Source organism: Symphalangus syndactylus, chromosome 11 (assembly GCF_028878055.3).
Source record: "Symphalangus syndactylus isolate Jambi chromosome 11, NHGRI_mSymSyn1-v2.1_pri, whole genome shotgun sequence".
NCBI classification, from domain to species: Eukaryota; Metazoa; Chordata; class Mammalia; order Primates; family Hylobatidae; genus Symphalangus; species Symphalangus syndactylus.
Window position 1 is genome coordinate 127,533,749 of NC_072433.2, and position 72,089 is coordinate 127,605,837.

Here is a 72,089-nt window from a genome sequence, read left to right on the forward strand (position 1 = left end):
CACTTACTGAAGAAATACTTACTAAAAGCTTCAATATAGGCCATATTCCTTGCTAGGCACAGGGGCAAATGAAATAAGATACAGGCCCTACCTTAGAGGACAGTAACCTGGCAACTAAGCAGATGAACAGGATGACTTGGCAACCAAGTCAAAGGGCATTAAAATACACAAGCAGTGTTTTTTAAAAAGTGCATGCTAATTCCTGGATTCCTGAGATAACTTCCAGGAAGTTGTAGGTAGATAAAACATTTCAACTTTAATCATTATACGCTTGAATGCAGATTAGAAAAATAAGCATTTTAAGCTTAGCAAATCCATAATTTCAGATACTGCTTTAGGGTGTTGGTAACAGTTAAAATCTAGTCAGGAGATTAAAAGCCACCCTTATTTTAACAGAGGAAATTAAATATAAAGAATTGTTAATTGGGTATTAAAGAACGAAACGAGGCAAAAGGAAAAGACTGAGGTATCATGCAGGAAGCTGCCACTCCTAGGGAAGAGAGGAAAATTGTGCAATTTTTGAAACTTTGGAGGGGCCCCAAAGAGCCAAAACTCAGACCTCTGACATTGTTATTCTGTTGATATCAATGTTTCTGGGTTGGGTGGGGGAGCCCTGTGGCCAAGGCGCTGGATATATGTCTGAATTAGTACAGGGTGGTTGGTGCTGGTGATGTCTCTGAGGAGTTGCTGTGAGGCTGTTGCAGCAAGTGTTGGGAAGAGTAAACTCATATTAACAACTCTTCCTGGAATACCAGCCTCGGTGGGGGTGCAGGTGTTTTGAGGGTGACAAAGAAATAGGAAAGCAGAGGAAGCAGAGGGAAGGGACACATCCTGTCTTCTTCCTCTAGCCTCACCATCTCCAGCTGGGCCTCCACTGGCCAATCCTAATCAAGTCAGCTGCATAGGAGACGTGGGGTTTGCTCAGTCCCAGCCCGGCACAAAAAGCTGAATACAGAGGGTGAGTTTGATTCTGTGAAGCAACAGCTTTGAATCTGCCACAACCTGCCCTTTCGGCCATTTAGCATCCACACACTTCTCACCTAAACTTCCTGCAACAAGGAAAACAACTGTGTCTACCAAATACATGGCAAACGTCCTTTGTACAAGATAGCCTCACCCTTTCTCCAAAATGAGGAGACACAAAGTCCCAGCAGACATTCTATCAGTTAATTACACCTAAAATTAATCACAATCCCACCTAATATTCTTACCCTGCAACTAAATAGCGAAATTAATGCCCTAAGAAAACAAAATGAGGTGAAAGAACAAATTAGTACACACACACACACACACGCACGCAGAAGAAAACAGTCATCGCTGGGTATCCAAGGACTGGTTCCAGGACCTCTTGCAGATACCAAAATCCACAGATGCTCAAATCCCTTACCTAACACAGCATGTTTGCATATAACTTATGTGCATCCTGCTGTATCCCTTAGACTACCTCTAGATGATTTATAATGCCTAATACAATGTCAATGCTATATAGTTGTCATACTGTATTGTACTTTATATTATTTTTTATTGTATTTTTATTTTTTGAGTACTTTCTGTGGTTGACCAGTCCGTATCTGAAACTCACTGATACAGAGTGCCAACCCTACATGTAACAGTTGCAGTAACTTGTTTCTGTAACTGGCAAGTCACAAGGCTGAAATAATAAATTTCCTTCTTTCCTTACACGTCACGTTTCCTCTTCCCTCAGCCACTAGCTCAGCTTCTCAGGGTTTATACGGTGTGGGGTGTACCAAAACGTCATTGCCTAAAGGACCTCAATCATTCCCCTCTTTGAGACTGTTATAGCTATCCCTTAAAGTTAGTGGCATACATGGGAAGTGCTAAAAATGCCCTAGAGAATCCCTGGGTTCCAGATGCCTTTCTCGCCATCCATTGTGTAGGAATGACATAAATGCCCCTTTGTTGCCAGGATCACTTGTACCAGCCAAAACAGTAAACTCCAGCCTGTTGGTTCAGTGCTGAAATGACTGGATGGTCTCAATTCCTGTCTCAATGGAGCCACTGTTGTGTCCCCTAGTGGGAGCACTCCTCCCTTGGGAACTCATCAAGAGAAGCAGGAAACAAATCATCCATGAGTGGGACCACTCCATCTACCTCTGCTTGATTCCAGACCGTGCATTCTGACCAAGAACAGTCCCATGGAATGGTCACTCAATCAAAGCACACGTTACATTTGTCAGATGGAATTGTATTCCACCTAGTGCCATAACTAAGTCTTCAGCAGACCCTTCCATTGTCCTATTATGCCCACTGTTCCTGGGTGATGGGGGATATGCTAAGACCAGTGCATTCGAGAGGCATAAGCCCCCATTACCCCACTTCTTTTATGGTGAAATGAGTTTGTCAATCAGAAGTTGTACTGTGCAGACAGGTACATAAGACATGTAATAAGTCCATGGATTGTGGCGCTGGTAAGGCACTGGGAAGAACTTCCCGTTACTGCCCAGAGTTGGGAGGTGCATCATTCTCATACTCACAATGAAAAAAAAAAAAAGGCCAGATTAACTTCAAATTCCTATCTTTTCTCATAACTCACCAGAGAACTGAGGTCACACGGCAATAATATAGAGATTTGAGGAGAGAGAAGACATGTACCTCATTCACTTCCTAGGAGCGAAATTAAATCAGTAGTTCTCAGAAGTCCTAGGTACTTATCTCCAGACAGACAGACACACATACACACACTTAATTCTATGTGCTTCTTTCTGTACTTAGCATTTAGAATAGAGTTCAGACTAGGAGATGGTACCATTGGTCAGTGGTAAATTCTATTGGGCTATACCGTAAGAAACTAATGGTTGTTTTTGACCTGTAAAAGGCAATTTCTTATGGTTCAACCCAATACATCACTATATTCTGATCAATGGCTGTTTTTTAAGGTTACTATTTGGAAAAAAGTTATATTACTGAATTAGACTAAAATTGTTATTTGAAAGTACAAGAAAATATAAAAAGTATGTGAAAGTAGATTTTTATTACAGAGCAATTTTTTTCTATTAATTCAATGCTTTAAATAAAACAACATAATACCATAAACTGACAATGACCTGGGAGCATGTAAAATACTTAAGGCTGGAGAGGCATTTTTATTCTTGATAAATTTATATAATAAATTCTTATGACATTTGATTCCAAATTGTATGTATGAATTGGCTTGACATAATAATTTAAATATAAACATAAGGGCAATTTAAACATTGGCAGTAATTTATACGAGTCATTTCAAGGTTGGTGACTGGAGAACTGTATTAAGAAAAACCTGAGGTCAAAAAAATCTTTAGGAAGCAGCCCTGTAACAACGTACATTTGTGGATCAGGGGCTAAAAATCCACTCTGAATGAATACCATGAAGCAAAGGATGTACAACATCCATCACACATCTGTTTCAAAAACAGCATGTTTCTAAAATGATACATCTCTTTACAAAGTAAACGTTACAGTATTAATAACTATAGAGACACCATTGGGATGAACTCCAGATGCACTGCTGACTTCCACCAAGCACCCCGGGGCCATCGCTTAAGGCATCCATCTTAATCCTGGGGCTTTAAGAACATCTTCTTTGCTTTAATCGGTTTTATGTCTCCATTTTCATCTTCTTCATAATTGGCATGGTCTCTCTTTCTGGCAAACTTTTTCCCAATTGTCCCCACCAAGGTCTCATATCTGTCAAGAGGACAGACAGCACACGTTTAATTTCAAATAAAAACGTAGGGATCAAGCCTCGTCAAGAATATCAGACCAAATATGCAATAAAAAAGATTAACAAAAAGAAAACTATGATTAAAAGAAACCATCTGATTTAACAATTTATGAACTTCTCTAAGAGTGATTAAATTCCTTGCCATTTTGGCGTTTGCATTACCCTAAATAAAAAGAGATGTACATTTTAAAATACACATTTCCAGCAGCTCTGGAAATGGGCCCTCAACTGGCAGCCTGAAACAGGTCTGCGGCCCCCATAGGCCCTTAAGAGAAGGCCGATCACAGTCATCGTCCTAATGAGGGACTCCCTTGAAAGCTGCCGTGGACTGTGGGGTAAGAGGAGCATTCCTGGGAGAGCCAATGAATGCTAGCTCCAGATTAGAAAGCTGCTGCGCAGCACGGTTACCTTCTAGCCATCTCTTCATCTGACACATCAAGCTCCACTGTTTCATCTTCACCTTCTTCTGCTTTGTGCTTAGCATTCATCTGAAGCATCAATTTCTGAAAAATACACCAGTGCTGACCTTCAGGCTAGAAAAAGCTTGTGAAAGGAACTGATGTCAAACTTACCTGAAGGCAGAGAAACTGATGTCAAATAATCTAGAGAACTAGTCAAAATTGATAAGGGACTCTCTGTAATACTTGATACCACAATGGTATAGGAGAAGTCAGCTCTGAGTCAAAAAAATAGTAACGCAAAGCCCCACTGGATTATACTTAGTGTGAATTTAAAGTGTATTTAAGATCATAAATCTTAGTATTAGTTACTCATATTTAAAGCAGGCATACTGCTGACATATTCCGGTGAGTGGGGGAAGAAATAATAACCTTTCAGATTTTCTCTGAACTTCCCCCACCCATCTTTAAGCCAAATGGAAGAAACACTAGTAGTCAATAACAATTTTAAATGCATCTCTTGGTGGTGGTGGTGGTGGTGGGTGGAGGAGGTGGGAGAAGTGGAAGGCTGGCCCCGTGTAATGGAGGGAATCTATGCACCTCAGCCTCACCCTCCTAAACTTTAAAGTGGATAATGCATCCCATGTAACATCCATGCATCACGAGTCTCGTCTCTCCTCCAACTCTTTCACATAAACCTTTTTGTGATAATTATCCTCTGATTTTTTTTTTTTTTTTAAAAAGTGTAATCTCTTCTTTTTAGCAAGAGCAGAAGGAATAAAAGATGAGAAGTCAATCTCAACTAGTTTATCTAAGGCTTAAAAGAGTGATAATAGTTCAAAACCTTTTCCTAGGGGGAGTGTATTCAGTGTTACAGAATCCAGTAATTAGGGCCATTTTCTAACACCCGTCCCTGCCCCCCATCAAATTCTGCGGGCAGTGGCACCTCTCGTTTCCCATTGCAGCACACGTACTTTGGAATGCTCGCCTATCCAAACCCTACTCTTTGAACACCACATCTTCATAATCCCTGCCTTTTTCTTCCCTCTTTATCCCACTGCCCAGCCCCTCTCCTTCTCAATCTGAAGCTTAATTAAAGCAGGTCAAAGCGAGACCAGCATATATTAAAAACAAACACTTCTAATACAACACCTTAATTATCACACATGCCTCCTCCCACTCTGCCAAAAAAGCAGAAAAGGAAAACTAATCTAGAATCTTTCAAAAAACTCTGGCAATTGGCTTAGTTAACTGTGGCTCCTAGAGAAGTGGTTCTTAACTGGGGATGATTTTCCCCACCAGGGAACCTGTGGCAATGTCTGGAAACATTTTTGGTTGTCACAACTGGGTTGGAGGGTGGGGTGTGCGTGTGCTACTGATATTTAGTTGGTAGAGAACAGAGGACAGGGATGTGCTTCATCATTCTCTTAGGAAAGCCACCACCACAAAGAATTATCCGGCCCCAAATGTCAACACTGCCAAGGGCGAGAAACCCTGGCTTCGAGTAATATTTACAAAACTAAAGATTTATATCTCAAGTGTCCATTTGGTTCATCAAGTACTTGATAGGATGGCTTTTAACATATGAGCCAAAGTTCTAAATGAATATTTGTTAAATAAAGGTCTGCTTCTCTATCCTGGAGCAGGAAAATTCAAATGAATAGCTCAGTTATAAGGCAAATATTCATTTTTCAAACACACTGTCGAAAGGATTCATTTAAAAATCTACTTACAAGCTTGGATTAAAACTGTCCATTAAAAAGTCAAATTACGCAATTCTAAAGTAATATTTTTCCATTAGAAAAAATACATTTATAGGTGCCAGAAAATAACTTGTCATAATAGCATTATATGAATAAAATCTTGACGTTCTTGTAAAAGACTCAACTTGAAATTTTAATATTTACGGTGGCACTGTCAAGGACTGTATACTGCTATATGAAATTATCTACTCACCTCTACCATAAAACTAGACTGCAATGTCTCCAATTTCTTTAAATAGCTATGGCGATATTTCAAGACTTGTTATTTTCTATATAATGAGTAGAAATGGTACCTGGTGGAGAAACACCTAAGCCCAATTACTAGCAGAAAAAAATTCAACTGGAAAAATTTTTAATTTGAAGCAATTATATTTAATACCTCAACCTCAGGATTAAATCCTCTGAATGACATTCTTCCGTAGAGAAGATCTTCACATAGTAAGAAACTCTGCTCTTCTATTATGAAACTCCTAAATGGGAAAATAAAAATAGCATTTCTCCGTATATAAAGCACAGCAAACAAAAGCCAACACTTTGAATAAAAAAAAAATCAACCTATGGTTCTCAGCAGAATGAAGTAAAAATACAGTAGATTTCTAACTTAGGGTTAAAAATAAAATCTGATTAATTTGGTCAGCAAAGGCATTAGGAGACAAGAGCAGGAGGCTGGAGGCACAGCCTCTCTTAAACACCACATTTAATTTGCATAAATATCTACATAATATAAAGATCTAAAGTATTGACAATAAACTTGAATTTGCCAAAGTTGAAGCAAAGTTTCTTTTCTGTTTACATCCCCTCACCATATTTTTTTCAATTCTTTTTCAGAAAGGAAATAATATGTATGTAAAAATACACATACAGTATACAATGACACACTACTCCAAATCATTTTACTAAAGTTTCTGGCATATTTTGTCTTTCGTTCTCAGGGATTTCAAAAATTTCATTCTCTAATTATCAAAGTAGTACATTTTAAGGAACATAATTTGGAAAACAGAATAAAGTATGAGTTTATAAACTGCCTGTAAGTTCCTTACCAAGAGGTTAAAAAGGACTGTTAATATATTTGAATATTTCCTTCCAGTCTTTTTTATACTTGCATTTACGTTGATTCTTGAACACTGGTCTGAGCTGTGTGGTGCACTTATACACAGATTTTTTTCAAAAAATTTCAATAGTTTTTGGGAAACAGGTGGTTTTTTGGTTACATGGATAAGTTCTTTAGTGGTGACTTCTGAGATTTCGGCCCCCACCAAATTCTTATTACAAATCCAGGAGAAGTAGTGGGAAAACAGAGGCTTGGGCAGCTTTACACAGTCTTATCAGTCAGAGCTCTTAGCTATAAACACCAAAGGCTGACCCTGGATGACTTCAGCAGAGAAAGAATTTACTGTAAGAACATTGTAGGCTATGCATTTCCAAGGGGGACTGGTTCCAGGACCCCTTGTGGATATCAAAATCTGTGATACAAAGAGCCAGCTGTACTGGGCATCTCAGAATCACCGGGAAGGCTGGAGGGGCAGAACAGGAAGATGGGCAGAAATAACGGTCGCTAGCTGGTTGCACCAAAACCAAAATCATGCTAAAGAATGACCCTAGGGAAACCATTGCTGCTGCCGACAGGGCTGAGCACGACACCACTGACGGCACTGGGGCAGGCTGCGTTCCCTGGACCAGGATGTTACTGTCTCCAGCAGAATTTCTCTGCTGAGTCACCACCACACGACCCTAAATCCAAGGTGACATATCTATCTCCAGCCTGTCCATAAACCCTAAAGCATGGCAGGAAAGCAAACATGTGGCTTTTAAGGCTTGTTTGCTAGAGTAGGCTCTGATTCTCATAAAGATTCCCTCATGCAACACTTATTAAACCAAACTGTGTGTATTAAATCAAACTGCGGAAACAGCCACCAATAAAAGAGCCTCAGCTGGGCATAGTGGCAGACGCCTGTAGTCCCAGTTACTCAGGTGGCTGAGGCAGGAGAACTGCTTGCATCCCAGAAGTGGAGGTTGCAGTGAGCCAAGATTGTGCCACTGCACTCCAGCCTGGGTGACAGTGTGAAACACTCGCCTCCAAAAAAAAAAAAAAAAAAAAAAAAAAAAAAGAGCCTCTGCTCTCATGGAGGTTACAGTCTATAGAAAGAGGGGCCAAATAATGAATCAAACATGAAACATTTATATCACACAATGGATGAAAATAAAGCAGGTTATTCCATCCCTAGCTCTAGGGGAGTAATTGGTATGGAACTAGCTTTCCCGCGCCATTACTATATAAAACAGGACAAAATATAAAATGACCATTTTCAGATAATGAACAAGTCTAAGCATATGACTGTGATGCCTGAGAGAAGAAAATCAAATGAAGTGAGCCCCATGAACGTGGAGCTTTCTGCCTGGAGGCAATTTCCAGATTGTGGAGCGGGGAGTGGGGGACTCACACAAAGCCCTGTCTTGCTGAGCTTAAGAGACAAACTGTTTCATTGGGGCTTTAGTTGAAAAAAATAAAGACACAAACTGAAATTTGGGGTTATGGCAGTGGCTGGAATATCTGGGTGAGGATACCACTGAAAGGGAGTTACACTATGGAGTTCAGGACCTGCATATTGGGTTCCCTTGAATCTTTGGCTGACCATGAAGCTCCACATGTGCAGGATGAGTCTTCAGACTTAGGGGAAAAGTAACTGCTGGAGAGATGATTTCTGGGAGAATACCTGCTGCATTAGCTTCCTGTGGCTGCTGTAACAAATTTAAGCTGACAAAATTGGTGGCTTAGAGCAACAGAAATTTATGCTCCTACAGTTCTGTACAAAATCCAGGTGTTGATAGGCCTGGGATCCCTCCAGAAGCTTCCATGGTTACAAGGCCTTCTGTGTGTCAAATCTCCCTCACCTCCTCCTTATAAGGAAAGGTGATTACATTTAGGGCCCACCCAGATAATCCAGGACAATCTCTCATCTAAAGATTCGTAATTTACTCATATTCCAGCAAGGTAAATTTTGCCATATAAGGTAACACTCACAGGTTTCAGAGATGAAAACCTAGATATTATCTGGGGGACCATTTTCCAGCCTACCACACCTGGGGAAAAAAAAAATTTACCCTGCAATTGTATGTTGAAGAAATAACAGAGCTTGCACAGAGCGGGGAAATGTTTGAGTTCTGCCTAGCCAGAGATGAGAGAACAAGCTAAACACTCTGTGATATTTAGTAGAAAGGCCACACCTTAGGAGTAGAGACAATTTAGCTACAAAACATACCCTAACAAAAACAAGCTGATTGGCATGTAAGTTAACTGCCTAATGAAACAAAATTCAATGCCCTTAAGAAAAATAACAAAATCCAGGTAGTCAGCAATGTAATACATATAAATGTACAGCACACAATAAAAAATTCCTAGACATGCAAGGAAGCAAGAAAATGTAATCCCCTCAGAGAAAGAAGGAAAATAATTGAAGATGAAATTAGTAGAAATGGACTTTAAAACAGTTACTGTAAATTTATTCAAGGATTTAAATGAAAACATGAATGCAATCAACAGAAAGCCTGAATTAAGAAACAGAGACTGCAAAAAAACATCGATAGAATTTATGTAATTAAGGGAAAAAACAATCAAAAAAATAAATTATATACCTGAAAAAAAATCTGAAGTAAAAAACTCGATTAGTCCTATATCTATTAAATAAATGGAATACATTACTAAAAATCTTTTCACAGAGAAAGCTTCAGATCCAGATGGCTTCACTGGTGAATTTCACCGAGCATTTAAGGAAGAAATACTTTCAATTTTACACAAACCAAAAAGTGAGAAGAGGAGGTAGGACCACTTTCCAACTCATTTTATGGCCAAAACCAAAGACATTACAATAACTCTATAGTCTAACATCTTTTATAAATATGGACGTGAAAATCATTAATAAAATATCAGCAAACTGAATTTAAAAATTTTAAATGTTAATATGAAGACCAAGTAGAGTGTATGTCAGAAATACAAGGCTGTTCTGATATTCAAAAGTCAATACAGTTTTCAACACATTAACAAAATAAAAATCATGATCTTCTCATAAGAAATTATCTGACAAAATTCAACATCATTTATGATGAAAACCCTCAGCAAACTAGGAAAATAAAGGAGTATCTCTGACCATTGATAAGGGGCATTCATGAAAACAGCACTTCATGTGTAATAGAGAAAAAGTAAATGCCGTCCCAACTATGATCAGAAACAATTCAAGGACTACTCTTGTCGTTTCTATTCAATACTGTATTGGGTCCTTAGCCATGAAATCAATCAACAAGAGGAGATAAAATGTATAACTCTCTTTTTTTGCAGATGACATAATTATGCATGTAAACAATCTTAAGGAATCCACAAAAAAACTACTTGTCAGTGAGTCAATTTAGCATTACAGAATACAAAGTCAACATAAAACCTTCAATTTCTACACACCCCTCCACCCCATACATACACACAACAGACAAGTTTGAAAAAACTCTATTTATGATATATAAAACTATGAAGTACTTAGAGATAAACAATGCAACAAGAAAATTTTTTCAATAAATGTTAATAGGCGCAGTGGATCAAGCCTGTAATCCCAGCACTTTGGGAGGCCAAGGCAGACAGATCCGTGTTGGCCAGGAGTTCAAGATCAGCCTGGCCAAAATGGAGAAACCCTGTCTCTACTAAAAATACAAAAATTAGCTGGGTGTGGTGGGGGGGCGCCTGTAATCTCAGCTACTCAGGAGGCTGGGGCAGGAGAATCGCCTGAACCTGGGAGGTGGAGTTGCGGTGAGCCAAGATCGCGCCAGTGCACTCCAGCCTGGCTGGTAGAGTGAGACTCTGTCTCAAAAAAGAAAAAAAAAAAGTTAATAGGATCACAGGTTATCTATGAAAGACATGTCCTTTGATTTCTACCTCATGCTGTACACAAAAAGTTACAAGCAAACCATGGATAAAAATGTCAGCACTAAAACTACGAAATTTTTAGAAGAAAAAAGAAAATATCTTACCATCTTGGCATAGCCAAGGATTCATTAGACAAGAGTCATAAGGAATAAACCATAAAAGAAAAAACTGATAAAACAAAATTAATAAAAACTCATCAAAAGAACATTAACAGGCTGGAAGAAAATATTCACTATATACATATGTGGCAGAGAACTTGTATTCAGAACATAAATAACTCCTACATGCACAGATGTATGTAAGTTTTGTCTCAAAAAAACCCCAGAAACACTGAGCTTGAGTTAATGATGTGCATGCTGTAATATTTTGGAAAGAAATGTACTGATGTCTGCAACTTCCTGCATCAAAAATACAATAAACGGATGGTTGGATAGGGGGATGAACAAATATGTGACATAAATTATTCAAAAAAACAAAACAAAAACAAAACTTTCTCAATTTTTAAAATGGCCAAAATATTTGAAAAGGCACCTCACAAAGGTAGATATGGAAATGGCCAAAAAGGAAGAAGTTCTTTAACATTATCGGTCATCAGGAAAATGCAAATTAAAAACCATAATAAGATGCCACTAAAATAGTTAAAAGTAAAAAGATACATAACTCCAAATGTTGGACTCTCTCATACTTCCTCAGTGAAAGTGTAAAATCATAGAACAAACTGGTCTGAAAATTTCTGTTAAAGTACAATTCCACAGTTACAAAAGAAATGAAAACATAACAAAACAAAACTTGAGTATGAATGTCATACCAGCTTTATCCATAAGTGTAAAAAAACAGGCTGGGTGTGGGGGCTCATACCTGTAATCCCAGAACTTTGGGTGGCTGAGGCCAGCAATCACCTGCGATCAGGAGTTCAAGACCAGCCTGGCCAACATGGTCTCTATTAAAAATAAAATTAACCGGGCATGGTGGTGCACGCCTGTAATCCCAACTACTCGGGAGGCTAAGGCAGGAGAACCACTTGAACCTGGGAGGAATGATGCAGTGAGCCGAGGTTGCGCCAGTGCGCTGTAGCTTGGGCAACAAAGCGAGACTCCATTTCAAAAAAAATAAATAAGTAATATAAAAATAAAAAAATAAAAAACTGGAAACAACCCAATCATGAGTTGTTTAACATTATTAGTCATCAGGAAAAGGCTAATTAAAAACCACAATAAGATGCCATTAGAATAAAATTAAAAAGATATCTAACTCCAAATGTTGAACTCTCATACTTCCTTAGTGAAAGTGTTGTAACACTTCTCTATTAATGTCCATTAATAGAAAAATGAATAGATACACCGTGGTGTATCTGTAAAATGAAATACCACTTAGCAACAGCAACAAATTACTGATGTTCCAAAACAAGGATGAATATCCGAAACATTTTGCTGACACAGTTAAGCACATATTGCACAATTCCTCTTTTATGAAGTTCAAGAACAGACAAAGTTAATCTATGGTTTAAGAAATCAGAACAGTGCTTGCGTCAGAGCAGGAGTGAGACTGACTAGAAAGAGGGATGAAGATCTTCACGTGATGACGGAAATGTTTCCTCGATAGGAGTATGGTTTACAAAGATGCATGGACTATCAAAACACATACAGCTGTAGACTTAAGTACATTCCACTGAATGCAACCACCACCCACACCCCCATACCCTCACAGAGTTTAAGGGGAGATAGTGAGGGCAGACTAGAGGAGAGGTGTTGTCTTTTAAAAGAGTGGTCTGGATAGGCCTCTTGTCGGGGGTGACATCTGAGCAAGGACCAGGAGGCAATGAGGAAGCAAGTATCAGGATGCCCAGGTGAAGAACACCTGAAGTCCCCGTCGTAAGTGGGGGCCCTGATAAGGGAATCTAACCGGCCTGAGAAACATAAAGCCCCTACAGCTGCAATGGAGAGAATGCAGAGTAGCAGGAGGTCAGAGTTACTTGCATGATAACGTTAAGGTGTCATCTTTTACTGTGTTGACATTTGCAGAATGTGCAAAAGTTACTCTGGGTCAAACGAAATCTTAGCATGAGTGAAAGCAGCAGTGATACCAGACTACTCTGGTAATCACTGCCAGGCCCTCACAGTTCAAAGAAAAATGCCAGTTTCACATTAGAATGTTCTTGATGACACAGCACAAGTTTATTTCTGTTAATCTTAGCCCTCGATTACTTTAAAAAATATTTGGTATACAAAATTGAAACTATATATATATAAGATACTTCTTGGCCGGGTGCAGTGGCTCACGCCTATAATTCCAGCACTTTGGGAGGCCGAGGCAGGAGGATCATGAGGTCAGGAGATTGAGACCATTCTGGCTAACACGGTGAAACCCCATCTCTACTAAAAAAAATACAAAAAAAAAATTAGCTGGGCATAGTGGTGGGCGCCTGTAGTCCCAGCTACTTCGGAGGCTGAGGCAGGAGAATGGTGTGAACCAGGGAGGTAGAGTTTGCAGTGAGGGGAGATCTCGCCACTGCACTCCAGCCTGGGCGACACAGCGAGACTCCGTCTCAAAAAAAAAAAAAAAAAGATACTTCTTCATAGTCAAATAATATAACTGCACTTGTGTGACTGAACTGAGAGATGAATTAGACACTTTTTTTCAATGTGACACCATAACTACGGTTTTGCGGGTTTGGGTTCTTTGGCAGACATTTTCTTGAAAATAAATAAAGTGAACCTGACACTTCAAGGGGAATAACTGACACTATTTATTGCCAATAACAAAATTCAAGCTTTCAAGCAAAAGTTAGAATTCCAAATAGCTTTTATCTGTCATCTTCGGCTTGATAGCTTCCCAACACTTAAAAGACTTTTCTGATGAAACCCATGGTGATACTAATGAATGTGATTTTTGATATTGTATAACAAGATGAGTTAACACTGGGAAAATCTATACAACTCATTTTCCAAATGACAGATGCAGGATGTTAAGAAATCATATACGGGTAAAAGATCTATTTAGAATACAAGACAGACCAAGACATGAAAAGTTCACTGGTGTTTTCAGATTCCATGTTGCAATTCACTCTGAAGAAACTACTACTGATTGAGTTTTGGAGTTGTACCAAAGAATTATCTGAAAAGGCCATTGAGATGCTCCTGTCTTTTCAACTGTATCACCTGTGTGAGGGGGAATTTCTTTATATACTTCAACCAAAACAACATGTTTTAACAGGCTGACTGCAGGTGTTCGGAGTCCAGCTGTCTTCTATTATGCCACAGTGTTAAAGAGATTTGCAAAAACAGAAAACAGTACCACTCTTCTCGTTAAATTTTTTGTCTTAAAAAAGTTATTTTTCATTGAAAATGTGTTAGGTAATGAGTTTGTTATTTAAATACTTTTTAGAATTTCTTATATAGTAAATATTGACAAATATAAATCACACAAAACACTCTCTAGGAGTTCTAAATAAAATTTTTTTTTTTGAGAGGGAGTCTCGTTCTGTTGCCCAGGCTGGAGTGCAGTGGCGCGATCTGGGCTCAATGCAACCTCCACCTCCCAGATTCCAGTGATTCTCCTGCCTCAGCCTCCTGAGAAGCTGGGACTACAGGCACACGCCATCACGCCTGGCTAATTTTTTTTGTATTTTTAGTACAGACGGGGTTTCACCATGTTAGCCATGATGGTCTCGATCTCCTGACCTCATGATCCGCCTGCCTTGGCCTCCCAAAGTGCTGGGATTACAGCTGTGAGCCACTGTGCCCGGCCTAGGAGTTCTAAATAATTTTTATAAATGCAAATAGCTTCTGAGTTCCAAAACTTTGAGAACCACTGTGATTTTGGTTCCTCTCTCACTGGCCCTCTAGTCTGGCCAGCAACTCAGTTACTTCAGAACCGCCTCTCCCTGAGGGAATCTAAATTTGGGCACAGAACTTGCTGTTCAGCTTTTTCTAGGAACTTGGGATTCCCTCTCAATTGCCCAGTCTTATTCCTTATAGAGTGAGCAGCTGATGAGACCTCCTCAATTCCAAAGTGAATCACCTCTCTCAGGAAAGCACTATACATCAAAGCTTTCACTTAAGACAAACAAGGGACCCAGAGAAAGACAACCTCCAGAGGCCAGGACTCGATTCAGAGCAGGACTACCTGGCCCCTCAGAGGTTTTTCCCATGGCTTTGCAATGACACCATAACTTTAATATAAAAAGGAGCACGGGTGTTTTGTATGTACAAGCATGGTTTTAACAATTAGAAAAATTAATTACAGAGTTGACAAGCAAGTTAAATATTTCAAAACTTAACTGTTTTTGTATTTTAAGTATCCAATTTTCATTAATGAGGTTCTATAATTTTCGGGCTAAAACACACCCACAAAATTATCTATTTCATAAATTTCGCAGATGAGAAACTATTGCTCAGAAAAAGCTGGACTTGCCTAAAGCCACAAATACCATGGCAAAACTCCAGTTAGAAAACCCTTCTCAGTGGGTCTCACATTCCTGCACATTTTTTGAGCGAGGCACTAACTGCTTGTTTGTTCTGGACTATCTTTGCAGGATATCTGCATAGCAAGAAGCCTTGAAAAACAGTCTTCCTCTAAAGCAAAGGGCAGATTTGCTTACTGTCCACCATAATACGGATGCCTCTCCTGGGGCTGAAGGCAAGTCTGCTTGTGGCCCGTTATCCAAGGTTCCAGTTTTCTAAGCTCAGGACATCTCAGCTATGATGCAAATTCAGTGGGTGCAGAGCAACCACCTGGGCCACTTCATGACATCCCTCATAGGACTTGGGGACAAAAGAGAAATGATGCCAACTTGGTGCTTGTGCTGCTTGCTGTGCAGTAAGTCCTTTGTTTCTGATGGTGTTCAGGAGACACTACCCCCAAAATATGGCATCTTGGCATACTGAAAATTTTTACGCTGGGGGAATCTGAAAAATGACGTGCAGGTAGGATTTTCTGACCGTCCCCTGAAGCAGGTCATAAAACCCTCATGTAAGAGATGCCCTCCCTACACTCAGAGGAAAGCAACATCCTTATCTCAGCAGAAGAAGGGACAGAGAGAGGAATCTGAACAAAAGACTTGCTAAGTTTCTCCTGGCTTATTACTCTTTGGTCACACCCCTTGGTCCCATCATATTCCTTCACAACTTTCCACTCTTGATCAAACGTAACATAAAAACACTCAGGTTCAACCAATTCTTCGGTATTCATTTTCTTATGAAGGCTCCTGTGTCACCTAAAACTTTTGTGGAATCAAAGTGTATACCTTTCTCTTGTTAATCTGTCTTTTCTTACAGGGACTAAGAAATTAGTTGGGACTAATGAATTTCAAATGGGTGGAAGGAAAGGCTATTGTTTCTCCCCTACATCTCAGACCCAGAAGGCTCCTATCTTCCACCAGCATCAGGGAAAGTGTGGCAGGCTAACTTGTTAGTTTCAGGTCCCTATAGCTTCTGACTCCAAATAGACCACAAAATACAACCATAAGACGCACAATAGCCAAAAATACTTCTGCAACAACTTGCTACGGCAAAGGAGTAATTAAACCGCCTATTCTTGCACGCTCTTACCGGACCATATCCTTGGGGAAAAAAACAATATGGCAATACATAGCAAAATCTTTGATCTGGTAAATTTCACTCCTAGGAATTCAGACTATATCGGGTTCCCTGGAAACAGACTCTAAGACAGACATATATGCAGAAAACTTAGCAGGCAGTGTTGTTCGGCAGATGCCCTTCTAGGAAAACAGAGACAGGAGGATTGGGCAGAGGGAGAAGATGATGCGCAATGTGGCTACACTAAGGCCTCAGCCACATATGAGAGCTCTGGAGTCAGGAAAGCCCTTCAGTTGTTCCAAGCATCTAGATCATCATTCCCCTGCATGGTCTAGCTACTGGCTAAAGGTGTCCCCTGTGAGGCAGTGTTAACACTGAATAGCCCTAATTATCTTCACTGAATTACAGACCGATATGGCTGACACTAAAAATGGGAAACTTGAGACTTTCAGAGCACAGACACATGCAATCTCCAACTTCACAGAATAGTTCAGATAACACTAGCAAAAAAGGATACACAAACATAAGTGAGTAGAAAGGAATGGGTGTACTTCATATATTCAGGTATAAGGAAATGCACACAATGGCAACAATCCCTGTGCTTTATGCCTGGTGCTATGGTGACTGTTTTACGTATATTACCTCATCTACCTCTCGGAATCTACTGGACAGGTACTATCATCATACCCAATACATAAATGACACAAAATGGGTTGAGTAACTCACCCAAGGTGACAAGTAAACAAGTGATGGAGCTGGTCATCAAACCCAGGTCTGCCTGACTTCAGAGCCCATGTGCTTAATCAACCAATCCATTCCATGATCTCCCTATTTAGGGTGTTAAAAACAACAACTCAATACAACACATATACCAAAGATATGTCATCCATTCACTCCTCCAGACCTACTTCCCGTCTTCACCCGTTTCTCTGGCCTGGGAGGCTGACTTGAATGTAATGCACGGAAGGGCTCCCTTGCTAGGATGACCTTGGGCTGGCTGTACCCGTGAGTGGAGGTAGCAGCTCCTGTAAGGTGCTCTTTCTACACAGCTTATCTCCAGATTCGGTAGCAGCTATTCCCCACCCACCCCTTGACTCTGCAAGCTCAGGTGGTAATCACTCTCACTACACATGCTAGGAGGTACTGCACTGCCCCGAGGGGCTCCCCTATGCCCCACCCACACCTTGATAGTCTCTCCTCAGTTTGAGAGGGTCATGTTTTCCTGCCAACATCCTGAGCTGATATACACACCTATACATAAACAAGATGCTGAGTAATGGCAAAAAGGTACTATTTACCTTCCCAGAAAGAAATGTAAAGGTCATTTTCTGGGAATAATATGCTGTATCGGAGGAAAAATACGGGAAACAAGATAGAAACAGTCCTGCTCTTTAATAAACAACTGGAAGGAACACTTCGGCAAGTTTACTTAAGGCATAAAATTAAATTATAGTTCCTCAGCAGCAAAGGTCCCTTCCTCCCTGTGACCCTGCCCCTGGCATTACCTTCTCCCTCCTCACCAACATCTTGCTTCCTCCAAGAAGTAGAGAAAAAAAGTAGCTTCCCCCGATCCCTCTCGGTGGGACATATTTTCTATCTTTAGAGAAGGGTATCTAACCTTCAAACAATGTCCAGAGGTCAGCCAAATCAACAAGGGAATATAACATTCTAAATCAAAGCCCAAACATCAGGTACAGAATGGAAAGACATAAATGTGTCACAAGATAGTAGGCAGCATCTTCAGTCATCTGACCAAAGTTTAAGTAAAACTACCATACCACGGAGCTTACTAAGGTGAGAAAAGTATCAGGGAAAAATGAAAAATAGCTTCCAGAAGGATTCAGCTAAATTAAAGAATGCAATAAATCCATCACTCCTTCATTCAAAATTGTTGATCAGGCACCAGCCAAGCTTGGGGGTGGGCCAGAAACTGTCTACCCCAGCTTCGGCACTGACTGGCTGGGTGAACCTGGGCAAGTTACCCTCCCTTAAGCTCAGTTCCTCAACTACAAAGTGACAGAATGATAGGAGGCAGCTCCTAAGTTTGCTACGAAGATTCAGTAACTACGAAGATTCAATAACTACGGAAGTAAAGTGTTTAGCCCAGTTCCTGGTACACACTACAGATTCAGTAAATGTTAGCTAAAATGGACGGTATTACAAGTAGTAACAATTTAAAAAAAGAAACAAAAACTCCTGACCTGCCTAAAATGCTCAACCTAATGAACTCTGTAACTGAAACAAAACTGGAGAGGCCTGAAGTACACACCTAATCTTTAGAACTTAAGGTGACAGAACGTTACAGCTTCCCCAAAACGTCTGCTGTTACTATTAGAGATATGTGGGCTAGGTTCCTTTGTTCAATGTAAAAAAGGACAATGTGATGAATAGTGGCTGGGAGGGGGAGTAGTAAAAATGTGTAAATCCACGTACAACTTTAACAGGTTTAATATTTTTTAGTTGTGCCACTAACTCAATAAACTGAACAGAAACTATGTCATGGGCTTTATCTCACTGGAATGATGAGTTAAATTTACCAGGAGTTTCTTTCTGAATGCCCCAAGCATCATCAGTATAAATTTTAATAAACCTACTCTTTCTCTTTAAGCTCTGGCAAATCCAAGTACCAGTGCTCTTCACTAATGATTTTCTTTTCTTCTTCTTCTAGTTGCTTCTTGGTTTCTGAGTCCAGTCCCCTTTGCATAAACTGTGAAAACAAACAAAATCAATGTCAGAAACTTTTCCCATTTTAGAATTGAGGAAACCCCAAATAATTTTCTTCTTCTACTTGTTCTCCCTCATTTATCTATGGAACCCATCTCAAGATTGAGGGTTGGGGCAAGTGATCAAACGGTTTAGCTCTACCCTTCCAACTTTACACTAGACGATGAGGGGTTGTGTCAGGGCATGAGAAAATACACAATGTATGTTTCCTTTGGAAAACTTAAGGGCTAAGACACCACATTAGAACGTCTTGTGCTCACCCACAGAGCCCACTGGCTTTGGCACCTGCTGATCTGGGGTTGAAATGCTCTTCTTATCCTCTTCCACCTGGCCAACTCCTCGCCCGTCTGACATAGGTAAAGCTACTACACTTCTTTGAGTGCCAGTAAAATCAGTGCCTCTGTCCTAAATGCTTCCATGGCTCCCTCCAATAGACTCACCACGTCTTAACTTTTTGAGCATCTATCTCTTCTAGAGACCTTAAGGACTGGGTGTCTGGGTCATTTCCTTCATCTGTCCCAATATGATGACTGAAGCACAGTAAGAGCCTGATAAATGTAGGCAGAAGCAAAGGTACATCTATAAGTCTGCTCTTCGTCTTTATTTTTCCTCTGAAATGCTGCTAAACTCTTGAGCTGCTCTTATCAAATCTGCAGAAACTTGACTCAAAATATGGCAGTAAATAATAGTCCTGCTGCCAGTCTCTCACTAGCACGAATACCTGTATTTATGCAGGGAACAAGTGAACAAACTTGAGGCTAACCACAGCAAAATGATAAAATACCAACATTGGAGAAAATAAAATCAGAAAATACCCAGAAGCCTCCTAGCAGTGAGGTTTCAGGTTCCACTGGTTTCTATGTATCCCCCATTTCTTTCCCTTATTCAGGTCCCATATTTCTTTTTTTTTTTTTTTTTTTTTTTTTGAGACAGAGTCTCGCTCTGTTGCCTAGGCTGGAGTGTAGTAGTGCGATCTCAGCTCACTGCAACCTCCGCCTCCTAGGTTGAAGTGATTCTCCTGCCTCAGCTTCTCAAGTAGCTGAGATTATGCGCCCGCCACCACACCCAGCCAATTTTTGTATTTTTAGTAGAGACGGGGGTTTCACCATCTTGGCCAGGCTGGTCTCGAACTCCTGACCTTGTGATCCACCCGCCTCAGCCTCCCAAAGTGCTGGGATTACAGGTGTGAGCCACTGCGCCCGGCCCAGGTCCCATATTTCTCCTCCTTCTATTCCAGCTTTTCCAAACCGAAGCCTTTTTAGGCATAAGCGCTTTAACTATGACTACTAAGTTAAATGAAAAAATCTTAAGAAGGTTCACGAATAAAATAGTCATGTGCTGCAAAATAATGTTTGGTCAACGATGGAACCCATATATGAAAGTGGTCCCATAAGATTACAATACTGCATTTTTACTGTACCTTTTCTATATCTAGATATGTTTAGATACAGATACCACTGTGTTACAACTGCCTACAGAATTCAGTACAGTAGCATACTGTATAGCTTTGCAGCCTACGAACAACAGGCTGTACCACATAGCCTAGGTGTGTGGTAGGCTATACCATCCAGGTTTGCACAGGCGAACTCTACAATGATCTCACAATGATGAAATCACCTAACAATGCATGTTTCAGAATGTATCCTTGTTGTTAAATCATGTATTAACTAACTCATGACTGTGATAACATCAAGTGCTGATGAGAATGTGAAGAAACTGATGAATCAAACATAGCTGGTGGGAAAGTAAATGGTACAGCCATTGTGGAAAACAGCGTGGCAGTTTCTTAGCAAACTAAACATACACTTACCATATGACCCAGCAACCGTCCACGCAAAGTGAGTGCATGTAAAATGGTGAAATCTGAGTCAGCTCACCATCAATATCCTGGCTCTTTATTGTATCCTAGTGTTGTAAAATGTTGCTGCTGGGGGAGGTGGCATGAAGGACGCACGGGATATCCCTGTACACTTTTTGCAACTTCCTGTGAATCTATCACTATTTTAAATAAAAAGTAAAAGAAAACAAGTTTGCAGACTACTGTTTTGCAGTCCTCATCCATTTTACCTGTGCGTATATCTTCATCCCAGGAAAGAACTGCAGTTTCTGGAATGTGCATGCTATACTTCCCAGTCCTTTTTGCCTTTGCGACTTAACGTTTCCATTTTCTGCCTGGCAAAATATTTACTCTTTTAAGCCCACAGCGTGTGTCCTTTGGTAAGACTTCCTGGTTGGCATTTGGCTTGGCTCTTCCCAGGCCTGCTCCTATAAAGAAGCACCTTCCCAAGACAGCCTCATAAACACTGGATTATTGTTCACCATCGTGCTGGTTTGGTGTCTCCCCAGACTACGATTCTGAATAGACCATGACTCTTGTTCATCCTGCATCATTGGCACTTACGCGGCACCCTTGGTACACAAAAGAGCTCACTCAATGAAGGTTCTCTGAATGTAAATGAACCTGGACCTGTCTTATTTTTCCAGACTCTCTTTCTGGGATGCTTTTCTTTAAATGCAGATGCCTCATTTCATCACTAATATTCCTCGTGATAAAACTCATCAATATTGCCCAACTGCCCTTTTTTCTCCCACTTAGACATGCACCTATTCTTTTGGTATACAATAGCCATATACATGTTCTGTACACAGAGAAAGGACAGAACTCCCTGTGAATATGAATCAACCACCTCCAGACTTAGGTAGAAGTTCGATTTTCCTACTCTAGAGCATTTCAGAACACATTCCAAAACTAGTGAGGACTCACAGCAGGCATCAGCACAATACAGTCCTCAGGCTAGATGTCTGTTGTTGTCGATAAAGTTTTACGGGTACACAGCCATGGTCATTCGATCCTGAACAACACTGGCAGAGCTGAGTAGTTGTAACAGAGACTGTCTGGCTCATAAGACCAAAATATTTATTATATGGTCCTTTACAGAAAGTTTGCCAAGCCCTGTTCTAAGAGCCTAACAGTGCTAAAATCACAAATAAACCCCCTCTACAACCATTCCATACCGGAAGACCTTCCATCCACATCCTTCTTTTTCTGCTTCCCATCAGGATCACCCCGCAATGGCTGACCAAGTCAGAGGCATTGAAGTGAGTCAGGATTAAATCCTCAACCCTCTCATACTTGCCCCAAAAAGTGGTCCCCAACCTTTTTGGCACCAGGGATGTGCTTCCTGGAAGACAATTTTTCCACGGGTGGTGGAGAGGGGAAGGGTAGGTAGATGGTTTAGGGATGATTCAAGCGCATTACATTTATTGTGCACTTTGTTTCTATTATTATAATATGTAACGAAATAATTATACAACTCACCATAATGCAGAATCAGTGGAAGACCTGAGCTTGTTTTCCTGAAACTAGACAGTCCCATCTGGGTGTGATCGGAGACAATGACAGATCATCAGGCATTAGACTCTCGTAAGTAGAGAGCAAGGTAGATCCCTCATATGCACACTTCACAGTAGGGTTTTTGATCCTAGGAGGATCTAGGATTCTGCCACTGATCTGACAGGAGGTGGAGCTCAGGTGGTAATGCAAGCTATGGGGAACAGCTGTAAATACAGATGAAGTTTCCCTCACTTGCTTGCCTGCCTGCCCGCTGCTCACTTCCTGCTGTGCGGCCCGTTCCTAACAAGTCATGGAGTGGTGCTGGTCCGTGGCCTGGCAGTTTGGGACCCATGTTATATAGGACTTAGCTCTGGTTAAGGCACCCTAACTGCAGCTGCTCCATGCCTTCTCACAGTATACTCTGTTCTATCAGTATAGACAGTGTCTCCTGCTATCTTGCCAGTAAGTTTTTTCTTATCAATGACCAAAGGTGCTAAACCAAATAGAGAATCTGGGTGATCTTTTTCCTTCTCCTTTGCTTCCAATGTCCAGTTGAGTCTCCCAATTTGGTGGGGGTGGACATTTAATTTCTTATTAGTTGCAACTCGGATATTTAGTTTGAGCCTGAGTCACCCAGTACATCATCTGGCTTATTCCAAGAGCTAAAACAACTGCTAAAATCTTTTCAATATCTGCTTGGCCAATTCACTCCACTTCTCTGAAATTAATGTTATTACAAATCATAAAATCAAACTCTGTTCAGTAAAGATCAAATTTTGCTAACATGCATGAAAGTGCTTGACAAACTCTAAGTTATGCTGCAATTTGTCCTCCACCCTCATTCACCCGTTCATCCCTAACTCCATCCTAGCTCAACTCCATTCAAATCTTGCCCATGTAATGTTTACTCTGTCTCTTTTTTTTTTTTTTTTTTTTGAGACAGGGTCTCCCTGTGTCACCCAGGCTGGAGTGCAGTGGCACCATCTCAGCTCACTGCAGCCTTGATTTCCCAAGCTCAAGTGATCCTCCCACCTCAGCCCCCCAAGTAGCTGGGACTACAGGTGCGTGCCACCAGGCCCGGCTAATATTTTGTATTTTTTGTAGAGATTGGGTTTCACCACCACCAGCTGGTCTCAAACAGCTGGGCTTAAGCGATTTGTCTACCTCAGCCTCTCAAAGTGCTGGGATTACAGGCATGAGCCAATGCGAATGGCCTCTCTATCTTTCAAAACATTATGAATGCTTCCTTCCTTCTTTTGGAAATTCCACCTCTTTAAACATGACATGTAACAGTTTGCTACTCTCTATAAGTAGTGCTCAGTAACAGGCATCACAGAGTACAGAGCAGTAATAAAGAGCCAGGGTTCTGAAGCCAGACTGCCTGAGTTCCCGTCGTGTCTACACTACTTATTAGCTGTGTAACTTCGGGTAAGTTACTTATTTCTGTTTCAGTTGCCTTAGCTGTAAAAAGAGAGTTATTGCCTGTAGTCACCTCAAAGTGTCATTATGTGAATTGCATAGGTTAATATTCGCAAACCACTTCAAACATTGTCTAGTACTATAAGTATTTACTATTTTTTTTGACACTGTTCCCCGTGTCAATAGTTTTCCATTGCTCACAAAATAAAGGAAAATATCTTTAATCTAGCCTAAAATTCTCTGCACGTTGTGACCATTGCCTACTCTGCAACCATTTCTTAGTACTTGCCTTCCAGACATATTTAATTGTCTGTAATTCTTGGAAATCTCCATGGTCTTCTTTTTCTTTCTTGCCTCTCAGACTTCTGAACTCAGTTTCTCCTAGTTTAGGACGTTGTGCCTTCCACCCTCCCAGTAACCTAAAGAGACTACTACCCCGCGAGAAGCTCGGTGAGTTCCCAGGGACCCCGGCGCTTTTACCCTCACTGCACTTGGTAAGCTGTACCCTGACTGCTTATGTGTATGCAAGCTCCCATCCGCCCGCGGGCCTCCTGAGAGTCGGTCGAATTCGTAACCTGGTTTCCAGTAAACAGCGCAGAGCAGACGCTAAGTGAATGAATGAGCACGAGAGCTGGAAGCCCTCTGAGGCCTCTCTGTGGTGTCCCTTGTCCGCCCTCCGCCTCGGCCCCGGCCAGGTCGGAAGGACCGGGTGCCCCTACCGCCCGGCGTGGCTCTCTCAGCGTCCCCGCACCTTCATGCGCAGCAGATTCTTGGACAACTTTGTCTTGCGTTCGGCCGCCATGGTGGCTTCCGCCCAGCACCGCACTCCAGCCGCGAGCCTCACCGCACATGCGCGGAGCCGCGTGCGTAGTTGCGCCCTCGCGTAACACGCACCACCCCGCCCCGCCCCGCCCCTTGTCTCGCGCGCGGGCGCGGCCTCTTAGCGGGCGCTCTACTGGCTGACAAGCTCGGGTAAGCGCGCGGGTTGGCGGCGCGAGGATGAGCGCGGCAGAACCCAAATAGGCCGAAGTCAGAGGACGACCCAGAGCTTGGCTTCCCCGAGCCGCGGGCCGCCTTCCCGGGACGTCGGCCTGGCCCCCTCGGAGGGCCATCCTCCCTCAGGGACTCCCTTCCTCAGGGATCCCCTCTAGACTCAGTAGTCCTCGCTAGCCTCAGGGGTTTCCGCCACGCCTGCCACCCGCCTGGGCTGTGTTACCCACGTGTTTTGTCTTTATAACGTGGGTGGCGGGCTCCCTGTGTTCTGGGTCGCTTTGCAGGGGCCAGGTCGTTTTCTCTTCACCAGGACCCCACGAGTTGCTGCTTTCCTCGCAGCAGCCCGGAGTCCCGGGGGAGCGCGGCGGGGGCGCCCCAGGTAGGCTGGCTTCATCCCCGGGCTGCTGCCGGTGCGTGTCTGGCCGAGTGATCGCTGTTAAACAGAAGAATCTCAAGAAACGGCAAGGGATGGAGGCAGGGATGGGCGCCAAAGACACGTGAATGAGAACAAGGCCTGGTTTTGATCTAAAGAATTGAAAAGACCATAGCGAGGGGCAACATAGCAAGACCCCATCTCTACAAAAAAAAAAATATATATATGTATATATACACACAAAAAATACAAAATATACAAAAATACCTGCAAAAATATATCCAAAATAAACAAAAAATGTACAAAATATACAAAAAAAAAATAGCTGGGTGTGGTGACACGGATCTATGGTCTCCACTACTTGGGAGGCTGAGGCTGGAGAATCGCTGGAACCCGGTAGGTTGAGGCTGCAGTGAGCTGAGATCCCGCCACTGGACTCCAGCCTGGGCTACAGAGCGAGACTTTGTCTCAAAAATAAAACAACAAAACAAAAAAGAATAAAAAAAACCGACTGAAAATAGGGTAGCGTTCATACCCTGGTGTTTAATGCTCTGGGTACCACCTAAACACGTTTTCGAAAACCATTCCCAGGTCCGACGCTTTGGAACACCCTCAAGCTAATAGCATCTCAGGTGATACCACGAATTCTATGTCAAATTCTTGACCTGGTCACCTTAGGGGTAATTAGTTCACTTAATCCTCATAAGAACCGGAAAGAAGGTATTGTCATCGTGTTGTTAGAGATTCTGAGACAGAGCGGGTAAGGCACTTGGTGTTCACACAGCTAATCCATGTTAGAGCTGAAATTCAAACACCGATTTGGATGTTAAAAGCCCTTTAGGTTTTCCCAGGGGTAAATAAAATCATTGTAATGTGCTAAGTGGCTACAGAATCTCATTCACTTGGGACTGTGTGTGAGATGCTGGGGGTATAATAGCGTGTAAAAACACGTATCCCCACCTTTCCTGAAGGTGATAATCTGGACGTAAGTAAGTGGCGACTGCCGTGAAAGAGAGAAAACAGTGATGTGATAGAGTAACGTTTAGGGTTACTTTAGACAAGGTAGTTTGGAACGGCCCTTGTCAGATGATGGTGCTAAGGCTTCAAAGTTGAGAAAAACGTGTTGTATGAAGAGTTGGAGGTAGAGTGTGCTCAGAAGACAGCAGCAACTGTAAAGGTCCTGAAATATGAACAAGACAAAGTCCGTGCTGTTAAAAGTTTAACAAGTGGAAACAGTAGAGGTTAATCATAAGCCACATTGCATACCCCAAAATTCATACGTTGAAATTCTAACTCCCAGTGCTGCAGAATGTGAATGTATTTGGAGACAGGGCTTTTAAAGAGGTGATTAAAGACCCTTAGGGTGAGCCCTAATCCAGTCTGACTGATGTCGTCATAAGAAGAGGAAATTTGGACACAGACACCAAGGTTGTGTTTGCATAAAGGAAAGACTATCTGAAAGCCAAAAAAATAAAAAAATTAAAAAAAATGTCTCAGTTGGAAACCAAACTTGCCAACACCTTTATCTTAGACCTCTAGCCTCCAGCACTGTGAGAAAATCACAACCAGTCTGTATAAGGCACCCAGTCTGTAGTGTTTTCTTATATTAACCCTAGCAGAGTGATATACCATACAATTAGCTGTAGATGACAGTTGTGATGAGAGCCTGGTAAGGAAAGTATGAGGGCCGTGAAAGGGTACAACAAGGGTACCTAAACCATTCTGGCCTGCAAATGAGAGCTCTCCTAAATGTGAAGAAGAGTTAATCAGGGAAAAGTCCCACCAATCATTCACTTTGTTGTGCTGCTTTTACCACCATAGGACTCTTCATCTTGCAAAACGAAAACTCTGTTCCCATTAAACAATAATTCCTCAGCCCCTCGCGACAACTTTCTGTCTCCATAAATTTGACTTTTCTGCAGGATTCTCAAAGAACTGGTGTGAGAGTAGAGCTGAAGGGAGAAGTGACCCAGCCTGCCATCTGCTCTTGGGAAACTAAGGGGCGACTGAACTAGAATGAACACATATCTTGTCAGCTTCAGAAGAGGAAAACAGCATTCCCGGCGAAATAAGAGCATATATCTATCATCTAAGGATGCTGGAAGCGCCACACCTTCTCTATGGACTGCTGTTGTACCAGTCTGGGTTCTGATTTGTTTTCCTGAAACATTGACATTATTATGTTATTCTTTCACTCTAAAATTTACAATATCTGTTATTGTCTGAGAGATAAAGGTCAACTTCTTCAACCTGCCACTCAAAATTCTATTTTTCTATTTGATGGTGAAAATCCTTATAATTAAAATGAATCCCCCAAGTCTCTTCCCACCCCTCAACATGTTATAAATGAGAAGTGATTTAAGAGTAATAGTGTAATTTTAACTTTGAAAACTACCTGACAAGATAATTCCTTGAACTTTCTATGCACCTGAATTGCAGAGCACGGAGGATAGATCTCACAATCAGTAATGTGTTAACCTGTTGTAGTTACCCAGCCAAAGAAACGTCATTTTGGGGGAAGAAATATTTCAAACAGGTCTTCACACAGTTTTGAGTCCTGTCATAATGGAATTTGTTGCAATTATGAAAGCCTCCAATTCCTGCCAACTACTAGATCCATCAAGAAAAGGTTCCCTGTGACTCTTCACTTCTGTAGCAGATCTAAGGCTGTGGTGCTTAGTACATAGATGCTTGTCATATGTCACTAGTGAGCACTTGAAATGTGGCTAGTGCAACTGAGGAACTGAATGTTTTAGTTAATTTAAATTAAATTTTGTTATGTTATTGTTATTATTATTAGTTTGAGACAGAGTCTTGCTCTATCACCCAGGCTGGAGTGTTGTGGTGCAATCTTGGCTCACTGCAACCTCGCCTCCTGGGTTCAAGCAATTCTCATGCCTCAGCCTCCTGAGTAGTTGGGATTACAGGTGCCCACCACCACACCCGGCTAATTTTTGAATTTTTAGCAGAGTCGGAGATTTGCCATTTTGGCCAGGCTGGTCTCGAACTCCTGGCCTCAAGCAATCTGCCCTCCTTAGGCTCCCAACGTGCTGGGATTATAGGCATGAGCCACCGTGCCCAGCATTTTAAATATTAAAAGTAACAGTGTGAGTTATTTTTCTGTATATGTGGCTATATTGTTTCGGAAGGAACATATATCACTTTAACCTTTCAAAATTTAGCATCTGCATTGAGATGTGCTGTAACTGTAAAATACATACCACACTTCAAAAGACTTACACTAAAAAAAATTTTTTTCGTATAGTATATTAATAATAAAGATATATTTGTTTAAATAAAATATAGCCTTAAAACTAATTTCATCCGTTTCTGTTTACTTTTTAAAATGTGGCTGCTAGGAAATATAAAATTACATGTGTGGCTTGCATTTTTTTCTTTTTTTTTTTTTTAAATGCTGCAATGGCTATGCATACCTTCCTACTGCAGAAACTAGAGGAAAATCTAGGGTGAGCACAGGAAGGAACTCTTGTGCAATGAGACAATGAAGGTAGTATATTATTAGCTTTTGTTCATTTGTTTGTTTGTAGGTACCAGATATTGAAAAGACTTGTTAAACAAAATGGTGATTTAGAAGGATACTGGGTAGTTCATAGATGTTGAGAAGGCTTGATAACAAGGCTAAGTTAAAAGAACAGAAACCAGGGCATTCCAAGGAACTTAATGACACAGCAAGAATGGTGAGCACCAATCTATTTCTCTGCTCTTTGGACACTCTACTCAAGTTTTCAAAATCAAGGAGAGAGTTTTGTTATGTCTCAGCTGAGGGAGGGCAGGACCTGATTTACAATTTCAAGAAGACTACACAATGGCGGAGGGTAATTCTTTAAAGAGAAATTGGGTGCTGTTCCTCAGAGATAGTCACTATACTAGCCAAAACAGCAATGCCAAGGACATAATCACTTAAAGCAGGATGAGAGTTCTGTTGCGACAGCTGGAAGGACACACAAATGGTTGAGTGTCAGTTGGACTCATGTCCAACATCAAATCCATCTCGCAAAATGTGCTCCCTCTTTCTGCTTCCCTGATTTATTCATCAAGTTTTTTTTTTTTTTTTTTTTTTTTTGGCTGCCTGTTACATGCAAATTGTGACTCCAGGTTAACCAGCCTAAAAATGTAGTAGTATAAGGCATTCCTTCTGCTCTTACATTCAGTTACTTATTATCTTTTCATGGATGTCTTGGTTAAATCAGAACATTAGTGCTGCAAATGGCCTTATATGACATCTAGGTAATTCCTAAACGTCAGTAAGTTGTTATGAGAAAGATCATGAAAAATTAAAACACATCAAAACCAAAAACATTCCTGATTCTCTGGATGATTCTGATGATCAGCCAGTATTTGGAAACTATAGAGTTAGATGGACCTTTTAATTATATATACCAAATTATGTCAGCTCAGTCAGAATTGAGGTTTGTTAGCATTCCATCCAGCTTTCTTTTTTACTGTGCCTCCATCCATCCCTTCTTTTCCATTGCTGCAAGCCTATCCCAGAATTTATGCCCTAAATCTTACTATTTTATGACTGTCCGATTGCCATAGACTCCTATTTTTTCCGCCTTCTTCATTTTTTTATTCTTTTATTTACCAAAAATTTTAAGGCATCTCTTATGTTTCTGGTGCTTTGTTAGGTACTAGGGAAACCACCCCACCCCTATGGGTATGCCCAAGACAGTGATGTGGATCTTAAGTACTGTCATAGAAATGGAAGATGTGGAAGGCAGCATAATCTGGATTTAAAGCGCTCTGAGATCCATCCTTGGGAAAGTGTCATCTAAGCCAAAACCTCAAGATGAGTTACACGTTTGTCAGACAAAAAAACAGAAAGGGGCGTGGAGGAGTGAAGGATATTTCAGTCCAATAGAAAAGGGTTAAAGTGATGCCTCTTGTATAGGTGACAAGTCTAGAGAGGCAAGTTAGGGCCAGATCTTAAAGGCCATGTGTTAAATTGGTAGGATTTTTTCTGAAAGTCTCTGCAAGGCTATTGAACTGTTTTAAGCAGGAGAATGACGCCATTTAAACATTGCACAATAGAACTGTGTGATTCTTAAGATCACTGGCTAAAAGTGGAGTAGGGAAATGGAGGAAGGAAGGAACAAAGCAGAAGACAAGGAGAAAGCCTGACGCTCAAGCCATTTTAAAGATTCTTTTAGATTACACTTTGTAATTTCCTGTAGATTAATCTTCCATTTTATCTAGTTAATCCTATCACCTTTGAGATAAAATCCAAACCCAGGTCGAGACTTGATGGGTAAGACTTTCTACACCTGCCTTCTAGCCTTATCTTCTAGCTTTTCATCTGTCTTATATGTCTCAATATACTGTCCTCTAGCCAAGTTGATCTACTCACTGTCCCTCCAAACTCCACATTTATCCTTCATATAAATTTCACACTGCCTTCTCTTCTGGAATGATGCCTAGAATAATGTTTTTGGTGTTCTTTCAGCTTTTCAAATCCTACTCCTCAGGGCCCAATTCAAATTTCACCTTCTTCTTCTATCAACTGAAAATGATGATAGGGCTGTTTTATAGTTTCAGTGTTTAATTACACACTACATTTTATTGTTACCTAAAATGACTTCAGGTGCAGGAGGACAATTCTGGGTTTTATACTCACCTTAAATGTTTCACAGCTTTAAACACGGTTCTTAAGATACTAAAAAAACACTTACTGAATAAGTGAAAAACTGCCTGCTCTGTAAAATGGGTGAGACAGCATTTAAAAAATTATATACATCCTTTAATAACTTACAGGCCCCACAATACCCAACAAATTCCATACAGCTGAGTTGACAGGTTTTTTTTAAATTTTTAATTTTACAAAAGAAAATTAAAGAAATGAAAAGTTAAGGACGAGGTAATAAAACAGCTTATTTTCCTGTACTAATTCTATTCAAAATGTTATTTTCAGTTAAAAGGTATGATATCTTTGGACTGTGAGGAAATTTCTAAAGAAGCCAGTTGCTATGGGGATTATGAAGAGAAACAATTTAAAAAACATAATCAAATAATGCAAATGAAGCCACAAGGTCTAAACCTGGAAGACATTTGGGAAGGACGGAGGAGGTTCTCAGAAAAAGGAAGCACGTGTAAATGAAGTGTTAGGGGAACATGTTATAACTGGAAACCTGGCCACAGCTGACATAGGATTGTTACTTTCCCAAGGATAGGGGGTAATTGTCATGTTTACTAATGAGAAGTAACAAAAGAAAGGTCTTAAATCAGAGGACTGGAGAGGCCAAACAGTCTTCTCTTTACCTACAATGAATCCTTACTCCTAGAAAAGGAGAGCAGGTTATAGAAGCCGATGCCAGCTGAAAAGAAGGCTGCTGGGCCTGTGGACCAAGTCAAGGACTCTTGCTCTCACCTTCCTATATCCCTCTACTACTCTAAGAATATGCCTCCCACCATTAAAAAACGGAAAGCCAATATTTTTCTTATAAGGACAGTTACATGTCTTTAAGTTTTGTTATTTTATTTATTATTTGTAGTAAGTTTTAAAAAAAATCTTCTTTTATTAGTTGCGCTGGGAAGTCTTGTTTGTTCTGTGGCTATGGGAAGCTCCACAGAAGCTGAATTCAAGCTACGCAGGTGCTCACAGCTTTTGGAGAAGGATGCCATCACATATACCTGGACACAAATCATACAGGCACATACTGGTGGTACCCAGACACTGCTGACCATAACAGTGAGACATTTTCTCTGTTTCACACAGCAGCAGGGGCTGAAAAAAACTCTGCAAATCCAATTTACTGTTTTAAAGAAAACTAAATTTATGAAAATGATCTCTAGAGGAAGTTGTATGGTGGAGTAGAAAGAACATAATCTTTAGAAATAGAAAGACTTGAATTTGAATCTTGGTTCTAGGATTTCTAACCATGAAAGCCTGTAGTAAGTTTTGCAGACATAAAAATGCATTTTGTCTTTCGGAGAATTTTTTTCCTCTTACAACTTTAAAATAGAAACAAAAAACTGTTCTCCTGTATTACTGCTTGTATGCTGAGAATATGCCTGAAAAATCAAAGGCAGGTGCGTTAAACCTTGCATACTCACCAGATGGCGTAGGGTGATGGAAAGTGAATTCTTAATCCTGATACTGATTTTGAAGACTCCTTTATCCCACTGTTCTCGCCATAGTTAGAAATTCCTGGCCTAAAGAGCATGGACAAACCAGGGCAGGGGTTTTAGTGACAAAAGTGAATAATTAGGAATCAAAGTTCTTTTTTTAAAGCCCTGTAAGTTATTAAAGAATGCTCACATTTGTACATATTTTGTTAACAATGATGTGATAAAGAGGAAAAGAACCCAATTAGATAATTAGATTCATTTGATTAAAAAAGATTAGTTTCGAAACTATGATATATATATATATATGTAAAGAAGTGTAAAAATTAGAAAAATGAAAGTCTCACCTACTTCATTTCTCCAACTCCCATTCCTTAGAGGCAACTTCCATTAAATCTTCTGGCTTCAAAAATTTGCACTAAAAGAACGCTCTTTAAATGAACTTTTTTTCTGTTGAATTGTTTTAAGAAAGATATCTGTTTCTTATAGTAAGAAGACATTGGAAAGTGCTATAATTGTTTTTCCTTCTTAAATATACCTACAAACAATTGTTTTGTTATATTAATATTTCTCTGCTGAGTAATATTTGGCCAAGACTTAACCACCACCATTGGATGGCAGCCTAAATTGCCACCCCTGAGGAAGTGAATTCATCCTTGACAATAGGTTCCATAAAATCCATCTTACAAGTGACAATTTTGCACAGATGTTTTTTAATGAAGTGTTGAATAAATGGTTCCTCTTGTTTCTAGCAAGAATGAGAGTGAGAGAGCGAGCAAGCAAAAGAAATGACTAGTGACCAGTTGAGAAAGTCCTGTCTTCCATTGAGCCATTTCACTCCTGCCCATCTACTCTGAACAGCTCAAGAGCCACTGAACCCTCTGAACTCTGTGAGGATCAGACGAGACAACGTGTGTGAAAACACCTTACAAATACAAAGCTGTGCAGATGTAAAGGATGGTTATTACAGAATGGAGGTAGGTTGCTTCTATAGTCTCTTTTATTGGCATGGTGGATTTTTAATGGAGTAGCCTGTATGAATTAACTGCCATAAACTAAGATCCGTACTATTGGACGTTTTTATTTTCTTTAAATCCACTTAAACTTAAATCTAACATCTCATTATACTTATGGGCTGGCAGAAATTAAATTTAAATATTCATTAGTGATGTCCTGCCCCAAGCATAGTTCAAGGGTTCAGGATCTTAAATGATGCCAAATCATAGGTGAAGATCTCCTTGTCATTGATCATGCATTATCAGTCCTTATCTCACTGATAATGCAGAGATACCTATTTTCCATTCATCTTAATCTTTTTAGATTCTGATTCTCCCTTTCTTCCAGTCCACGTTCGGTGTCAGAAATCTTTGAGAGGACTGGAAGTCTAGCATCCAACATTGCTGGGTGCACAGTACAGATACTGTTTGCCTTGTAAGATTCTTTGTCTCACTGGATCTGCTGAACTCTGACCTCTAATCCAATATTGAAAAAACTTCTTCTTCCCTTTTGCTTCCCTAGAAAGTACTGTCTTTCCTGTCTGCCTCTGGGCTTCAGGAACATACCTCTTCAGTGTGTGTAGACTTTTACAAAAGCCAAGAGGTGCTATAGGATTCAGGCAGTTCCCCTCTATGTCCTATAAACCTCCTCTCCCGCGCCACAGATAAGACATACAAAGGGCCTGGCCACCTTCCTGGAAGTGTTGAGGTGTGCATTGAGTAAAACATGAAACTCAAAACATTATTCTGCTCCAGTGGCATAGCAAAGAACTTCTCTTGGCTTCAGCATGACAGAATTTTGGTGAGCAGACTCCAGGTAGTATGTGTCCTCCTAGCTGGGTGAACAAACAGAACACTCCATGCGATCTTCTTGATTTCTTGACTGTACCTAGACTAAACAACTGTTTTTATTTTTTCATCTAGCTGCAATAATTCCAATGTAAGAGAAAAAGGAAAGCACTACATTAACTCTAAAAAAACAGTAATTATGATAGTTTATAATTTGCATTTGTCGATAAATAGCTCCCTTAACATTGGTGAAATACAATAACCAGCTTCTATGGTTTCGTTATTGCATTTGAATTTTTATAGCATCATTCAAACTATAAGAAAGGTAAATTGTAATTGGTTTGCGCTGCTTAGGGGATGTGTGTTAGGAATGATTAGTCTTGTAGATTAAATTATTATCTAACCGGTCAGGAGGAATTAATTGCTGTGATTTAAAGATATAGCTATTTGGCATTTAGTACATCAGTTTTAAGAAGGGAAAATGTTAAATCTTTTTGCTATGGAAAATTTAAAAATATTCAAAAGTACAAAGAAGAGAATACTTTAATCCCTACATGGTCATCAGCCAGCTTAATTATCAATTTATGGCCAATCTTGTTTTATTTATGTTTCCAAGTTTTCCTCTTTCCATCCGTCTTTCAGTTTGAAGCTAATCCTAGGAATCATGTAATTTATCTGTAAATATTCCAGGAGATTTGTCTAAAAGTTAAGGACTTAAAACAAAACATAATCCCAATGCCATCATCACACTTAAAAGCTAAGCAACAATGAAAGAACACTTTTTAATGATCTTTTTATTTTCATCATTTATCTTATCATTTATCTCCTTATCATTTAAAATTTAATATTAGATTTATGTCAACAGCAGAAATCTACACCTACTAACATATTATGAAAGATATGCAGGATATGTTAAGTGAAAGAGGAAGTAACAATAAATTCTATAATATGGTTTAATTTCTATTTTAAAAATCATAAAAATGAGACTGGGTGCTGTGGTTCACGCCTGTAATCCCAGCACTTTGGGAGGCTGAGGTGGGCGGATCGTGAGGTCAGGAGATCGAGACCATCCTGGCTAACAAGGTGAAACCCCCTCTCTACCAAAAATACAAAAAATTAGCTGGGCGTGGTGGTGGGCGCCTGTAGTCCCAGCTACTTGGGAGGCTGAAGCAGGAGAATGGTGTGAATCTGGGAGACGGTACTTGCAGTGAGTGGAGATCGGGCCACTGCACTCCAGCCTGGGTGACAGAGTGAGACTCCATTTCAAAAAAAAAAAAAATTATAAAAATGATATCTATATTTGTTTAAACATGTAAAAGGTTGGAAGCATATATCCCAAATCAAGAACAGTGGTATTTAAAGTAATGATTGCAATTGATATTGTGAGTAGGGAAGAGACTCTCACTTTAAAACCTGCATTAACAAAATCTTTTTTGAAATATGTATTACTTTTTTTTTTTTGAGATATATTACTTGTTTTTTTTTTTTTTTTTGAGACAGAGTCTCACTCTGTTGCCCAGGCTAGAGTGCAGTGGCGCAATCTCAGCTCACTGCTATAAAAATTCAAATGCAATAATGAAACCATAGAAGCTATGGAAGTATTTCACTCACTGCAACCTCTGCCTCCCGGGTTCAAGCAATTCTTTTGCCTCAGCCTCTGAGTAGCTGGGATTATAGGTCCACACCATCACACCTGACTAATTTTTGTATTTTTAGTAGAGATGGGGTTTCGCCATGTTCCCCAGGCTGGTCTCGAACTCCTGGCCTCAAGTGATCTGCCGACCTCAGCCTCCGGGATTACAGGCATGAGCCACTGCACCTGGCTGAAAATGTATATTACTTTCCGAATTAAATTTTCAAAGAATTCATGAAAGGAAGAACTTGCATACATTTTGTTAAAACATGCAATGAGAGACATTCTCAGGGCAGGGTGTGCTATCCACATATTGTCGCTCAGTTGGATGATCTCACTCCTGGGTTAATAGGAGTAGCAGCTGGCATGTATATATTGCTGGCCATGTGCCAGGCACTGGGATAAGCGCTTTCAAGCTGATGATTTATTTCTCACCACAACGCTTTGAAATAGGTATTGTTGTTATTCCCATTTCACAGATTAAGAAACACGATCTCCTGAAATCCCAGTGCTTGGCTTGGAAGGCTAAGATAGGGGGATTACTTGACCAGCCCGGGAAACACAGTGAGAACTCATCACTACAATAAAAAAAAAAAAAATAATAATAATAAAATAGCCAGTGTAGTGGTGCATGCCAGTAGTCCCAGCTGCTTGGAGGTTGAAGTGGGAGGATTATTTGAGCCCAGAAGTTTGAGGCTGCAGTGAGCTATCTTTGAGTCACTGCACTACATCTTGGGGTGACAGAATAAGACCCTGTATCTAAAACGAAAAAAGAAAAGGAAAGGAAATAAAAGAAACATGATCCAGAGCAGCGAAATTACTTGCCAGAGGTTTGGAAGAGTCTGACCCAGGCTTGGTCCTGAGCTGGTGGGACTCCCTGGCCATTGCTCCACTCACTTCATTGATCATTCTGCTTCCCTGGGTTCTGAAGTCTCAATATTACCAAATGAATTTTGTTATTTCAGTTCATACTTGTTTGCCTCTTTTGTTGCTGAATTGCCATATTATCCTTATTTTATTATGAACTAATGGCTCAGACAAGACATAGTAGTAATTCCTCCCATTTTATCCCTTGTCCATAGAATCTGATTGGCCTGAAAGATGAAAGGGAGAAACAACACAAAAGGAACTTCATGCCTTTTCTGATTTAGGAAATATTTACATGACAAGCAGATGGTTCTTGTCATCAATGGCTTTTTGTATTGTGCCTCAGCTGCCTAAGGTTTTTCATCAGTGGAAAATGTCATAAAGTTCCTTTTAATTTATCTATTGCATAAACCTAGGACAAAGATATAGCAAGTATATGGGAATAGAAGTGCACAGCACTTTTATTTGGAATACATTTCACATTATAGATGTAAACAAGCTGTTACTATCTTTTTAAGCAAGTTGTTATGGATTAGCCCTTGCATACTGTAGCACATTTATTTTTCACAACTTGACCTTAGCATCCACAATGCTTTGGAACCTTTTGGTCATCTTTCGTTCAGGAATAACAAATTAACTTTATTATGTAATATAAGAAGAATGGGATTGCAAAACAAAATCCATAAAATGATATGCCCACATAAACACAAACACATATTATAAGACCTGAATTATTTGCATAGTCACACTATTATTTCCCTTATCTATTGGAGATAATTGAGATATTACTGTACACCCAAAAGGGAACTGTCTATACCCCAAAGAAAATTGATCCTTAACAAAAAGTTTGCTGATTTTTATATTCCAGTGATTGTTTCACAAGAAAACGTTTCTATCCTTTGCACTTCTGTGCCATAGCCATTCCACCATGGGCCATAGGGACTGGGGTGAGAAAACACCTCAGACCAGGACACTTTCCAGAACTTAGACCACTCAATGACGCTCTTTACACATAGTGAGAAAGCACATAAAGGATGAACTTCTTCACAGACTGCAGGAAGATATTGCACAATCCTGCTTGTATCCTTAACATAAGATTAGATACTTTGGTCATTTAGATTACAAATTTCACTCTTCAGATAACCTGAATGGTAGGCCCTTCTAATGAGTAGTTAGTTCACAGTGTTTGGAGAAAAAAATTTAATATTAACTCTTCTGCAAATGTATAGATCTCTATGCCTCAGTCTGGGTATAGCCAAAGAGGATATTCTGAGAAATCCTATGAATACTCATAATTATGTTTGGTGGGATTTTTAAAAATACCTTAATTCTGACTCTTTAGGAGGCTCAGAGTGATGAAAGAATTTTTGCTCTGAGAGGAAAGAATTTTCCATTGTTTATTGTCATGAAACATTGTAGTGTGCTTTGAAAAATATTTGGTTAATTCAGGAGCCATAGTTTAGGAAATTCAGTTCTATAGCCTACCTTCTAGGTGGGTCTCATGCCAGTGTCTGGAGTACCTTATGAATTTAGGGCTCATAAACTGTAACATTATTCCTCCAAGGGGATGTATTTTTTCTGTGACTTACATGTCATGGTTGGCTTTTTAGTTTCTCCTTCTTCTGAATTACCTTGCAGTTGTTGTTACTTAGAAAGTCCACAGATGGGTGTTCAGTTGTGTCATAAATGTAATCTTTTTTTTTTTTGAGGCGGAGTTTCACTCTTGTTGCCCAGGCTGGAGTACAATGGCACGATCTTGGCTCACCACAACCTCTGCCTCCCAGGTTCAAGCGATTCTCCTGCCTCAGCCTCCCTAGTAGCTGGGATTACAGGCATGCACCACCACACCTGGCTAATTTTGTATTTTTAGTAGAGACGGGGTTTCTCCATGTTGGTCAGGCTGGTCTCGAACTCCTGACCTCAGGTGATCCACCCGCTTCAGCCTCCCAAAGTGGTGGGATTACAGGCGTGAGCCACTGCCCCCGGCTCATAAATGTAATCTTAATATAAACCATATGGCAGAGGAGATTGTCTATAAGGTCATGGCTTTCGTGACATTTTTAGCGTTTGGGCTGGAAATGTTCTCCAATATCTCAAATTCTTAATTCATTAGAAAACTGTAACCACCCCCTACCCCCCACCAATTTAACTAGCTAGTGCCAATTCCAGAACTAGAGAGGTGGTATTGCACCACGATTACGTGCTTTGGCTCTGAAGTCATGTGGTCTGGGTTTGAGTCTTGCCTCTGCCACTTACTAACTGTGTAAGCCTGCAGAAGTGACCCTGTGCCCCAGTTTTGTGCTTCATTCTGAAAATGAGATAATCATAGTACCTCGTTTACAGAGTTATTGGGAGAATTAAAGAAACGAATACGGGTTAAACACTTAGCACAGTGCCTGGTATATAGTGAGTACTCAATAAATGCTATCAGAGTTAGAATTCTGTTTCCTGCCTTTCAGTTGATTGATTTATTGTTACACCACATTAAACAGAGTAAAATATTTCAATAGTATTTTTTCTCATTAGAATTGATTAAATATTTTAGAAAAGAGCACACAGTTAACAAGTATCATTGTAGCCATTTTTTCTGTGTGGGAGATGGTGATATGATAAATGAAAATTTAGAATGAAATGAAAAATGAAACAATGTATACGTGAATATATTCAGGTAATATGTTATACAATACATTACTTTTTAATACAGCCATGTTCCCTAATTTGCATAACAATTGACCACTTTAGTAGCTCATTAGATAAATTGAACCCAATTAACCAATTTAAACTTATTACAAATGCACGTCTGTAATGTGAAACTGTTACTGGAAACTCAGTGGAACTCAAATTTCCAGTAAAAGGAACCCTTGATTTTGCAATAATAGAGGAAATATCTATTTTGGGTGCATGTAGATGATATGGATTTAGCAATGATTTGTGCTTCAATTATAATCACTTACTGCCTTTTAAAGAGAGATTCATGTCTTTCCAGCTCTCTATGAAGATATATTGCTATAATAACAATGGCTAATCTTGGATACATGATACTGTCCACCTGTGAAATTGTGTCAACTCTATGAATTGAGCCATAGCGTAGTGAGTTAAGCTCTATTCTATTTCTATTAGGTATATGTGGTTGATTCTTCAGGCTGTCTACCCCGTTGTCATTCTCACCAGCCTTATTTGTTACTGGTAGAACTCTAAATTTTCTCAAATATTGGGTAGTAATGTGTTTTAGGGGAAGTTAGCGTTTCCATCAGCCTTGAGAGGAGGTGAATCTTGAATAGTCTAAATCAGACATTCTAATTCTAATTATTACCCTCCCAGTGATTGATTTAGACGTGGGTTTGTGATATAATTTTGTCCAATAAGTGTTGAGGGGGAGTCTTTGGCTTAGGCATATGGTGCTTCTGTGTAAAATTTACCGTTAGAAGCAAACATTTCTGCCTCTGACGATTGTCATCCTTATGTGATGCCTGAAATTGCAGAAGCCATCTTAACGATCTTGAACAGAACCAGTCTCAGAGGGCAAGCCAACATGCTTAAGTTGGAAGAGTAGAAAGTTGTGAAAAAGGTTCCTTTTGACATCAGTGAATTACCAAGTGAACTCACCACGGAGCCACTGTAGCTCTGGATTTCCTGCTTTGTGATATCATAAAAGTCATTATTTAAGCCAATTCTAGTTTTCCTTCTTTTATTTCCAACAGAAAACACACTAACCAAAGCCATGTAAAATCACTTCATTGTAATTCTGGTTTCTTTGTGTTCTTTGATCATAGTTGTCAGAATGAGCTGATGATGCTCATAGGATCAGGCATAGCATTGCCCTTGTCTCTTGTGTTTTCACTTGACAATTCCCACTATTTCAATATTTGTAAATATTTAAACTTATGTTAACCGGTGACATTTCTTTGTTCTTGAGTTAGCATTTTAGGTACAATCTTATAAATATTAAATAATAAAATTAATCTCATAAGATTCCTTTTGTGTTGCAGTTTCCTTTGCCCCTACTAAGCTCCTTAGATACAATCATTTTTTAGCACAGCTCACTTAAGGATATCAACTTGAATGAGGGTTACCTCAGTGACCACAAGGAATGAGGTAAACCTTTTGTTACGTTAACACAACCATCTCCTTTGAGCTGACATACTGTTTTTCTAACATAAATGCTTAATTCAGATTTCTTAAAATTAAATTTTCTTTTTTTTTAAAGTGATGAGCACAGAATCATGCAATAGCAGCTGTGGATTAAGAAGAGTGAACAGGGCTGGGTGCGGTGGCTCACGCCTGTAATCCCAGCAGTTTAGGAGGCCAAGGTGGGCAGACCACGAGGTCAGGAGATCGAAACTATCCTGGTTAACACAGTGAAACCCGGTCTCTACTAAAAATACAAAAAATTAGCCAGACATGGTGGTGGGCGCCTGTAGCCCCAGCTAATTGAGAGGCTGAGGCAGGAGAATGGTGTGAAACCGGGAGGCAGAGCTTGCAGTGAGCCGAGATCGCACCACTGCACTCGAGCCTGGGCGACAGAGCAAGACTCCGTCTCAAAAAAAAAAAAAAAGAAGAAGAAGAAGAGTGAAATGAGACAAAAAAATAATTTGGCATATATGTAATATATTTTTCTGCTGGATGAATGATTACTGTACAGAGATGTTAATTGATTCATGTAAATCACCAGGGTTACAGTTTATGGGAGCCTTTTAAAAATAAGTGCAATTAGATAATGATCAAGTCTGTAGGGAGGTCTTACCGCCTTTAGAAAATCATCCTCGGTTTCATTCCTAAATAAGTCACTGCATTTTGGCTACCATTATTTTACATGTCCATACCATGTACAGTTACTGATATGGTTTGGGTCTGTGTCCCTGCCCAAATCTCTTGTCAAATTATAATTCCCAATGTTGGAAGTGGGGCCTGGTGGGAGGTGATTGGATCGTGGGGACAGATTTCCCCTTTGGTGCTGTTCTTATGGTAGTGAGTGAGTTATCATGAGATTTGATCATTTAAAAGTGTGTAGCACCTTCCTCCTCTCTCTCTTCCTTCTGCTCCAACCATATAAGATGTATTTGCCTCCCCTTCATCTTTGCCATGATTGTAAGTTTCCTGAGACCTCCCCAGCCATGCTTCTTGTATAGCCTGCTTAACTGTGAGCCAATGAAACTTCTTTTCTTTATGAATTATTTAGTTTCAGGTATTTCTTTATAGCAATTTGAGAAAGGACTAATACAGTTACTGACAGATCAGTATCCCCTTTTACTATGTGAGTGACTGTTCTTTAAATGTTGTGGTTTCATCAAGAGATTTATCTTCTGACCCACTAAGGACCAAACCATGAATGTAGGGAATGGGGTTTCATTTAAAGGTGGCACTGTGAAGTCAGGTGTTTCTGTCAGTCCTTGTGTCAGCACTGTAGGCGTAGCAAATGGGAAGTGAACTGCACAGATAGGGCCTGTTAAGAGAGACCCTTAGGAAGGTCTCCAGGTGGGGCCGCAATCCTTAACATTGCCACATAGCAAATTCTTCTTCTCTTGGTAATAAATAGACTAACAGACCATGATTATTTTTCTTAATCAAAGAACCAAACTCCTAAGCCTTTTTATTTAATAGACAGCCTGCTATATATCTACACTGGTGAAGAAAATAAGAAATATCTAATAAAGCTTAAGATATATCTGCTTATGCTTAAAGCCTATTTAGAATACCTCTGCCTGCTAGCACTTTTTAGTAGGTATGTCTGGAGAGAGATTGGTGAGAAACTCATTCCTTCCTGTCCAATATAAGGCAGAACAAAGGTGTGACTGGGTGTCAGTGTCACTGGGGGTTTTCAATTTCTGCTGATAGAAATGTAAAACTTTCTCAGGACTCTTGGTTTACATGCTGGGAAACCACCTTCCCACTCAGTCCTCATAGAAACTTACCGGTAGGGGTGAAACTTTTTTCTAATCTCTGCTTCACTCCCTAACTGAGCAATACCAGGTTTATATGATTAGAAATTCCCATCTTTAGGCAAAAATACTGGAAACAGTAGAATAATACTGAGATATTGTTTTGCATTGCATTTGACAGGAAATAAGAAACGTGTGAGGTCCTTTTATGAGTCTCTATCTTTTGGCATCCTGAAATTTCTTCCTCATCACGATATTAAGAATTAAAGAACAGTTTCTGCTGAAGGTGAGAGATAGATTCCTAATTTTGGAATATCGTAGAACAGGCCCTAATGCCAACAGTCTCAGGTTAGTCTTAAATCACTAACTTCTTTGGGGGAATAAGAATGGGAATATTCTTATTGTATAAGAATCTTGGGGGTCAGGGGGTTTATGTAGCTATTGTGCTGGACTCTATAAGCTTCACTGCTTTTACGCATCTTGCACAAAGTGAAATAATAAAATAATTTTGAAAATTTTTGTCTATCTCATTTATGTTAAGGACTGCCAAGAAAAGTGGGGCGTCTGTGTGTGTGTCTGAGGGCAGGGCCGGCGGGGAGAGAGAGACGGAGAGAGAGAGAGAGAAAATCCACTGAGTGAAGCTGTACTAAAATGGCCAGCCCCTGTATCCTCTTGGAGAAGCTCCTTCAAGTGCTGAAAATTCTGCATTTCATTTTAATAAAGGAGGTGACATTCCCAATGTAGTGGCACATGCAACCCCATCAATTATATAATAGATCACATTATTTTTCACACTTGAGTATTTTTACATGTTTTGCAAGCATTTTTCCAAATCCAGTTTCTACTACAGATTGTAACCCCTTTCGAGGAAGCAGATTTGTATTCTGATTCTTTTTGTATTCTTGCACATAACACATACTGAAAACTACAGGGATTCAGTAAATCCTGATAACTATCCGGTTTTAACTCGTAGATAAGATGGTTCTTTAAAGGTTACGAAAAACTTTAGCAAGTAGCAGCAGGAGCAGTCGTAAGCTTTTTTTCTTAAGGAATGCATTTAGGGAAGGATGTGAAAACATTTCAGTTGTCTTGGTAGCATTATTCCTATGATTTCCACTTCTTAAAGAAGGTAACAATAGATATAATTTAAGCCCTTTAGCTGCTGTCATCGTCTAATCTATTAAGCACATAATTGTCCAGTATACACTTTCTTTTTTTACATCCCTTGTGGATCATACCTGCTTCTTGTTTTGTTGTTCAGCATATTTTCATTGTTAGTTCAAATGCCAGTTTTCCTGCCCAGTCAAGTAAGGTGTAAAGCATAGAGGGGGCTGTGTCTTTCAGGTGTCAAGACTTCTCTTTCTCTTTGGCTCATTTGATCCATTCTTTTTGGCCTCCATTTCTAGAGTGCACACCTGCCCTACAATTAGCATTTAATGGCAACTGTGAGGTGCATAGTCTCAGATATTTGCAAGGACTCAAGACTGTAGCTGAAAGAAGCAGCAAGCATGCCAAAATTGATAGATTTCCCTTGGTTAATGAAGGTTACAGATGGAAATACTTTTTTGCAAGTGTGTGAACATGCTGGGATTTTAGGACTTATGCTATTAATCAATCTGTACTAAAACAGAAACAGTTGCAAATATGTAATATAGAGTATCAATGGAGTAGAAAACAAACCTTTAACTAAGCCTGATTTTTTTTTGAAGTTGGAAAATGTTGCCAGCCTGTTTTGATGTCATTGAAAATGTTTAGGAGCCTTCCTGAAGAGTTGATTAATATATGAAAATCAGAAAAGGCAATTTTGAGTCTAATTTTGTTTGTTTACATTGTAATACAGGATTCTTAGCTTTGAAATTCTGCAGGGTGAAAAATGACTGTCAGTGTGAAACAAAGTAGTCTATTGAAAAGAACATTGTGTCTAAGTCTAATAGGGAACAGCTGATACCAGCCCAATGTATGATATCCAGAATTACAATATCTTAATCAGTCTGAATATTTCCTTACCGGTAGAGTCAAGTCCAGATTTGGCCAAGGGGGAGTCTTTGGCCCCTCACCTCTTAGTACAAGAACCCAAAGTGGGGAGTTGGTGGGGAGTCACTCTGGTCCAGGGTGGAGGAACGAGGATAGTTTGGCATCTTGATGAGCTGCAGACTAGAGCATCTGCCATATGCACAAAGGTGGAAGCAAAGTCATGAAGGAAGGGCTGGCATGGCTCCAGTGGCAGGGCCTGGAAATCTTGATGATGCTCCAAGAAGCTTTTCCAATGACTTCTTGACTTTCGTAATGCTAATGAACTAGATTATAATTATATTTGTAATTATATTTTGGCACTCAGCCTTTGGAGGAAGAAGTCTTAGTTCCAGAAAACTTGCTGTGCAAGAAAATAAAAAAAGGAATTTTATCCAGAGTTTCTGCCTTCTTGGTTGAAACATGAGTATTCAAAGAGAAGTAGATACCTGCTGTAGAGTGATTTCACTTCTTCCTTTTTCCAGGAAAGTTCCAATTTCATGTATTTTCCCCATTATTTCATCATTGATATCTCCTAGAAACCACAATATTTTGGTGGTTGTACCTGCTAGACTGTCTTTCAAATCTGGAAGGAGCACAAAAAGTCTTTTATAGGATCACAGGTCTTGGTTTGGAGTTCAGAAAATAAGGTCACCACATGTAGGAGATAGAACTGAAAAAAAAACAACCTAAAATCAACTTAATCTTCTACCCCTTTGGGTAGATACTAGAGTTTCCAGGCCAGATTGTGACACAGCCGCTGCTTGAATATCTCTCCTAATAGATTGGAAACTCACTCATAGTGGGGAAGGCATCTAATTATTAGTAAGCTTTGTATTTTTAATCAAAACTCTTTCCTATAGTCTCACTCATCAGGAACAACAGAGAATGTTTTCTTATTTTTTTTTTGACAGTTCTTCAGATATGAAGATAGTTCATATCTCTGAGTCTTCTCTCTCCCAGGCCAAGGTTTACCAAGCCCTTAAATCACTTCATTCATAATGAGATTTTCACCATTCCAGGGGTCTTAACACCCTACTTTAACTTTCATTTTCCTGGTCTAGCTTTTGCAGAATAAAACTGGAACCCCCTTCCTTAAAAAAATTCCTGATAATGCAGTTTAAGGTTGTTTTAGTTCATTTTACAGCCACATATTACTTTGGTTTAGACTAATCTTGTGGTCAATTGATGCCTTTTGGTCTATTTCAAATAAATGACTATCATCACCCCCTTCTGTCCCCTCCCCCCAATCCATGAATGTGATGCTTAGAATTGGTGTATGGAACTTCATCTTCATACCTAATATATATATATTTTTTTGAGTTCTGGCCTGCCATTCAAATCTCAAACTCTCATAAAATCCTGATTTTTTCATCTAATGTACTAGTTTTTCCAGTCAGCTGCAAATTAAAGTAGGTTTCTCATGTTTTTATAAGTGTTATCATCATCTTGTAAAAAAAGGACACACTTTTTAGTGAGACGAATCTCGGATTTTAATCCCAGCTTCATTGTGTAACTGCTGTCTGATGTTAGCCAGTTATTTAAACTCCCTGAACCCAGTTTTGCTCATCTCAAACGGAAGATGATAATTTCTACCTCTCAGTTTTGTTGTGAGCATCTCCAGCAGTGTAAGAGCAGAATATAGTCCCTATCACATAGTAGGTAATCGTGATGACAGTAATAACAATAATAAAGATACATGTTTTCTTGACTGGGAATCAGAATCAATTTTCTTGTTATCTTTCTTCTTTTCTGTCAGAGTTAATATTTTGGAAAAGGCCAAGGACAGAGCACTGTAGCCACTAGAGACCATTCTCCAGGTTGACATTCACTAATTGACAAATGTTATTGAGCAATAAATACTTACTGAGCACATCTGTGTTTTAGTACTCTCCTAGTGACTAGGAACTCAGTGGTAAAAAAGACAGCAAAGTCCCTGGCCTCATGGAGTTCACATTCAAAAGGCCAGGGCTACTGCCTAACATAGGGACATAATTGACACAGAATTTGTTGGTTCTGCAAGAGGAGGAGAGAGACAAATTATGTGTGTATGTACATATATATATGATATATGTAATATTGTATATAATACAATGTCAGATAGTGAGAAGAACTAGAATCTATAATATGATGTCAGGTAATGACATGAACTATACAGAAAAAGAAAACAAGGTATTCAGTGTATTTAGAGGGCAAATGCTATCTTACATCATATGGTTAAAGACCTCTTTAAGGAGGTGAAACTCAGGTAGACTCCTAATGGAGGGTGGCCATGAGCTGCGCAACTCTCTGAAGGAAAAGTGTTCTAATCAGAAGGACATTGATTCATAAATGTAAGCTTTTTTGGTATGAATGGTCAACCAGGTATTTGTTCTCTTAAAAGCACTGTCTTATCCATCAGATATCCAAGAATAGTAAGAGACTTTGTAAATATGATTACCCTAACTAGTTTAAACCACAGATCAATCTGAACTTGTCTGAGGATTCTGGGGAGGCACAGGATTTGTATTCCCTTGCCCATATGAAGGCCTTTCTCTCTCTGGTATTTCTCCTTGAGCAAGTGTGCAACTTCATGGAACATAAAGCAAAGGAGGGGACCCATCACCCAGCCAGATCAAATGAATCAACCCTTGTGGCCCTTGGGGTGATAGGGGCCCCATCAAGATTGCTCTCCCTCCCCTTACTGTACACATGACATCCTCACTCTCACCAGTCCTTAAAGCTACACACACAAGAAGGCATGTAGAATCTGTTACTTTTCTTTAGTGAATCCATCCTGGTTCCTAGTGATCACCACTTCCTTTTTAAGGGCTGACACACCATCTAGTCATACCCTGTTTCAAAATCAAGCTTGCAGATCTGTAGGTCACAGAATACACTTGCCTCCACCTCATTTTGAAAAATTAGAATACTAATTTCCTAGCGCTACACCTCTCTAGTACATGTCTCTAATACCTTGCCCCAGCACCTTTTCAACTCTCTATGACCCTGTGAAGATTACTGACAGTGACTCTTAGATTTCATCAGCAAAGTCTCTTCATACTCCAGGACGTAATTTGTTTAGGCCTGGAGACATAAACTCATTTAAAACAAGATGGTCTCCTGCTATCACCTTACCTATCTCATTCTTCAGTTCCTTCTAAACTACATTTATTCAGCTCTCCTGGGTTTAAAGATCATTATCCCCGATAAAGATGGTGGAAATACAACAGGAGTGGAGATATATGACTTTCTCTTTGTTATTTGTTAACGTTATATCTTCTGCCCGAAGCAGTGTGTCTGTGTTTTTTGGGTTTATCTTTTTACTTTGATTGTAGCTGATAAGAGGGATATGTGTATGTGTGTGCATGTGTATGTTTCTGAGTTTGTGGATGAAGGCTTAAGCATTTTTCACTTCAACTTATTGAGGGATGAATTCTCCCATCTTGTTGATTCATTTCAATACTCCTACGCATATTTTCCCTTGCTTCAGTTTGTGGTTTTACGTGAAGGCTCTAGAATCACACCATCCAGGGTCAAATCCTGATGGTTCACTTCCTATAGCATGGGCAACTTAGTTCACTTATATGAACCTGAGTTGGCCTTATCTATAAAATGGAGGTAATAATACTTAAGGACTTGAGGCCAGGCGCGATTGCTCACATCTGTAATCCCAGCACTCTGGGAGGCTGAGGCAGGTGGATCACCTGAGGTCAGTAGTTCAAGGCCAGCCTGGCCAACATGGTGAAATGCGGTCTCTAGTAAAAATACAAAAATTACCCAAGTTTGGTGCCATATGCCTGTAGTTCCAGCTAGTCAGGAGGCTGAGACATAAGAATCGCTTGAACCCGGGAGGCAGAGGTTGCAGTGAGCCGAGATCGTGCCACTACACTCCAGCCTGGATGACAGAAGGAGACTCTGATTCCAAAAACAAAAAAAATTTAAGAGTAAATGATTGAATGTACATAAAGGGCTTAGAAGAGTGTCTGGCACATAGTAAGTGCTAATCACCACCACCATCATCATTTTTTAATGTATTCCTATCATCTTTCATACATATATTTCAGAGATCTTCCTGGTCAGCCACAGTTTGTCTTATGGTTAGGACACACTTAATCCAATTCTTTGTATATTCTATCTCTGCGTATTTACGCCCAAACAGTGAGCATTGACATAAATGATGATGTGAGGCTCTCAAAGAACATAAATCATCAAAGAAATATGAAATTGCATTTAATGTACTCATGGCGGGAGCAAAGTGAATAGATGCATTTTACAAAGGCTCTCAGCCAAGTCTGGTTTGAAATAGAACAGAGACTTTACAACATTCTTGCTCTAACTAATAGAAGCCGTAGATAGACCTGAGCTTGTCTGGGGGGCTCTGGAAGGCATAGATGAAAGAATTTTCTTCTTAATCAGAGAACCCAAATAAGCAACATAACCATTTTCAAGCATTCTTGCTTAGTTCAAATGCTTAAGGAAAAACTTATTTGTCCCACATAAGGCCAAACAAATCTATAAAACCTTATGGGAATCCAAACATTTTGTTTCATATCTGTATTACAAGGCAAACTTGAATCACTAAGGGAATCCTCAGCTTATCGACCTTTGGACCATATGATAGCTGTTGGTGGGACATTTGATAGAATTTAATTGGTTGCTGTATGGAGTGCCTGTGTACTTACGTTTTTGTAGTGAATTTCCTTTGGTGTAACAGCCATCGTCACGTTCCTGGCCTTATTTGTTTGTTTGTTTGTTTTTGGTGTTGTTTGTTTGTTTGAGACTGAGTTTTGCTCTGTCACCCAGGCTGGAGTGCAGTGGCACAATCTCAGCTCACTGCAACCTCTGCCTCCTGGATTCAAGCCATTCTCCTGCCTCAGCTTCTCGAGTAGCTGGGACTACAGGCATGCACCAGCTGGGACTACAGGCACGCGCCACCATGCCTGGGTAATTTTGTATTTTTAGTAGAGTTGGCGTTTCACCATGTTGGCCAGGCTTGTCTTGAACTCCTGACCTCAGGTGATCTGCCCACCTTGGCTTCCCAAAGTGTTGGGATTACAGACATGAGCCGTGGTGCCCGACCCTCCTGGCCTTCTTTGATTGAAGAAGGAAGTGAATCTACTTAACTGTCTTTCTTGGACCTCTCCTATTTCCAGGACACTGACACATGTCAGAAAATTACAGAAGCAGCCACAGCCTGTGTAGGCAGGGCCCTAGAGTATTGGAGGGATGCCTTGGACTGGTGGGTAAATCTGACTAATTAGGGAGTATTGGCAAGTCCATTTGTTCTCAATTCTCCAGCGAAATTCTCTTAGTCTTATCAGTTAAAATAATAAAGCTGATATTTTGATCTCTATATGTCTGTCTTCTGTGTCTTGTTTCTAGATAAGTTAACTTGAAAAGGGAAGAGAGAACTATTATTTATTGATCTGCTCATACCTCAAATGGTGCAAACAAGAAGAGTCATTAGCTCCTTTCTTTACATGTAACCAAGATGTGAACCAAGACAGTCTTCATCAGTTGAACAATTTATCCCTATGAGTCAATCAAAATCAAACGTCAGTGAGGCCATGCTCTGGAGAGGAAAATATGGATTTTTAGTGTCATAGATACTAACCATTAATCAGCTGTTGGTTATTTGGAAATTGTTGGTGTCTGTTCTTTGTACAGACTTTGCTGCCTCTTTTGCAGTGTACGTAGTTCATGCTTGTTCTAGTTCTACCATTCACTCCAATTTATGGGTTGTGTATAATAACATTCAGCTGATCCTTGGTTTCCAACATGCTCAGGTTAACCATAACGATTCCAACTTCTGTTTCATGTCACGTCTTGGTGTGTTTACCCAAAACACACAGAGTTCTATTGGAAGGAATGTAAAGCAAAGTGTAAAATCATGAGAGGAGTTCATTGCACTATGCTGGACTAATGTTTGGCTAAATTTATGTCTTGGGGGTTGATTTAGAAACAATGCTTTCAATTCCCTTTTACCATATACGTCAGAAGAATTTCCTGTTATATGATGTTTTGACTTGGTTTCAATATGTTCTAGTACAAATATCCAGGGACAAATTCTTCAGCTGAATACATCTGAGAGATGAATTGTTTAATTGATCTGACAGTCTTTAGGCAACCTGTGAAAAAAGGATCTGATTGATTTCCCTCTGGGAAAACCTGCCCTTTTTTCCACCTTTTATCACAGTTAAGCAAACAGACAGACAAACAAACAAAAGATAAATCCAGGAAGCTGTGATGAAAAAGGAGCTGCTGGCAGCATGTAGGCAGAGGCCAAAGCTAAAGAGAGCTGACTGGAAAGTGACTTTCTTTCTGAGGATAGAGTGTGAGGATTTTTTATTAGTTGGAAGATAGAGGAATCTCATTGTCTTGGGGAAAAGAGAAAGTTTGAGCAGGATAAACAGCAGAGGTCATATAGTTGCAAAGAAACGAAGGTAGGAAATGTCTTAAAGTTTTGTCTGTGCAACAACTATCCAGTAGCTAGAGAAAACCTTTGTCTCCTCTTAATGAGTATAAACCAAGCTTAAATCCTTGTTAAGCTAGAGAGAACTAGAGTAGACTGGAGGGTGGAAAGATAAAAGGTGGCCTGGATGTACAGGAGATGGGATATTGATGCACGTAACCCAAAAAATAGGGCCAGATTTAATAACTAGTAAATGAGCATAATTCAAACAAATCGACCAGAAGAGAAGACCCTGGATGCAATAGGCAGGACCTTCCAGGGGTAGAAGGAAATGAGCAGAGGAGACATTAGTTCTCAAGATGAAGAACCACAGAGAACTCTGGTGGTGAGCCACAGATTTAATGCCAGGAAAGCCTGAAGATAGTATTCTTTAGGATGCAGATTAGGGATTGGTTTTTCCAGGGGCCAGATATCAGAGTTGAATCTAAATTAAAAATGAATGAAACATGTGTTGATCAACTGCTATGTGCCCGTCACTGTGCTGGGTATTGAAGATAGAATGGGGGTGGGGGGCAAGACAACCTAACTCCCGCCCTCCTGGGGCTTACAATTCAGAAGGAGGTAGAGCAAATTAAAAGTTATAGGCCAGATGCAGTGGCTCATGCTTGTAACCTCAGTGCCTTAGGAGGCTGAGGAAGGAGGATCACTTGAGGCCAGGAATTTGAGACCAGCCTGGGCAACAGAGCAAGACATTGTCTGTACAAAAAATAAATACATAACATAAAAAATTATCTGGGTATGGTAGCAACAGCCTGTAGTCCCAGCCACCTGGGAGGCTGAGGCCAGAAGATTGCTTAAGCCCAGGGATTTGAGGCTGCAGTGAGCTATGATTACATCACTGAACTCCAGCCTGGGCAACAGAGTGAGAGACCATCTCTAAGATTAATAATAATAATAAAATAAAAAGTTGCAAGTGCTGAGTGGTACAGGATATCATGGCAACACATAGGCCATACCTGACCCAGTACCTGGGAGTGAGTTTAGGGGGATCTTTCTGGAGAAAATTACCTCTAAGCTGAGACCTGAAGGACAAGTTGGAGTTAGGCAATCAAGGAACAAGGAAGAACATTCCAGGCCAAGTGAGCAGGATGTGGGAAAGCCTGGGGGATAGGCGAGAAAGAGCTTCAGAGTTAAGGATTCAGAAATCTAAAAGTAGGCTAACATCGCACTCCAGGCACTTTTTTTTTTTTTTTTTTTATTATACTTTAGGGTTTTAGGGTACATGTGCACAATGTGCAGGTTTGTTACATATGTATCCATGTGCCATGTTGATTTCCTGCACCCATTAACTCGTCATTTAGCATTAGGTGTATCTCCTAATGCTGTCCCTCCCCCCTCCCCCCACCCCACAACAGTCCCCGGAGCATGATGTTCCCCTTCCTGTGTCCATGAGTTCTCATTGTTCAATTCCCACCTATGAGTGAGAACATGCGGTGTTTGGTTTTTTGTCCTTGCGATAGTTTACTGAGAATGATGTTTTCCAGTTTCATCCATGTCCCTACAAAGGACACGAACTCATTATTTTTTATGGCTGCATTTTTTACAGGTAGTGATTTTGCATGAGTTTGAGTCAGTAGAAAGAAGTTTGAGTCTTGACAAAGTCACCAGGTGGAGAACATTTCTTGACGTTTGTTCTTTGGGATGCAAGTGTGGGGCAATACAATGGCATGGAGGGGTCCCCAGGACTTTGGTGGAGAACCCAGCAAGCCCGTTGGCAGGGAGGTCAGCAGGACAGTGGAGCAGGTTTTGTGCGATTCTCTGGATGCTTGGGCCATGGCCAGTAGACCACATGCTGCCAAGTTCAGAAGAAAAGAATCATACTGCATAGGAAAGTGAATCTTGCACGTGGCCAGAAAAAGGAAAGACAATTTAGTTTTATATGTTACATTTTAATAATAGTCATTTGTAACTGCATAATGAAATTTGTGAAAAAAAGTTCATTTCCAGAAGAATAATCTCTAACTGATATGCAATGCCGCAGTAGGATTTGTCCAGGTTTTAATTTGAGTTTGAATAAATAATGTAAGATACTAGCCTGGGTGAGATAAAAGGAAATCTCTCTGCTTTCATCTCTCCATGATGGAAATAATAACTACTTTATTTCAAAACAAGTTTCCAATTAGTTTCTGTGAAATATTATTATCCCCCTTTCCCAGATACTGTAGCTCATTTTGAAACTTAATTTTGATAATATATAAACATTTCTGAAACTTGCTCTACAGGAATGACAGTTATATTTGAAGGGAAGGACACTGCTGGGCTGTAACTGTATTATTTGGGATGGTTCTAAATAATAGTAAAAATAATAAAAGGGAATCAGTCAAAGTGCAATCTCATTTCATGGCTATTTATGACGTAGCAACGACTTATCTTCACCAAGAGAACAGATGAAGCAAGGTCACTTTCTCCAAAGTTATTCAGTGGAAATTTTTCCTTTCAGCACTAGTTGTGGGCTTTACTTAAGAATGTATATCATGTTGTTCCTATTTATGGAGACGGTATTGTTTACATAATTAATGAATTAAGCATAATGGAACACCTACTGTGTGCCAGACATGGCCTGGGGCTTGTGTGCTGGGATTGGCATGGTGAATTAGGTAGATGTGACCTCTGCCTTTGGGGGACTTATAATCTAGAGGAGAGGGGCGGGAGTTAAAAATTTTCTCTGTCTCTGTCTCTCTTTCTCCCCTCCTCTCCCCACACACACAGTGATAGAAATAAGAGGTCTATGGACTTGAGAACACATAATAGGAGGAGTCAGACTGATCAGACTGATTACACTGGACAGGGAAAGGCTTTGATATGATTCAGTTGAGGTAAAGTATAGATTAGTTATGATACAAGCTAAGCTCTGTCACAAAGATGCTACATTGTCATGGCTTCAATAAGATGTAAGTTTCTTTCTCTTTTATATGACAGAGGTGAGCAGTTCAAGGTTGGTAGGCAGCTCTGCCATCTTCAACATCTGGCTTCCAATCCTACCTCTGTGGATACCATTTTGAGCCAGAAGGAGGGGAGAAAGAAATGGCTTTCCACGGTGACTTGGCAGCTGTACACATCATTGTTGCTTGGCCAGAATTTAGTCACATGACCACACCTAGCTACAAAGTAGGCCAGAAGACGTTGTTAGTGGTGATAGCTAGCTGCATGGTAGTTCTATTTAAAAGGAAGATAAGAATGGATGCTGGTGGGCAGAGGGGACAGTCTTTGGCACAGAAATGAAGGACGATTAAGAGCTAATTAGGCTGAAGTGAAGGGAGACAGACGGGTAGCACATGGAAAGGCTGCATCACTGGAGGAAGTGTTGTGACCTTCACTGAAAGTAGGTCACGGGCCTGGGTCGTAGAGGTGGGCAGATTCAAGGTGAGCTGGGCAGGAGCCAGAATACGCTTAGTTTATGGTTCACGGCAAAACGTTGGTTTTCATTCCAGAGCAAGTGAAGCCATTAGGGTTGAAAATGGAAGGAAGGGGACCCATGAAAATTCTCTCTTTGAAGAGATCACCTATTACAGTGTGGAGAATGGATCAGAGGGCACAGTAGTCATACACCACATCAGGCACCATGCTAGATGTTGGGAAATGGCAGCTGAGCAAGACAGACCCAATTTCCGACCTCCCAGAGTTTACATTCTGTGGGAGGGAGGGAGAAAGCTAAGGAAGAGCTAGGAGCCACAAGGGATAACTTTCCTACGACAGAGCCAGGCAGGGACTGTCAGTGACATTTTGGCTATAAGCTGGGAGAGGCCCTGGTTCTGCTTTAACTGCAGCTTCTCTCTCCATAAATAGAGGAAGCCTCCAACAATGGGTTAATTCAAGGGGGAGGTATTTTCTACCAGCTTCTTCTTCTTTTTATTTTTTTTTCTTTTTTTGAGACAGAATCCCGCTCCATTGTCCAGGCTGGAGTGCAGTGGCATAATCTCGGCTCACTGCGACTTCTGCCTTCCAGGTTCAAGCGATTCTCCTGCCCCAGCCTCCGGAGTAGCTGGGATTACAGGCGTGCTCCACCACATCTGGCTCATTCTTGTATATTTTTGGAGAGACGAGGTTTCACCATGTTGGCCAGGCTGTTCTCAAGCTCCTGGCCTCAAGTGATTCGATCACCTTGGCCTCCCAAAGTGCTGGGACTGCAGGCATGAACCACCACAACTGGCCCAGCTTATTTTTCTTAATAGAAGTAAAATTCACATAACATAAAATTAACCATTAACCACTTTAAAGTGTACAATTCAGTGGCATTAAGTGCATTCATATATTGTATAACCACCATCTCTATCTAGTTCCGAGATATTTTCGTCACCCAGAAAGGAAAGCTCATATCAGTTAAGCTCCGTCATACTCCTACTCCCTCAAAACGCTGAAAACCCATTAGCCTGCTTTCTGTGTCCATGAACTTACGTATTCTGGAGGTTTTGTATAAATGGAATTATGCAATATGTAACCCTTAGTGACTTGCTTCTTTCACACAGCATGATGTTTTTGTGGTTCATCTATGTTATAGCATGTATCGGTATTTTATCCTTTTTTATGGCTGAACAATATTCCATTGTATAGATAGATCATATTTTGTTTATCCATTCATTCATCGTTGGACATTTGTACTGTTTCTGCCTTTTGGCTGTTGTGAATAGTGCTGTTGTAAACATTTGAGTCCACTAGCTTATTTTTTTTCCCAAAGTAGGTTTTTTCATCCTATGTGTAAAAAACCAACAGGAGAGGAAACAAAAGATGAACTGAATTCTTCTATCCTCAGTTGTGTACCGCCACCCCCATCACTCTGACCCAAGTGCATCTGCAGGCTCCAGGGTCCTGCCCTACTCCACTCAGGCTCTCACAATTCTCTCCTGTTGCCTGCCCCACTTCTATTCTCCATGCCAGCTCTTCTGTTCTCCCAGCGGGATTTCCGTGGTCTCTGCAAGAAACTCCACACGTCTGCTTTTGCTTCCTGTCTTCTCGCTCCTCTTCCCATCACCCACACCTGGAAACCCCACCCCCATTCCTGGCTTTCCAGACCCCGTAGATCTTCATGATTGCCTTTCTTCAAAGTCAGCACAGTGTCATCATTCGAGGAAGGTGGGAACAGCGTGAGGAAGTGAGGAGAGGACTGTTGATGCCCGAGGAGGTCAGTTGGCTCATTCTTTCCTGTTCATTCATTCACTCATTGTTTTATTCATTCTTCCAACGAATATTTATTGAGCACTCACTCTAGATAAGAAACTGGTGCTAAAGCTTCAGACATGGACACATGGCCTGGCTGTTTTGGAGCTCACAAGTGAGTCAGATGTCTAAACAAATAAGCCACAAGACAATACAGACTTTTAATAGGGATACAAACAAGGTACTGCTGGAGCTTGGACAAAGCAGGCCGGCAAGGGGTATTTGAGAAATTCCAAGGGCATTTTGGGGGAGAGGTTTTTCTACCCAAGTTTTCTCCTAGATCCTACCGAAATAAAGCCATACCTTTACCTTGTATTTTAAGCCGGGACATGACCATTATCTGTGAATCATTCCGGATGGATAAACTGAGGCACATAATACTCAGGCTCAAATCTTTGGTAATAAAATGGTCATTTGAGTGAAAAGTTGATTCCCTGATGTGGTCTTCATTTGCCAGCCCCCATAAGCTCACTTTTCTGTAATTGCAGGGTGCAATTCTCTGTTTTTCTTCCCTCAGTGCAAAAAGGCAGACTGTGGTGATGCTATTTTTCAGATGAAGAAAACAAGGCAGGCGGAGTTTACTCAAGGCCACTTATCACTTTTATGGGGGAGCCAGAATCACAACTCCTACTCTTTGAGTTTCCAGTCCGTTGCCTAGCTACCAAACCTCCCTGCCTCTTCCACCGCACAGCAGCTGAGCAGGAACTTAATAATAATAATTGATGGTGTTGGCTAACAGGGAAAGTTCAGAGTGGTTCTGGGGAGTTTGTTTTCACATACCAATAAATTTAATTCTTCTATGGTCAATAACCTATATTAATTTGCTGTAGATAGCACCCCTGTCTTACTTCACAATGAAGCTTTCTTAGCTACATTGATGATTTCTCTTTTTTTCTTTATCTCAACTATTCTTTCTTGGGGACTACAGTTGCTGTTTACAGTTATTAGACATTTTAAAAAGGCGAAATTGATATAGTGTCTGTCCTAGGGCTTCCAAGAGAAGAGCCTCATTATAACAATTTTAAGAAATAGAATGAAATTCAGTGAAAGTTAGATACAGCTCTCCAGAAAGTAATATTTCTGCTTCTTAAAGTATTAGATTCATTTATTAATTGATTAATTAAGTTAAAAATATTTGCACACCTAGATGTTCCAGACACTAACAGTAGTAAAAAGATAAATCTGTTTATCCTTTCAACTATGATATACCATGTTAATGCTGGGGATGCTGTGGTTTTCCTCATGTTGCGCACAGTCCAGCAGAAGTTGGATGACTTCACACGATCACACAAGTGGGCAATTACAGCCTTCATATGCGTCTCACAGGAGAAGCACACAGAGCTGTGAGTGCCCCTGAGGGTGGATTTGACACAGTCAGGGAAGGCTTCCCAGAGGAAATGTTGCTGAAGTTGAGTTCTGATGAATGAGCAAGGGGAACCAGAAGAAGCGGGAAGGAAAAGTGTTCCAGGCAGAGGAAACATCTTCAAAGACCTGGTGGTAGGTGAGAATGTGTAGAGTCCAGGAGCTATAAGACTAGCATGGTTTGAATGAAGTTAGAGGTCGAGGGGAAGCTGGAGAGGTAGGTAGAGGCCAGACCATGCACGGCATCAGGCGCCTGTGCTACGCCACATCACTCATACTCTAATTCCAGCCAAGGCTAGGGTTAACAGTGGCACAGCAGCTCCCATCAGCTCTATGCTGACCTTGCCCTGGAGCTTCTCTAGTTCCAGGCCTAGGCCTTTGCAGACCTGGCAGCCATATGTGAGCAACCAGCACATACCAGGGAGTTAGTGTCCATGGAACAACTCTCAACCATTGGTGGATGAAAGGCAGTAGGTGAATGCTTCTACCCTTTGTCTCTGGTTGACATTTCAGAGACACATTCCCCATGGCCCCTCAGAGATTCCTCACAGAATTGGTCATAGTTGCTCACAGTGGTGATCAACTTATTCTTTCATTCATTCCCTCCTTCTCTGTTCTACCCAGTTTCCATGATGCATGAACTCCTGCTCCTTGGAGTCATGTCCCAAATAAAACTATGTGTATGCACACTTTTGTGACCTGCTGTTTTGGGGGAAGCCAGACAGAGATACAATGTTTTGTCTTTGTCTTAAGAGCAATTGAAAATGATTGCATGTTTGGACAGGTGAAGTTCTTTCCTTCCTTCCTTCCTTCTTTCCTTCTTTCCTTCCTTCCTTCCTTCTTTCCTTCCTTCCTTCCTTCCTTCCTTCCTTCCTTCCTTCCTTCCTTCCTTCCGTCTTTCTTTCTTTTTCTTTTTTTTTGAATATACATTTTTTTAAATTATACTTTAAGTTCTAGGGTACATGTGCACAATGTGCAGGTTTGTTACATATGTATACATATGTACACATTTGTGCCATGTTGGTGTCCTACACCCATTAACTCGTCATTTACATTAGGTATATTTCCTAATGCTTTCCCTCCCCCGTCCCCCCACCGCATAACAGTCCCCGGTGTGTGATGTTCCCCTTCCTGTGTCCAAGTGTTCTCATTGTTCAGTACCCACCTATGAGTGAGAACATGCGGTGTTTGGTTTTTTGTTCTTGTGATAGTTTGCTGAGAATAATGGTTTCCAGCTTCATCCATGTCCCTACAAAGGACATGAACTTATCCTTTTTTATGGCTGCATAGTATTCCATGGTGTATATGTGCCACATTTCTTAATCCAGTCTATCATTGATGGACATTTGGATTGGTTCCAAGTCTTTGCTGTTGTGAATAGTGCCACAATAAACATACATGTGCATGTGCCTTTATAGCAGCATGATTTATAATCCTTTGGGTATATACCCAGTAATGGGATGGCTGGGTCAAATGGTATTTCTAGTTCTAGATCCTTGAGGAATCGCCACACTGTCTTCCACAATGGTTGAACTAGTTTACAGTCCCACCAACAGTGTAAAAGTGTTCCTAGTTCTCCACATCCTCTCCAGCACCTGTTGTTTCCTGACTTTTTAATGATGGCCATTGTAACTGGTGTGAGATGGTATCTCATTGTGGTTTTGATTTGCATGTCTCTGATGGCCAGTGATGATGAGCATTTTTTCATGTGTCTGTTGGCTGCATAAATGTCTTCTTGTGAGAAGTGTCTGTTCATATCCTTTGCCCACTTTTTGATGGGGTTATTTATTTTTTTCTTGTAAATTTGTTTGAGTTCTTTGTAGATTCTGGATATTAGCCCTTTGTCAGATGAGTAGATTGCAAAAATTTTGTCCCATTCTGTATGTTGCCTGTTCACTCTGATGGTAGTTTCTTTTGCTGTGCAGAAGCTCTTTAGTTTAATTAGATCCCATTTGTCAATGTTGGCTTTTGTTGCCATTGCTTTTGGTATTTTAGACATGAAGTCCTTGCCCATGCCTATGTCCTGAATGGTATTGCCTGGGTTTTCTTCTAGGGTTTTTATGGTTTTAGGTCTAACATTTAAGTCTTTAATCCACCGTGAATTAATTTTTGTATAAGGTGTAAGGAAGACATCCAGTTTCAGCTTTCTACATATGGCTAGCCAGTTTTCCCAACACCATTTATTAAATAGGGAATCCTTTCCCCATTTCTTGTTTTTGTCAGGTTTGTCAAAGATCAGATGGTTGTAGATGTGTGGTATTAATTCTGTGGGCTCTGTTCTGTTCCATTGGTCTACATCTCTGTTTTGGTACCAGTACCATGTTGTTTTGGTTACTGTAGCCTTGTACTATAGTTTGAAGTCACGTAGTGTGATGCTTCCAGCTTTGTTCTTTTGGCTGAGGATTGTCTTGGCAATGCGGTGTCTTTTTTGGTTCCATATGAACTTTAAAGTAGTTTTTTCCAATTCTGTGAAGAAAGTCATTGGTAGCTTGATGGGGATGGCATTGAATCTATAAATTACCTTGGGCAGTATGGCCATTTTCACGATATTGATTCTTCCAACCCATGAGCATGGAATGTTCTTCCATTTGTTTGTATCCTCTTTTATTTCATTGAGCAGTGGTTTGTAGTTCTCCTTGAAGAGGTCCTTCACATCCCTTGTAAGTTGGATTCCTAGGTATTTTATTCTCTTTGAAGCAATTGTGAATGGGAGTTCACTCATGATTTGGCTCTCTGTTTGTCTGTTATTGGTATATAAGAATGCTTGTGATTTTTGTACATTGATTTTGTATCCTGAGACTTTGCTGAAGTTGCTTATGAGCTTAAGGAGATTTTGGGCTGAGATGATGGGATTTTCTAAATATACAATCATGTCATCTGCAAACAGGGACAATTTGACTTCCTCTTTTCCTAATTGAATACCCTGTATTTCCTTCTCCTGCCTGATTGCTCTGGCCAGAACTTCCAACACTATGTTGAATAGGAGTGGTGAGAGAGGGCATCTGTGTCTTGTGCCAGTTTTCAAAGGGAATGCTTCCAATTTTTGCCCATTCAGTATGATATTGGCTGTGGGTTTGTCATAGATAGCTCTTATTATTTTGAGATATGTCCCATCAATACCTAATTTATTGAGAGTTTTTAGCATGAATGGCTGTTGAATTTTGTCCAAGGCCTTTTCTGCATCTATTGAGATAACCATATGGTTTTTGTCATTGGTTCTGTTTATATGCTGGATTACGTTTATTGATTTGCATGTGTTGAACCAGCCTTGCATCCCAGGGATGAAGCCCACTTGATCATGGTGGATAAGCTTTTTGATGTGCTGCTGGATTCGGTTTGCCAGTATTTTATTGAGGATTTTTGCATCAATGTTCATCAGGGATATTGGTCTAAAATTCTCTTTTTTTGTTGTGTCTCTGTCAGGCTTTGGTATCAGGATGATGCTGGCCTCATAAAATGAATAAGGGTGGATTCTCTCTTTTTCTATTGATTGGAATAGTTTCAGAAGGAATGGTACCAGCTCCTCCTTGTACCTCTGGCAGAATTTGGCTGTGAATCCATCTGGTCCTGGACTTTTTTGGTTGGTAGGCTATTAATTATTGCCACAATTTCAGAGCCTGTTATTGTTATATTCAGGGATTCAACTTCTTCCTGGTTTAGTCTTGGGAGGTGTCCAGGAATTTATCCATTTCTTCTAGATTTTCTAGTTTATTTGTGTAGAGGTGTTTACAGTATTCTCTGATGGTGGTTTGTGTTTCCGTGGGATCGGTGGTGATATCCCCTTTATCATTTTTTATTGGGTCTATTTGATTCTTCTCTCTTTTCTTCTTTATTAGTCTTGCTAGTGGTCTATCAATTTTGTTGATCCTTTCAAAAAACCAGCTACTGGATTCATTGATTTTTTGAAGGGTTTTTTGTGTCTCTATCTCCGCCAGTTCTTCTCTGATCTTAGTTATTTCTTGCCTTCGGCTAGCTTTTGAATGTGTTTGCTCTTGCTTCTCCAGTTCTTTTAATTGTGATGTTAGGGTGTCAATTTTAGATCTTTCCTGCTTTCTCTTGTGGGCATTTAGTGCTATAAATTTCCCTCTACACACTGCTTTGAATGTGTCCCAGAGATTCTGGTATGTTGTGTCTTTGTTCTCGTTGGTTTCAAAGAACGTCTTTATTTCTGCCTTCATTTCGTTATGTACGCAGTAGTCATTCAGGAGCAGGTTGTTCAGTTTCCATGTAGCTGAGTGGTTTTGAGTGAGTTTCTTAATCCTGAGTTCTAGTTTGATTGCACTGTGGTCTGAGACACAGTTGGTTATAATTTTGTTTCTTTTACATTTGCTGAGGAGTGCTTTACTTCCAACTATGTGGTCAATTTTGGAATAAGTGTGATGTGGTGCTGAGAAGAATGTATATTCTGTTGATTTGGGGTGGAGAGTTCTGTAGATGTCTATTAGGTCTGCTTGGTGCAGAGCTGAGTTCAATTGCTGGATATCCTTGTTAACTTTCTGTCTCGTTGATCTGTCTAATGTTGACAGTGGGGTGTTAAAGTCTCCCATTATTATTGTGTGGGAGTCTAAGTCTCTTTGTAGATCTCTAAGGACTTGCTTTATGAATCTTGGTGCTCCTGTATTGGGTGCATATATATTTAGGATAGTTAGCTCTTCTTGTTGAATTGATCCCTTTACCATTATGTAATGGCCTTGTCTCTTTTGATCTTTGTTGATTTAAAGTCTCTTTTATCAGAGACTAGAATTGCAACCCCTGCCTTTTTTTTGTTTTCCATTTGCTTGTTAGATCTTCCTCCATCCCTTTATTTTGAGCCTATATGTGTCTCTGCATGTGAGATGGTCTCCTGAATGCAGCACACTGATAGATCTTGACTCTTTATCCAATTTGCTAGTCTGTGTCTTTTAATTGGAGCATTTAGCCCATTTACATTTAAAGTTAATATTGTTATATGTGAATTTGATCCTGTCATTATGATCTTAGCTGGTTGTTTTGCTCATTAGTTGATCAGTTTCTTCCTAGCTTTGATGGTCTTTCAAATTTGTCATGTTTTTACAGTGGCTGGCACTGGTTGTTGCTTTCCATGTTTAGTGCTTCCTTCAGGAGCTCTTGTAGGGCAGGCCTAGTGGTGACAAAATCTCTCAGCATTTGCTTGTCTGTAAAGGATTTTATTTCTCCTTCACTTATGAAATTTGGATATGAAATTCTGTGCTGAAAATTCTTTTCCTTAAGAATGTTGAATATTGGCCCCCACTTTCTTCTGGCTTGTAGAGTTTCTGCTGAGAGATCTGCTGTTAGTGTGATGGGTTTCCCTTTGTGGGTAACCCGACCTTTCTTTCTGGCTGCCCTTAACATTTTTTCCTTCACTTCAACTTTGGTGAATCTGACAATTACGTGTCTTGGAGTTGCTCTTCTTGAGGAGTATCTTTGTGGTGTTCTCTGTATTTCCCGAATTTGAATGTTGGCCTGCCTTGCTAGGTTGGGGAAGTTCTCCTGGATAATATCCTGCAGAGTGTTTTCCAACTTGTTTCCACTCTCCCCGTCACTTTCAGTTACACTGATCAGACGTAGATTTGGTCTTTTCTCATAGTCCCATATTTCTTGGAGGCTTTGTTCATTTCTTTTTACCCTTTTTTCTCTAAACTTCTCTTCTTGCCTCATTTCATTCATTTGATCTCCAATCACTGATACCCTTTCTTCCAGTTGATTGAATCGGCTACTGAAGCTTGTGCATTTGTCACATAGTTCTCGTGCCATGGTTTTCAGCTCCATCAGGTCAGTTAAGGACTTCTCTACTCTGGTTATTCTAGTTAGCCATTTGTCTAATCTTTTGTGAAGGTTTTTAGCTTCTTTACATTGGGTTCAAACTTCCTCCTTTAGGTCAGAGACTTTTGATTATCTGAAGCCTTCTTCTCTCAACTCGTCAAAGTCATTCTCCATCCAGCTTTGTTCCATTGTTGGCGAGGAGCTGCATTCCTTTGGAGGGGAGAGGTGCTCTGATTTTTAGAATTTTCAGCTTTTCTGCTCTGTTTTTTCCGTATCTTTGTGGTTTTATCTACCTTTGGTTTTTGATGATGGTGACGTACAGATGGGGTTTTGGCGTGGATGTCATTTTTGTTTGTTAGTTTTCCTTCTAACAGTCAGGACCCTCAGCTGCAGGTCTGTTGGAGTTTGCTTGAGGTCCACCCCAGACCCTATTTGCCTGGGTATTAGCAGCAGAGGCTGCAGAACAGCGAATATTGCTGAACAGCAAATGTTGATGCCTGATTGTTTCCCTGGAAGCTTTGTCTCAGAGAGGTACCCAGCCATGTGAGGTGTCAGTCTGCCCCTACTGGGGGATACCTCCCAGTTAGGCTACTCGGGGGTCAGGGACCCACTTGAGGAGGCAGTCTGTTTGTTCTCAGATCTCAAACTCCATGCCGGGAGAACCACTACTCTCTTCAAAGCTGTCAGACAGGGACATTGAAGTCTGTAGAGGTTTCTGCTGCCTTTTGTTTGGCTATGCCCTGTCCCCAGAGGTGGAGTCTACAAAGGCAGGCAGGCCTCCTAGAGCTGTGTTGGGCTCCACCCAGTTCGAGCTTCCTGGCTGCTTTGTTTACCTACTCAAGCCTCAGCAATGGCAGGCGCCCCTCCCCCAGCCTTGCTGCCGCCTTGCAGTTCGATCTCAGACTGCTGTGCTAGCAATGAGTGAGGCTCTGTTGGCATGGGACTCTCCGAGCCAGGCATGGGATATAATCTCCTGGTGTGCCGTTCACTAAGACCGTTGGAAAAGTGCAGTATTAGGGTGGGAGTGACCCCATTTGCCAGGTGCCATCTGTGACCGCTTCCCTTGGCTAGGAAAGGGAACCTGACCCATTGCTCTTCCTGGGTGAGGCGATGCCTCGCCCTGCTTCAGGTCACACTCGGTGGGCTGCATCCACTGTCTGATGAGTCCCAGTGAGATGGACCCAGTACCTCAGTTGGAAATGCAGAAATCACCCATCTTCTGTGTTGCCCGCGCTGGGAGCTGTAGACTGGAGCTGTTCCTATTTGGCCATCTTGGACCCCTATTCCTTCCTTCCTTCCTTCCTTCCTTCTTTCCTTCCTTCATTCCTTCCTTTCCTTCTTTCCTTCCATCCTTTTCTTTTTCTTTCTTTCTTTCTTTCTTTCTTTCTTTCTTTCTTTCTTTCTTTCTTTCTTCCTCTCTTTCTCTTTCCTTCCTTCCTTCTTTCCCTCCTTCCTTCCTTCCTCTTTCTTTCTTTCCCTTCATTCCCTTCCTTCCTTTCCTTCCCTCCCTTCCCTCTCTTCCCCTTCCCCTTCCCCCTTCCTTCTTTCTTTCTTTCTTTCTTTCTTTCTTTCTTTCTTTCTTTCTTTCTTTCTTTTTCCCTTCATTCCCTTCCTTCCTTTCTTTCCCTCCCTTCCCTCTCTTCCCTTTCCCCTTCCCCCTTCCTTCTTTCTTTCTCTTTCTTTTTCTTTCTTTTTCTTTCTTTCTTTTTTCCCTTCATTCCCTTCCTTCCTTTCCTTCCCTCCCTTCCCTCTCTTCCCCTTCCCCTTCCCCTTCCTCTTTCTTTCTTTCTTTCTTTTTCTTTTTCTTTCTTTTCTTTCTTTCTTTCTTTCTTCACAGAGTCTCACTCTGTCACCCAGGCTGGAGTGCAGTAGCATGATCTCAGCTCACTGCAACCTCCACCTCTTGGGTTCAAGCCATTCTCATGCTTTAGCTTCCAGAGTAGCTGAGGCTACAGGTGTGTGCCTCCATGCCCAGCTAGGTTTTTTTTTTTTCATATTTTTAGTAGAGACAGGGTTTCGCCATTTTGGCCAGGCTGGTCTCAAACTTCTGGCCTCAGGTCATCTGCCCACCTTGGCCTCCCAAAGTGCTGGGATTACAAGCATGAGCCACCATGCCTAGCCTGAAGTTAATACTTCAGCACTTCAAAGAGATCATTTTGGTTGTAGTGTGGAGAATTAATTGGAGGAAGAAAAGAGTAGGTGAAGGTAGAGTAATTAGTAGGCTTCACTAGTTCAGGCAAACATTAAGATAGTTGCGATGGAGTGGGGACAGTAAAAGTGGAAAGAAATAGACAGGTCTGAGAATATTTAGGGCCTCTAATGGACAGGACCTGGTGACCGATTTGATATGGAAGGCAAGGGAGAAGGAGGAATTTGAAGTGACTCTAAAGTGTCTGATTTCCTTAGCTGGATGGGTGATGATATAGTTTACTGAATTGGAGACTCTGGAAGATCAGGTATAGAGCAGAGGGTATGAGTTAAAGTTCTTTATGATCCACGTGATTGAAAATCTAACACAAACTAGCTTATACAGAAAGGGAGTTAGTTGACTAAACTGGAAAAAAGGTTATATTGGCATTAGGCATGGCATGTGGTCAAAGAATATGACAAGAATCAGTCTCTTGGCTCTGCTTCCCTTGGGTACCTTCGTCCACTTATAGAAACAAGATGACCGTATACTCTACTCACTCCACCAAGTACAGAGAAAGGGCAAGGTCTTCTCTTTCTAGCAGCCCCAGCTAAGGCATCACTGTGACTTACTTGGTTTGATTGGATTATATACTCACAGCCCAAGAGTCACCCTGGCCAGAGTAGTGGATGAGAGTGGAGGAAACTCATAGAGGCTGGGTTGGCCAACAGTTGGAGGAATAAAGTCCTTAAAGGAAATTAGGATGCTGCTGCTGTAAGAAACAGAAAAATTGCTGCTGGGAAGGTGTATTAGTCTTTTCTCACACTGCTGTGAAGAAATACCTAAGACTGGGTAATTTTTGAAGAAAAGAGGTTTCACTGGCCCATCGTTCTGCAGGCTGTACAGGAAGCAAACACCTTCTGCTTCTGGGGAGGCCTCAGTAAACTTACAATCATGGTGGAAGGTGAAGGGGAAGTAGGGAAGTCTTACACAGCCAGAGCAGGAGAAACAGGTGGGGGGAGGTGCCACCCACTTTTAAACAACCAGGTCTTGTCATAACTCATTTACTATAATGAAAATGGCACCAATACAGAAATCTGTCCCCATGATCCAATCACCTTCCACCTGGCCCCACCTCCAACATTGGGGATTACAATTTGACATGAGATTTAGGCAGGGACACTGATCTAAACCCTATCAGAAGTTAGCCACAAGTTCTCATGACGAGGTCCTTAGATGTGTTTTGAACATGATGTATTTGAGGTGCCTTTAAGATATTCAAAAGATGGTGGACACTTGGGTTTAATCTCACTGGTGAGTTCTGGGCTGGAAATACACTTTGAGTGTCATTTGCATAAAGGTAGTAGTTGAAACCGATGGAATGAATGAAATCAACTAGGGAGATGAATATACACTGGGAAGATGAAAGAACCAAGGAAAAAGTGTGGAGGAATTCTAATATTGAATTGAAATTGAATTCCCCTTTACTTGAATTTTCAGGTAGCCAGAGAGGTAGGAAGAAATCCAGGAGGACTCATTTAACACAGTAGCTGCCTTCTTGGAATTTATTGACTAATAACCAGACTTGAAATAAAAAAACTGATAGTAATATAGACAATTACAACACCATAAGTTAAGGTTGTGTTAGAGGTATGAACTCCCAGAGCATCCCACAGGAGCACAGAGAAGAGGCTGACTAATTGTTCCTGGGGGAGAGAAAAGCATCATGTGGGAAGTCTTGAAAGATGAATGAAATTTCATCAGTTGGAGAAGAAAAAGCTGCAGAACCAAGTTGAAGTTATATAGGAGACTCATGAAGGATTTCAGTCAGATCTATGAGAACTTTAGGATATAGGCCAGGATGAATGTTGACTAAGGGGGGATAGTTGGAGTTATCACATAGGTCACCTTTGTGGATGGCTGTTTATCTTAGGGCTTGACTATGTCACTCCATCATTTCAAAAGCCATCTTGAGGCCGGGCACGGTGGCTCACACCTGTAATCCCGGCACTTTGGGAGGCCAAGGCGGGTGGATCACCTGAGGTCGGGAGTTCAAGACCAGCCTGGCCAACGTGGCGAAACCCTAACGCTACTAAAAGTACAAAAATTACCCGGGCATAGTGGCGGGCATCTGTAATCCCAGCTACCCGGAGGCCGAGGCAGGAGAATCACTTGTACCTGGGAGACGGAGGTTACAGTGAGTTGAGATCATGCCAGACTCTGTCTCAAAACAAAACAAAACAAAAACAAACAAACAAAAAGACATCTTGAAGTTGACGTTTTATCCTGGATTTGTGTTTATCCTGGATTAGCTAGTTGGTTGAAATACTGATGGACATTTTTGGCATTAGAAAGATAGAGTAAATTTAAAAGGTTTCTATATGGTGAATATTGACTAGTTATTTTCTGTTACTGCCAAAGTGAAGGCAAGAAGAAATATGATTACATTTCAACAAAGATATTTTAAGGTAAACATTAAGATGAGTTTTCTTTTCAGCAACATTAATTTTACTTGTCTGCATCAGCCTTTGAATTTATAGGCTTAGCCAGACAATGATAATAGCAGTCAAAGATAGAAAGATTATACACTAAACAAGCAAATAAACAAAAACAGAAATAAATAAAGTCAATAAGCTTATTGGGAATGGGTGAGTTGAGGAAGTCACAATTGAGGCAATTAACATAACATTTCCAACTAGCTAGTATCAAGTTTCTGGAATTTATGACTTAGGGACCTGTTTAGCCAGAGGGCTTGGGTAGAGGCACATGTTCCAGGCATTCCTGGCAAAGGGTAGCTGTGATAGGCAGAATAATGGTTCCCAAAGTTGTCCACATCCTAATCCTGGGAAGCTATGAGTGTGTTAGGCTATAAGACAAAGAAGAATTAGGTTGCAGATGGAATTAAGGTTGCCTGTCAGCTGACCTTAGAGGGCGATTTTCCTTGTGGGGCTAATTTAATCATAAGTGTTTTTTAAAGTAGAAGAGGGAGGCAGAAGGGAAAGTCAGAGTCAGAGAAAGATTTGAAGATGCTACGCTGCTGGCTTCAAAGATGGAGGAAGGGGCCGTGAGCCAAAGAATGCAGGCAGCCTCTAGAAGGTGGAAAAGGCAAGGAAGCAGGCTGTCCCCTAGTGCCCCCAGAAAGGGAGGCTCAGCTCTGCTGACACCTGGATTTTAGCTCAGTAAGACTTTTGGACTTCTTACCTTCAGAATCACAAGACAATACACTTATGTTGTTTTAAGCCACTAAGTTTGTGGTAACACGGTACAGCAGCAACAGGAAACTAAACAGTGGCCAAGATGGTCTAACAAATGATAGACTCATGCAGTAGGTTAGCTTCTGGGATAGACAGAAGCTAGGTGGTAATAGGGGAGGCCAGGCACTCAAGATGTTATCATTACCTCTGTTTTGTTAATTAAAAAGAAAACGTTTTATTTTAGAGTAAGTTTAGACTTTTAGAGAAGTTGCAAATGTAGTACAAAGAATTCATATGTACCCTTTGCATAGGTGGAAATAGGGGAGTTCTTTATTAATACATATAATAATAATCTGGGAGGCTCTTATTTCCTTTTTTTAGTTTATTACATTGACTGGGATGCATCTGGTCTGATACATCCAGTATGATGTTGAACAGGACTGATAAGACAGAACATCCTTGTCTTGAGCTTAATGGTACAGCATTCAGTCTTTCACGATTACATATGATATTTCTTCTTTTTTTTAATGTTCATATTGTGAATTATATTGATTGACTTTCAAATGTTGAATCAGCACCCCTGGGATAAATCCCACTTGATTGTGACTGATATGGTTTGGCTGTGTCTCTACCCAAATCTCATCTTGAATTGTAGTTCCCAGAATCCCTATGTGTCATTTGGAGGGACCCGGTGGGAGGTAATTAAATCATGGGGGTTGTTACCGCCATACTGCTGTTCTAGTTATAGTGAGTGAGTTCTCACGGGATCTGATGGTTTTTTGAGGGGCCTTCGCCCCTCCTTCACTCTGCACTTCTTGCTGCCACCATGTGAAGAAGGACATGATTGCTTCTACTTCTGCTATGATTTTAAGTTTCCTGAGGCCTCCTCGTCCATGCAGAACTGTGAGTCAATTAAACTTCTTTCCTTTATAAATTACCCAGGCTTCAGTATATCTTCATTAGCAGCCTGAGAAGGGACTAATACAGTGATATATGATTCTTTTTATATAGCACTAGATTTGATTTGCTGGTATTATGTTACCTATTCTAGCTGACCGCTTTTCCTCAGTGTCCACCCAGTTCCATCTACCCCAGGTAAGCTAGTAGTCACATCTCCTCTCTCCCTGAAGATATCTGTCTGAGCTTGTATTTTGGACCAACTGATTGCCTTGAGACCTCAGTTCTCCAGTGCATTTGAAAAAAGTAATGAATTTGCAATTGTCTTGTCTTGTTGTTTTATTACTCTTCTAAGGGAGAGGGCAATGCTCCGTCCAAGTATTTATATCCGTAAGTGAAAACTAGAGGCTCCGCAATTGTTTTTTCCACCATTGTTTGTCTGAGATAAGATCCAAATTAGATTTATATAACCTAACAGTTGATATGTCCCTTAAGTCTCTTTTGATCTATAGTTTCTCCCTGTTTTTCTCTCTTTTTGTCCCCCACCCTCTTTTTTCTGTATTATTGTTGGAGATCCCAGCATTTTCTAACTTAAAGTTTGCCACAGTCTGAATTTTACTGACTGTGTCCTGTGCTATGGTTTAATATGGTTCTCTGTCCCCTGTGTTTCCTGTAAATTGGTAGTTAGATCTTGAGACTTTATCAGAATCAGGTTCATTTTTTGATAATTCATGATATAGATATTTCTTTAAGTGTGTGTGATGTTATCAGCCATTGATGTTCAATGTCTAGCTCTATTAATTCATTAGGATGTGTTCATTTGTCTTTGTTGGGTGAAGAAAATGAGGCTCAGAGAGGTTGAATTCCTTTCTTTTTTTTTTTTTTTTGGAGATAGAATCTCTCTTTGTTGCCCAGGCTGGAGTGCAGTGATGTGATGTCGGCTCCCTGCAACCTCTGCCTCCCGGGTTCAAGTGATTCTCCTCCCTCAGCCTTCCGAGTATCTGAGATTACAGGCATGCATCACCACACCCAGCTTTTTTTTTTTTTTTTGTATTTTTAGTGGAGACGGGGTGTCATTTTGTTGGCCAGGGTGGCCTCGAACTCCTGGCCTCAAGTGATCTGCCCAACTCGGCCTCCCAAAGTGCTGGAATTACAGGTGTGAGCCACTGTGCCCAGCCTGAATTACTTTCCTAAGACAATACTGATAGTAATGTTGTACCCAGGCTTGGAATCTGTGTCTTATAAATGCAAGCTCTATATCCATTTATAAGCCTATTGACTTTCTAGATTTAGCATTATTAACTCACAGCAAGATCAATGTTTCATCCCTAAGGACATGGGGCACTCTCATCTCTTTTAGGAAGAGACGAATCTCTATGAATTCAGTTTTGCTTGGAGTGATTATACCATACCATACCATACCATACCATACCATACCATACCATACCATACCATACTATACCATACCATACCAAGTGATTATTCAAAATATTTTCCTCTCACATTCTGCATTACATTTGTTCTTTTTTTTTTTCAAAAGTATGAAAATTTTATTTATAGAATCATACTGTACCATGTGCACACCCATAAAATCAACATATTTTATTAATATTATATAACATTCAGGCCAATTCAAGATTTTTGAATTCTCTTTTTAAAAATTGGCCTTTGGAATTAGAATTCAAACAAAGATTACTAATTGTATTTGATTTTAGTCTCTCAATCAAGAACAGTTTTACCCATAATTTTTCTTTCATTTTCCTTCGTATCTTTGAATTGTTGATTCAAGTTTGTTGCTTGTTTTATAAAATGGCCTATATTCTAAATATTATTATAAATGATTGCTTATTGTTATCAATTTTTCTGTTTCTTTAGTCTGTATTTATTGTAAATTGGATGTTAGCTTCACTTTTCACTGATTAGATTCAGGTTCAACTTCTTGGCAAGAATACTTAACAAAATGATTGATATATAATTCTTTTTTTTTTTTTTTTTTTTGATTTGGGCTTTTAAATTTTTTTTTTTTTTTTTATTATACTTTAGGGTTTTAGGGTACATGTGCACAATGTGCAGGGTTGTTACATATGTATCCATGTGCCATGTTGATTTCCTGCACCCATTAACTCGTCATTTAGCATTAGGTGTATCTCCTAATGCTGTCCCTCCCCCCTCCCCCCACCCCACAATAGTACCCGGAATAAAATACCTAGGAATCCAACTTACAAGGGATGTGAAGGACCTCTTCAAGGAGAACTACAAACCACTGCTCAATGAAATAAAAGAGGATACAAACAAATGGAAGAACATTCCATGCTCATGGGTTGGAAGAATCAATATCATGAAAATGGCCATACTGCCCAAGGTAATTTATAGATTCAATGCCATCCCCATCAAGCTACCAATGACTTTCTTCACAGAATTGGGAAAAACTACTTTAAAGTTCATATGGAACCAAAAAAGAGCCCGCATCGCCAAGTCAATCCTAAGCCAAAAGAACAAAGCTGGAGGCATCACGCTACCTGACTTTAAACTATACTACAAGGCTACAGTAACCAAAACAGCATGGTACTGGTACCACAACAGAGACATAGATCAATGGAACAGAACAGAGCCCTCAGAAATGATGCCGCATATCTACAACTATCTGATCTTTGACAAACCTGACAAAAACAAGAAATGGGGAAAGGATTCCCTATTTAATAAATGGTGC

General features: G+C 40.4%; 1 protein-coding gene and 1 long non-coding RNA gene across 3 annotated transcripts; one reads left to right on the plus strand and one right to left on the minus strand.

The window, feature by feature from the left end:
- Nucleotides 1-2,973: 2,973 nt before the first annotated feature.
- On the minus strand, nucleotides 2,974-24,716 carry MPHOSPH6 (M-phase phosphoprotein 6). Of its 2 annotated transcripts, none has more exons than XM_055299714.2 (5): nucleotides 24,557-24,716; nucleotides 18,923-19,035; nucleotides 6,262-6,352; nucleotides 4,130-4,224; nucleotides 2,974-3,684 (listed from the first exon to the last, which is right to left on the minus strand). In XM_055299714.2, the coding sequence occupies exons 1-5, from the start codon at nucleotides 24,605-24,607 to the stop codon at nucleotides 3,552-3,554; spliced, it is 483 nt and encodes a 160-aa protein (XP_055155689.1). In that variant the 5' UTR covers nucleotides 24,608-24,716; the 3' UTR covers nucleotides 2,974-3,551. The 2 variants fall into 2 exon arrangements, with proteins under 2 accessions (XP_055155689.1, XP_055155690.1); XM_055299715.2 differs by lacking the exon at nucleotides 24,557-24,716 and adding an exon at nucleotides 22,372-22,424.
- Nucleotides 24,717-40,018: 15,302 nt separating this feature from the next.
- LOC134731860 (uncharacterized) lies at nucleotides 40,019-40,844 on the plus strand. The gene is made up of 3 exons (XR_010114515.1): nucleotides 40,019-40,134; nucleotides 40,528-40,633; nucleotides 40,746-40,844. It is a non-coding gene; the product is annotated as an uncharacterized lncRNA (long non-coding RNA).
- Nucleotides 40,845-72,089: the final 31,245 nt, after the last annotated feature.

Bases quoted from the DNA above. Each gene is read 5' to 3' on its own strand.
- MPHOSPH6 (XM_055299714.2), bottom strand. From the start codon at position 24,607: ATGGCGGCCGAACGCAAGACAAAGTTGTCCAAGAATCTGCTGCGCATG. The intron at 19,036-24,556 runs GTGCGGGGACGC...TTGTTTTCACAG, and splicing joins AGAATCTGCTGCGCATGAAG to TTTATGCAAAGGGGACTGGA. The intron at 4,225-6,261 runs GTATTAAATATA...TGTATTTTTCAG, and splicing joins GATTTAATCCTGAGGTTGAG to AAATTGATGCTTCAGATGAA.